This window comes from Numenius arquata, chromosome 2, assembly GCF_964106895.1.
Source record: "Numenius arquata chromosome 2, bNumArq3.hap1.1, whole genome shotgun sequence".
Classification (NCBI taxonomy): Eukaryota; Metazoa; Chordata; class Aves; order Charadriiformes; family Scolopacidae; genus Numenius; species Numenius arquata.
The window spans coordinates 52,365,754-52,437,842 of NC_133577.1; the positions used below are offsets into that span (position 1 = coordinate 52,365,754).

The 72,089-nt window shown below is 44.6% G+C and overlaps 2 protein-coding genes across 4 annotated transcripts in view; both read right to left on the bottom strand.

The window, feature by feature from the left end:
• Nucleotides 1-31,396: 31,396 nt before the first annotated feature.
• On the bottom strand, nt 31,397-59,809 carry DTD1 (D-aminoacyl-tRNA deacylase 1). The gene is made up of 6 exons (XM_074168198.1): nt 59,683-59,809; nt 57,000-57,090; nt 53,028-53,263; nt 43,299-43,396; nt 33,967-34,143; nt 31,397-32,161 (listed from the first exon to the last, which is right to left on the bottom strand). Exons 1-5 carry the CDS (start codon nt 59,723-59,725, stop codon nt 33,988-33,990), a joined length of 624 nt encoding a protein of 207 aa, XP_074024299.1. The 5' UTR covers nt 59,726-59,809; the 3' UTR covers nt 31,397-32,161; nt 33,967-33,987.
• A 3,690-nt stretch (nt 59,810-63,499) lies between these two features.
• SEC23B (SEC23 homolog B, COPII coat complex component) overlaps nt 63,500-72,089 on the bottom strand; it is a 19,727-nt gene continuing 11,137 nt past the window's right edge. The window contains exons 12-20 of one of the 3 annotated variants that reach the window (XM_074144619.1): nt 71,944-72,033; nt 71,036-71,142; nt 70,714-70,867; nt 69,078-69,155; nt 68,653-68,814; nt 67,707-67,793; nt 66,045-66,200; nt 65,131-65,196; nt 63,500-63,943 (exon numbers count right to left, since the gene is read on the bottom strand). In XM_074144619.1, the coding sequence (XP_074000720.1) occupies nt 63,854-63,943; nt 65,131-65,196; nt 66,045-66,200; nt 67,707-67,793; nt 68,653-68,814; nt 69,078-69,155; nt 70,714-70,867; nt 71,036-71,142; nt 71,944-72,033 (990 nt within the window). In that variant the 3' untranslated portion in view covers nt 63,500-63,853. The remainder of the gene's footprint in view (nt 63,944-65,130; nt 65,197-66,044; nt 66,201-67,706; nt 67,794-68,652; nt 68,815-69,077; nt 69,156-70,713; nt 70,868-71,035; nt 71,143-71,943; nt 72,034-72,089) is intronic. The other 2 variants (XM_074144618.1, XM_074144620.1) reach the window with 2 other exon arrangements.

Genomic DNA, 72,089 nt, shown 5'->3' on the forward strand with positions numbered 1-72,089 from the left:
CTGTAAAATCCACATACATCACCTGATCCTTTGACATTCTAATTATATCAAAGAAACTGTGGCTGTAGGGGCTGCCACCCTTCCCAAGAAAAGAAAAAAATATCACGGCATTTATTACCTGTTGTATAACATTTGGTATATACATTCTTTTAAAAGTTAGCTCTTGAGATGGATTACGCAAGATTAAGTATTCTTCTTAGAATCAGAAAAAAATGAGAATATAAATTCTAAATACTGAAAGCATGAAGAAAAAAACCCACTCATTTCTTCAATTCATTGTTTTAAAATCATAACTTTCATTTAACTTCCTAATCAAGAGGCTGAAAGAGGGGAGAGAGGCATCATTTGGAGCTAATATTCACAGCTTCTAAAGTCCTGGAACTAACATCCGAATGGCTTCTGTGTTCTGAAAGATTTCTGAATTTAAAAATCGGTAGAGGAATTGCAGAGACAGCACAGTGGAACAGGCTGCCCAGGGAGGGTGTGGAGTCCCCTTCTTTGGAGATTTTCAAGACCCGCCTGGATGCAGTCCTGAGTAACGTGCTCTGACGTGCTCTGGGCAATCCTGCTTCAGCAGGGGAGTTGGACTAGATGATCTTTATGGTCCCTTCCAACTCTAAAAATTCAATGAAAATTCAGTGAAATTCAGTGCAGATAAACAAAGAACAACAGTTCTTGGCAAGTTATAGTTTTGGTCTCCGTGGAAAAGTCTGCTGTTATCTACAACTCAATCTGTGTCGTCATTTGAACGATACAGACTTTAGAACGGTCTCCTTTTTTTAATGAAAGAACTTTTAACATCCAACAGATCTTGGTGGCGTCGCCATTGCAAACAAAATCCAATACCTAAATTATGCCTGACTTGATTTCAGTAAGAAGATTATTGCTACAGAAGCCAAAGCACAATTAACGCAGCTGACTAACGACTCATAATTACGCTCCCAGAAAATGAGGCAGGGTCCGTTTCATAGATCAGGACCTTTCGTAATGTGTAATTGAATACAACATTGCATGTAGGAACTATATAATATGTACTGCACATTTAATGCTAGGTAATAACTACAGATAAGTATTAGTTACTGCCCTGTGTTGAACAAGGGGATTAATGCTGGAATTCCCAGTGGCAAACCCCAGTTCATAGCACTTATCAAAAAGCTACAGAGGTCTCAGCAAAAAGCATAGGATAATTATACTTCTATCATACTGTGAATCAAAAGCTCGGGATTTTAGCACATTCTCGCTAATAAAAATGTGGCTTCTCGTGGTAGTCTCCAAAAAGCAGTAAAGCCTATTGCACTCTTGTAGCTCTGATGTTCTCAAACAAAAAGGCAGTAGCTTTCCAAATCAAACCTTCGCTCCAGCCTACCTCCCTCACGAACTCCATTCAACTTCATTCACTGCTTCCACAAAACAATTCCATTCGCTCGCATCTGCAGTCAAAAACACGAGTAAAGATTTTTAAAAGTGCTGCTCGCTTCACTTCAGTCATAATGTTCGTACGTTTTACCTTATGTCATACCTTTCTTTGTGTTGTAAAATGCAAGTCCTGCTTTGGGCTGCAGCAGAATTCAGCTTCTCGGGGAAACTCTTCCCTTGCACGCTTGCTATTTCACGTCATAATTGCCTCCTTTGAAGAGGACCGCACACATATCGAGTCACTAAACAGTTCTTTTAAGGCAGGAAAGAAGCTGGAAGTTGCACTGAAACCTTTCAGTTTGTTAGCAATTTCTAGGTACTGCGCAGCTCAGAAGTTACAGTACGCGTAAAGGGAAGAGATTCTCTCTTTTTCTTTTCCTGGAAGAACACAGCCCCTTCTTCCTGAAAAAAAAAAAAGCCCAAAGTCGAGAAGAAAACGAACTCTTTCTTACAAGGACGATGGTGAGCAATGGAACAGCTGCAAGAAGTCGGTATCTTCCTGGAGCCATTTTTTCTTAACAATATTGCAGGGGTTCAAAGAAAAAGCTTAAACTTTCGTAAAAAAAATAAAACGTTTCACTATGTTACCTTTTACCCCCATACTTCACTAAATAACCCTCAGGCAGAAAGACAGGGAAAGACCAATGGGAAGCACAGCACGGCACACACATAAAACAAACTGGTGTTTTCTGTTACAAAGGTGGGAGTCCACTTCCAGGGCCAATCAAAGCAAAAGTACTGCAGATTCTGTAGTAACTTCCTTATATCGTAGGACAAAGATTTATTTATCCTCTCTGAGGAACAATGACAGGACAGTCAGACTTCCAAGAAGAAAAGGAAAATATAACATCTAGTAATACCACTTATAAATGCCCTAAATAGCTCCTGAAAACTGAGAAATGATATTTTGGAAATGTTTACCATTGCTTACTTTTAGAACTTCATTCTTCCCTTTTTAAAATGGTAAGTAACATTCAATTTTAACTTCGGATGATGGCTTACTCTTAAACTCTAGCTGCAACGTGTTGTCTTTGATACGTACGCCAGCGCCTGCAAGCCACCAGCAACACCTATTTACTATTAACATGGACATCACGTTCCAGAAATTAAAATATATTTAGAAAATTAGGCATCAGCATCACTATTCTTTTACAGGTTATCTTACACGTACTGATCCCCAAGCGAGCAACTGGAGAAGACCTTGCTTCCACTCTCTCACAGAGGGCGAGCACCTGCACTGCATCTGGCTAGCTGGGATGTTTGCTGACTCCACGCACGCCTGCTGGAGCAGACACGCTGGGTGGCTCTGGGGGAGCCAGGATGGGGACGTCGGTGCCCAACACCCTCCAGAGCTAACAAGCCACACAGGATCTGAGCTGGCTGCCCGAAGAGCCATTTGGCTACAGACAGCTCCTTAGCTTCTTGGAGGACACGCATCTCCAAGGGTCTCTGCCTTCCCGTTATCCTGGGTGATCATAGACTCACAGAATGGTTTGGGTTGGAAGGGACATTAAAAATCATCCAGTTCCAAACCCCCTGAAACGGGCAGGGACACCTCCCACTAGACCAGGTTGCTCAAAGCCCCAACCAGCCTGGCCTTGAACACCTCCAGGGATGGGGCATCCACAGCTTCTCTGGGCAGCCTGTTCTGTTGTCTCACCACCCTCACAGCAAAGAATTTCTTCCTAAGATCTAAATCTCCCTTCTTTTGGTTTATAACCGTTAGCCCTTGTCATGGGGGCTGGGTGCCAAGCCCAGGCAGAAAAGGCGGCAACAACCTGAAGTACGTTCACAAAGAGCTGCAGACGTCCTCGCCACAGCAGAGCCCAGGTTGGCCACGGGCAACTCGTTCTCAAGCTGGTGCAAAGACCTGGTGGTGAAGAGCAGCTGGTGGCTCAGCACGGAGGGGTCACGACGGCAGCTGAGCAGCTCCATCGGGCTGTAAACCCGTGGTGCACGTCAGCTGGAGGTGTGGATGCCAGTTCTTGAACTTGTCAGCACAAAACCCTTCATCTTTAATTTCCTCTGCTCAGCCACGTGACGAGTTTATCTCAACTCAAGTACTTAGAGATACAAGGCTGTACCTCAGCACAGCGGTGGCCTTCCTGGCCTGATTGCTCTTGGCTGAAAGCATGAAAAAGTGAAAACTTTGAACTTTTTACACCCCCCCTGCCTTCTCCTCTCTGCCTCCTCTCTTTGTGTTTGGTTACAGGATGCCGAGACCACTGTGCAAGGATGTAGCTGCTCCTCTGCTCTAATTTCAGGAAGGCTACCAAGGATGGTTCCCAAACGCCGGGGCAATACCAGCTGCCCACCACATCCCTGTTTCTCTCAAAACGCATTTCTTCAATAACATTAATTACAGAGTCCCTCTCATGGCTTTTGTCCACCGAGGTGGGCGACTGGTACACACAGGAAAAAAAAAAAAAAAAAAGAACGTAAATAATCATACTTTTCATACGTAGAGTTTCAAATAGCACAGGAAACAAAAAACTCCAATTACATTTCCCCAGGCAACCCCCTTCGTCACTCAAAAAAACCTTATGCCAGTTAGTATTAAATACAATATTCCAAATAAACTCCTTTTTAATAACATTAACACAATTTTAGCACCCTTCAAAGAAGAATTTTCCTGGAAATGACTGAGTACCAAAGGCATTTGAGCACAATTTTTTAACAACAATTCACGCGTCATATGGCAAAGCCTATATGTTAAATCTGCTTTTCTGGAGGGTGGCATTTGCAGACAAAGCACTATTGAATTGTTTTGGCTGACCTCATTTTGATTATAGGATTGACGACAAACTGTAAATATTTATGATGATAATTTATGGGGTTTGTATTTTAATTACCATCAAGTGCTAAGATAGCAGGATAGACACTTTGTTATAAATACAAATCAAATTCCCAAACTAATAAACCAAGTCAGTGGGATATTGTCTAGAACATGTAATCAAATAATATTCATTATCTTCTCTTAATATTCATTATCTTCTCTTAAATCTTCCAGGAGGCTGAACCAATCACGTTAGGAAGGTGCAGTGCTAAGTTACATTCACTGCCCCTACCTGGTTTCTCCCACCCAAACTCCTCCACCAAGTTCCTGGAGCGCTTCCGTAGCGGCTCCCACCACCCGTTGGGTATCAAAGGTGGCCAGTAAGGAGCAAGGCCACCTCACCATCTCCCAGTTCCTCGCCTCATCTAAGCTGGGAGAACTGCCCAGGGAGTGTATGTTTGTCTAAGTGCCCCTACAGACATGCTTCCAACGACACCATCCCCTGGTGTTCACACGGACAAGGGCTCATGGGACACTATCTCAGTGACTTTCCACAGCATTCAACGTGGTGCGCGCACATTAATTTGAAGCGGACACGGTAGCCCATAATAAAAATACCTCCTCGAAACACGCCGAGTGTGAATTAACACCATGAGGAGTGAAATGCACTCAAATATATATTTTTTTTTTTCTACAAAGTTAATTACTATTTCTGCTCCCCAGTTTCTGGACATGGAATTACCATCGACTATGTGACCTTCTGTTGCTATTGTGCATTAGCATGAAGAGCTGTTTCCCACTTAAATTCTGGAGACCAGTGTATACAGAGGGATTTTTTTTGCTAATTTTATTGCTTGCCAAAAGGACTGCTGTCAACCCCAGCAGCGTTCTCTTTGTGGTCTGAAAGATTTTGCTCTACAGCTGGAAGGAGACCCTCCCAGCTCGTTAATTCCAGAGTGAAATTAAGGGCATCCTCACTCCCAGGGTAAATCCTACATAACAGAGAACTCCTCTAAAATGTTGACATTTTCTACAATAGCATAAAAATAATAACGGGAACAATACACAGAAAGCTTTGATATTTCTGAACAAATCCTTACCAATCTACATCCTAAGGACGGAAAACCACCAAAGACAATTCTAAAAGTAATTTTGACAGCGTAACCCTCGCTAATGCAATTAGATCTTTCTCTGTTACTTTTTAAAAGAGAGTTAGACTGGAAGGAGAGGTATCTGCTTACAAATGTATATGCCTCAGTAGCAGGCAGTCGGCAGCACTCTCCTCTGCAGCATTTTGTTATTCCACCTCAGCTCTAATAAGGTCTCCTGTTACCAGGGCATCGTAAGCGTTTCCATCGCATTTGGAGAAGGAAAGAAAAATGCCACATCAAGTATATCTAGCTTTCTTTTTTTTTTTTTTTTCATAAATACAGAATTAACCAGTGTCTCAAACTCTCCTTCCACCAGGGATTGCATTTGTATGTTTTCAGAAATAGGTCTGACTTACATTTCGAATCTTTACGATGTGTGAAGAACTTTTAAGGGTGGCTTAATTGGGTAAGTGGGTAACGCAGCAGGTACCAGCAACTGTTAGGGTATTATGCGTGATAAAAAGCCGTGCAACTTCCCAGAATAGCTTCCTGCCTAGATGTACACATTCCTGAATTTCCATCTAAATGGGAAACTAAATGCTCTAAGCGCACAACAATTTCAGACCAAAAATCTTCAATAATTTGCTTTTTTTCAAGAGATTCATGTCAAAGGTTATTCTATGCACTTTTTATGCAGGGACACCTCCACTAGAGATGGGGCTTTGAGCAACCTGCTCTAGTGAGAGGTGTCCCTGCCCATGGCAAGGGGGTTGGAACTTGATGATCTTTAAGGTCCCTTCCAACTCTAACCATTCTATGGTTCTATGATTCTAGTGGGGTTTTTAACCCACTAGGGAAGTAGGGCAGTGCTGGTGCCTCTGTACTGGGCACTGGTGAGGCCTCACCTCGAGTGCTGTTGTTCAGTTCTGGGCCCCTCACTACAGGAAGGACATTGAGCTGCTGGAGCGTGTCCAGAGGAGAGCCACCAAGCTGGTGAAGGGTCTGGAGAACAAGTCATACGAGGAGAGGCTGAGGGAACGGGGCATGTTTAGTTTGGAGAAGAGGAGGCTGAGAGGAGACCTCATTGCCCTCTACAACTAACTGGGACGCGCCAGGCTGCAAAAGCCACAGTTAAGGCAACAAGCTTCATTTTAAAAAATAAAAGGAAAAAAAAAAAAAACCACCATAAAAAAACCCCACACTATCCCCTTGCCGGTTTTCTCCCTGGAAATAAGCTCTTTCCCTTGAAGTAGGATAAATTCAAGCAAAACAGGACTGCAGCCTCTTTGCCTTTAGGAAAATTGCAAACCCGGCAGGTTATTTGTTAAATTCGGGTACCATCCCTAGACTGATGGCTGACATTTGGTAGCGTTTTTCACATGCTTCCTAAGCCAAATGTAAGAAGACGCAATCCTGTTAATTACTAACAGGTAATTCTCAAGAACGCGTGAGTGAAATGCGATCGCTTTGCAAACATATTTATTTTTAAGTTCTTTGTCTCATGGAACATTTGAGATCAAAACAATACTCCACATCCACTAAAGAAACTTCAAAAGCAACTGAAAACTTCAGCAGAGACTATCCCAGCCATGCTAATCCTTTCCACGGCTTTCCTCAGGGAAAAGAAGCGCACCACCTCAAAACCACAATTTTTAATGAGAACAGGCTTTTCCCAGGAAATTTCTCAAATAGCCTCTCCGTGTCCACTGTATTCAGGCCTCACTTGGTTATAGGAGTCAGGTCGCAAGAGGCACTTACTTTACATTTTAGTATTTTGGCAAAGAAGCTTTGCAGGTAAAAAATGTTCTGGCATCTAATAACAGTTGAAATATCGCTAAATGTTATTTTTCTTCCTTAAATAAAGGAAATCAGAGCCGGAAGACAAGAAGAAAAAAATGAGTCACTAAAATCAGGATTCACAGATGTAAGCCAGCTCCAAGGACTATGTTTTTGGATCAAGCGGCTAACTTGTTTTTTATAAATGCAGGATGAACTAAATTCACTGCTATCAAAAATTCATGAGATACCACGTTAGAGTTTGAGTTTAAAGAAGATTTTAAAGCCTTTGTGACGATGTTTCCCTTCATGAGGCACACTAGCCACTTGTGTTACTTCATAATGCTGAGGAGAACTGTCTGTAACGTGTGAACTAAATTGAATACTGGCAAAATATTAAATGAAAGACAGCAACTAGCCAAAGACCCCAAAAAATTATTTTTCAAATGTATTCTCTACCACATGAAAGTTATTGTTCAGTCTGTTGCTTTCCAGCATAAAGCAGTCTCATGTGTGGACTCAAGTTACCATCAAAAATCTGTAAACTCTAGCTCTAGACAGTACGTAAAGCTCAAAACTCCCAAGAAGTGGCTGAGATTTGGTCCTACATCTCGATCCGAGCTGTGACAATATTTAATCCTTTGAATAATATTTTATGCATTGAACCTGTTTGGTAGGAGGACAAGGAGAGCTTAGAGACAGTAACGTATTATTTTTTTTTTAAATACTGTGCTTTGCCATGAATTAGTTCCTGTAGAGTTAGGAACGAGAATCTGTATTACTAAAGGAAAACTGAATAATAGGGACCTGAAGGCAGCTCACCGACCTACCATATGTATACACGTTTATTCAAGAGCAAGATTTTTATATTCTATTAATTTTCCCTCTGCAATTACAGGCATTGCATTATAAAACAACCACTAGTTTATTTTCTGTTGCATAGCAGGGGTGTGTGCATCACATGCCATGAAAAAAAAATATTTGAGCTGTGATCTAAAAGAATTTATCATTCAATAATTTCAAGTCCTCGTTAGAGCTATCGTGTTGAACCGATATTCCGCTTTCATGGCTCAGTGGTCTTGTTGCAAGAATAATGAGGCACAGAAGGTACGAAATGGGGGGGGGGAGCTTTAGTTATAAAAGCATGTCTAAAACTTATGTAGCTTTGTTTTCATGCACAACACTAGCATGCAGAGAAAGTAAATCAGTATTTTCCAATAACTCATCCTCACTGAAAAGAATCTAACTAATTAAGAGTCTGTTCGATTCAATTACAGCACCAAGCCAAGTTCCCAGAAGACGGCGATGGGTTGATAAGGCCTTTTGAAAGCACAAAAACTAGACTGCAATTACGTTCTACACGGCTCCTCTTCAAAGAGCTGAGCTTCCCAGAGGGGGTTTCAGCAAGGTTGTTTAGCTGCTGGATGTGAACCCAACCCCGCACATCATCCAGGTACTAAAGGTATAACTGTCATCTCAAGAGTTGAGGAAGGAGGGCAGGAAAACTCTTCAAATCAAACAACACACACACACAAAGAGAAGTTATATAAAGGCCATCACAGTAATGAGTAATTTCAAAACGCGAGAGGTAAACTTACTTTTTTCGGAAATCCCCACAGCTGAGCGTATGATCTGCAGCCAAAGGTTAGGCGCTTTTCAGGATCTGGGCTGTAGCCTTCTTCAAGTAACATTTCCAAACATTTTTCATCACCACCAGAAACTGCTGAACACATGGGGATCCCTTTGTCTGCTCCTTTGTCGTGGCTCCCATCAGCATTAGCAACTCCAGAATACTGCAAATATTTGACGTCAGTAATTATTTGTGAGGTTATGGAACAATTATATTTTAATTTTCTGGTCATTTCTCTACTGTCATCAAGAACAAAATCCTATCTTAAGAACAAAATCCTACCTATTTTTTCCATTACTGAGCTTGCTTAAAAGAACAGCATTTATCATTCAGTAATATGATCATAACAAACACTGTGCCGAGGCACTGATTTACATCGTTGAGTGTATAAATGTACAAACTACATTGACACATACAGGCTCAGGTGTCTCTAAAATCTTGTATTCCATTATTGTAAGTAGGCAAGCAATAAATAGGTTTTAATTAGACCCGGAGACAGATATTTGATATTACCCAGCCATCCCTTTTACAGCAAGACTGAGCGCCCGTAGAGCACATTCAGATCCAGGCTTCACTGGAGTTTGAGCTGCAGACAAAACGAACATTTCCTCCTTCTGTTGAACAGCGCTCACCAAAACGCTGAAGCAGAAAAACCATCTTCTCGTCCCTCTCACCCACATCCTTCCCAGCTAACGAGGATTAGTGGACAAACACTGGTTCCTTTGATACTCGGCTTTATCGATGCTGCTCGGAGATTGCAAGCTACAAAGGCGGTATTTGATTTAAGGATGTTTCTAGTACTGGCAACTTTGCCAAGCCATCTTTCATTTCCAAAAAATTGAAGGGAAAAAAAAAAAAAAAATCAGTGCTCTCAATATCTGCTGCAGCTTGAGCTCCTCACCAGCCAGAGGAGAGTCCTCGTCTGAGACACAGCTTCAATGACAGCTCAGCTGATGATCCCCCTTTGCTAACGGTTAAGATCAAGCATCTGCTGATAATTTTGTGGGTAGCAGCCTGTCCTAAATATCTTTATTCCCAAGTGCTGCCAGCCATGTGCAAATCGTGGGGTTCCTGGGAGAGGCTTCTCTTTGGTGACCTGCTACTCTGGGAATTGCTTTCCACTCTTGGTTTTTCTGCTGCAAAAAGCTACTTATTTCATAGGGATTGGGCACATCTGTAAATACAGCTGAGGTCTGCGAGGTTTGGATCCACCCTTTGGCATGGCCACTCCATGCTGCGGTCCGTAGGGCGGCAGCTTGTTCCTTGGCTTGGCAGTTGATTGCTTGCACATGACAAAAAAGCCGATACGCTGCATGGTAGATCACTACCATTACACAGCACAAAATAACCCACACCTTGCCCTTAATTGGTAGTTAGTGACTTCACAGAGTGACCTTACCATTTAGCAGTTTGCCCATAGTAACAAGGGAACCCCTAGTTGGTTGCTGCTGGTGAAGCTGTCACTGCCCCAGTATAGCAAGTGACCTTCCTGGCTTCTATACACGTGGCTCGGGGCTACAGGTTTCTTCGTTTCTAAATTGGAAAGAATTATCTTATCTTCAAAATTCAGTATTTTGAAGACGACTTGGGGCTGTACACCCTCTCCAGACCAGCACAATGGTCTGCTGAAGACACACCGTATCAATTACCCTGGTTTTAAGATAATAATAACATACTAAAAAATGCAGCGCAGCAAACAAATGTAATCCTTAGATATTAGTTATTTATGCTGCACTATTAAAATTGCACTTAAAATAACATAGTACAGAGGAAAACCACTTTCTCCATGTAGAGGATGCTGCCATTATTCAATATGCCAATAATCTTCCTCAGCTGACAGATTGGTGGGTTCATATAGCCGCAAATTATTAGTAGTATATTGTAGGTTAATAATAAAAAAACACATAAGAAGTGGAACTATGAATCATATTCATTGCTTATTACTATCTCCAGTCCTGCTAAAGCACTACGTGTGGTTTTCTGCTCCTACTGTGAAAGAAGGGAGTATCTGGAATATCTGGCATCACCTCGTGGTTGACATGAGCTCCAAATGCTCTGCTCCAGGGGAGCTTGAGTGAGTTGAGCTGTCAAACGTAGCTATTAGGTACCAAGCAGAGGAGTAGAGCAGTCTTTCTGATGTTTGTGCCACCTCCTATCTTGTTGTTAATTGCGACTGCAGCTAAAGGACCCAACAGTAGTTCTAGACCGTGTGTTTGACACTTCTGAAAATGTTGATACACAACCTTTGCAGAAGCGTTAAGGCTCAATACATGGCTTGAAAAGTAGTAACTGCAGGGAAACCTAATGCCTCACAAAGATGTAACGAGGTAACGTGAATCGTTAGCAAAGTCGTACAGAATTAAATTGACTTAATTTAGGAAACAGTGTTGAAAGTCTCCTAGCACTTTGGCTCAAGTTGGCTCCGTCATTGCGACGGAGACCAGCTCCAGGGCAGGTAAGACTGCGCTGGGAGAAGCGATCTGTAGCTGAAAAGGCCGAGGGAAAGCTCTTTTTGGGGCTTTTTTGTCGCCGGGCAAAGCCTCCTCCGCGTGTTGGGGGCTGACAGCTGGTGGGCCGGCTGCTGACTAAGCCTGGGCGGAGCCAGCACCTCCCACGGCACATTTAAGCGAGCCATCCTATAAGAAGCCCCGGGGAGGGCAGAAGCTAGCTTCTGCAGCTGCTAGCTAGCAGCAACCAGTTGCTGGGTGGGTGTCCTGGTCGGTGCCTAATGCCGCTGCAACTTGTACAGCTGGGTCCTGAGCCTCTGCCGTTGTGCAAGGTAAGTTCAATTCCTCGCTCCAACTGACCTTTCCACTGCCTCTTGCTTGCACACATCCAGCCATGGCTAGAACTAGGTCAAAGGCTATTGCTAAGAAAGCTGTGGGCACCCAGACAGAGGCCCCACGCAAACATGTGGGTGTCCAGGCCTCGGGCTGCAGGGAGTGCCGGGGCCTGGCCCTTGCCATGGAGGGTAGTGGTGACGACACCTGTGTCAGATGTGAACAGGTGAATGACCTCCTCAGCCTGGTGGTTGAGCTGAAGGAGGAAGTGGAAAGGTTGAGGAGTATCAGCGAATGTGAGAGGGAGATTGACTGGTGGGCCCACTCCCTGAAAATAAAGGAACATGTTGAGGCCCCACATAAGCCAGAGGACCCTCTCCCCATCTCTCGCCCGGCAGTAGAAGGGGATCTCAGAGAAGAGGGGGAATGGAAACAGGTCCCTAGTCGGCGAAGCAGGTGAATCCCCTCCCTGCCTCTCCCACCTCCCCAGTTACCCCTGCAGAACCGGTACGGAATCCTGCAGGAGGAATTGACTGTTGGAGAGGAGGATGGTACATCTAGGCAGGATGTGCCAGAAAGACCAAGTCACCGCAAACCTGGCATCACAACTAGTTCAAGAAGGAAAAGCAGAAGGGTCATCATTGTGGGTGACTCCCTATTGAAGGGGGCAGAGGGACCAATATGCCGTCCTGACCCGCTTCACAGGGAAGTCTGCTGCCTCCCTGGGGCACGGGTCAGGGACGTGTTGGACAAAGTTCCTGCTCTAGTCAACCCTTCTGACTATTACCCCCTTGCAGTTTTTCAGGTAGGCAGTGATGATGTATATAATACATCCAGGAAATTAAAAACAATCATAAAGGACTTTAAGTCACTGGGAAAACTGGTTGAGGGATCAGGGGCACAGGTAATTTTTTCAGCAATACCCTTAGTTGCAGGAGGAAATCCTGAAAGAAATAAAAAGGCATCTGCGATAAACAAGTGGCTCAGAAACTGGTGCCATCACCAAAATTTTGGGTATTCTGAACTCAGGGAACTTTATATGGCACCGAGTCGGATAGCAACAGATGGAGTACACCTGTCTCAGAAGGGGAGAAAGATACTGGCAAGTGAGTTGGCGGGGCTTGTTGAAAGGGCTTTAAACTAGGATCGAAGGGGGAGGGGGTTAAGCATAGGTTGAGCAGAAAAAAACTCAAAGAGAGCCTTCAACCTGCCATCTCAGCTAATAAGTCGGCCCCTTTAGGCACCCAGCTGAAGTGCCTTTACACAAATGCACGCAGCATGGGGAACAAACAAGAGGAGTTAGAGATGTGCACACGCCTCCAGGGCTACGACATTATTGGCATCACCGAGACGTGGTGGGATGGCTCTTACGACTGGAGTGTTCGAATGGAGGGTTACAAGCTCTTCAGGAAGGACAGGCTGGGCAGAAGGGGAGGGGGTGTTGCCCTCTATGTCAAGGACCAGCTGGAATGTATGGAGCTTCACCTGGGGATGGATGAAGACAAGACAGAGAGCTTATGGGTCAGGATTAAAGGGAGCACGGGGGCAGGTGATGTTACAGTAGGAGTCTGCTACAGGCCACCAGATCAAAGTGACAGCGAGGATGTGGCCCTCTACAAACAGATAGGGGCAGCATCGCGCTCACACGCTCTGGTCCTCATGGGGGACTTCAACCACCCCGACATCTGTTGGAAGGACAACACAGCAGAGCACAGGAAATCCACGAAGCTCTTGGAATGTGTCGACGACAACTTTCTTCTACAAATAACAGAGGAACCAACGAGGAAAGGAGCAGTGCTGGACCTTGTCCTCACCAACAAGGAGGGGCTGGTCGGGAATGTCAAATTCAAGGGTAGCCTCGGCTGCAGTGACCGTGAGATGATAGAATTCAAGATTCATAAGGCAGCAAGGAGGGTGCGCAGCAAGCTGGCTACCCTGGACTTCAAAAGAGCAGACTTTGATCTCCTGAGAGATCTGATTGGTAAGGTAGCGTGGGAAAAAGAACTGGAAGGGAGAGGGGCCCAAAGAAGCTGGGTGGTATTTAAGGATTGCCTCCTCCAAGCTCAGGAGAGGTGCATCCCAAAAAAGAAGAAATCGGGCAAAATATCCAGTAGGCCGGCGTGGATGAACAAGGAACTGCTGGACAAACTCAGGACCAAAAAGGAGGCCTATAGAGGGTGGAAGCAGGGAAAGGTAGACTGGGAAGAATACAGAGAAGCTGTCCGAGTCACCAGAAACCTGATCAGGCAAGCGAAAGCCCAGGCAGAACTAAATCTAGCCAGGGATGTGAAAAATAACAAGAAGAATTTCTATAGATATATCAGGGATAAAAATAAGATGAGGGAAGCTGTGGGTCCCCTCTGGAAGGAAACGGGAGACCTGGTCACCCAGGATATGGATAAGGCTGAGCTACTGAATGACTTCTTTGCCTCAGTCTTCACTGGCAAGGGCCCTAACCACACTGCCCAAGTCACGGAGGGCAAGAACAGGGGCTCTGGGAATGAAGAACCACCCACAGTACAAGAAGACGAGGTTCGAGACCTCTTAAAGAACCTGAAGGTGCATAAGTCCATGGGACCTGATGAAATCCATCCACGGGTCCTGAGAGAACTGGCGGACGAAGTTGCTAAGCCCCTCTCCATCATATTTGAGAAATCGTGGCAGTCTGGTGAAGTTCCCACTGACTGGAAAAAAGGGAACATAACTCCAATATTCAAAAAAGGAAACAAAGAAGACCCGGGAAACTACAGGCCGGTCAGTCTCACCTCTGTGCCTGGCAAGATCATGGAGCAGATCCTCCTGAAATCCTTGCTAAGGCACATGGAGAATAAAGAAGTGATTGGAAACAGCCAACATGGCTTCACCAAGGGCAAATCGCGCCTGACAAATTTGGTGGCCTTTTACAATACTGCCACAGACTTGGTAGACAAGGGCAGAGCGACTGACGTCATTTACCTGGACTTATGCAAAGCATTTGACACTGTCCCGCACGACATCCTGGTCTCAAAATTGGAAACTCATGGATTCGATGGATGGACCACTCGGTGGATAAGGAACTGGCTGGATGGCCGCATCCAAAGGGTTACAATCAATGGCTCAATGTCCAGGTGGCGGCCAGTAACGAGTGGTGTTCCGCAGGGGTCGGTACTGGGACCAGTACTATTTAACATCTTTGTCGGTGACATGGACAGTGGGATAGAGTGCACCCTCAGCAAGTTTGCTGATGACACCAAGCTCGGTGGCGCAGTTGACATGCTGGAGGGAAGGGATGCCATCCAGAGGGACCTAGACAGGCTGGAGAGGTGGGCTCGTGCAAATTGCATGAAGTTCAACCAAGCCAAGTGCAGGGTCCTGCACCTGGGACGTGGCAACCCCAGGCACAAATACAAGTTGGGTGGAGAATGGCTGGAGAGCAGCCCTGAGGAGAAGGACTTGGGAGTGCTTATGGATGAGAAGCTCAACATGAGCAGGCAGTGTGCACTGGCAGCCCAGAGAGCCAACCGTGTCCTGGGCTGCATCAGGAGAAGTGTGGCCAGCAGGTCTCGCGAGGTGATTCTGCCCCTCTACTCTGCGCTCGTGAGACCCCTCCTGGAGTACTGTGTCCAGCTTTGGAGTCCTCAACACAGAAAGGACATGGACCTGTTGGAACGGGTCCAGCGGAGGGCCACGAGGATGATCAGAGGGATGGAGCACCTCTCCTATGAAGACAGACTGAGAGAGCTGGGGTTGTTCAGCCTGGAGAAGAGAAGGCTCTGGGGAGACCTTATAACAGCCTATCAATACCTGAAGGGAGCCTACAGAAGAGCTGAAGAGGGACTCTTTGTCAGGAAGAGTGGTGACAGGACAAGGGGCAATGGTTTTAAATTGGAAGAGAAGAGATTTAGATTAGATATAAGGAAGAAATTCTTTACAGTGAGGGTGGTGAGGCACTGGAACAGGTTGCCCAGGGAAGTTGTGGATGCCCCATCCCTGGAGTTGTTTAAGGCCAGGCTGGATGGGGCTTTGAGCAACCTGCTCTAGTGAGAGGTGTCCCTGCCCATGGCAGGGGGGTTGGAACTAGATGATCTTTAAGGTCCTTTCCAACTCTAGCCATTCTATGATTCTATGATTCTAAGTTCATCTCCTGCAGAAAGACTGCCTAGCGGTTGCTTCTTGCGTGTTATTTGCTTTGGACCTGAGGTGGATGGTCTTTGTAACCCTGCAGTCTGCTTGCCAAAATCCTTGTGTAGATCAGGTCTCCTGGGCATCCCTCCTTGAGCGCCGCAGGAGCTCTGGGAGCAGCTTGAGTAGAAGGTGCCAGTCCTTCTCCAGAGGATCTGCTGCTCGGGGCTGCTTTGCTGGTGGTCTCGGGGACTCGGCAGCTCCTGTGGACGTCCACCATCTCAACACCAGCAAGGTGATGGCCACTCCCTGCACCAGCAGAGCCTTTGTGTCTCTTGGGTCACATAGTCCATGGGACAGGATGAGGGGCAACGGGCACAAGCTGAAAGTTAGGAAGTTCCATTCAAATATGAGGAAGAACTTCTTTTCGGTGAGGGTGCCAGAGCCCTGGAACACGCTGCCCAGGGCGGTCGTGGAGTCCCCTTCTCTGGAGATCTTCAAGACCCGCCTGGATGCAGTCCTGAGTGATGTGCTATAGGCAGCCCTGCTTTAGCAGGGGAGTTGGACTAGATGATCTCTAGAAGGTCCTTTCCAACTCCAACAATTCCGTGATTCCATGAAGGGAGAGCAGGGGCTCACTGGTCCAGTTCCCTGAAAGATCAGGGCAACAGCAGATCAACAACTGGCGAGCGTTGGCCCGAGGAAAGGCAATGGGACGGATGGGATTTCTTTGCCATACCCTTTTCTTTTCTTTTCTTTTCTTTTTTTTTTTTAATATATATTCCCCCACAGATATTGACAGACCAGTTCGTATGATTTCTCTGGTTAGATTAAGGCACCCTCAGGTTTAATAGCAATACATTTAATTTTGGTTGAAAGGAATAGTTGCACTTAACAAGTTTTATAAGTCTATGTGAATGAAACTATTGCTGTCACTTAAGGACCGGAGAGAAATTTTCTCCAATACAATATCCTATTACAGGAGCAATGTCATCAGAATCAAACCACTTTGCTAGAGCTACTGAGGGTGATTAATTATACTGTGAAATTTGGTCTTTATTCACAGGTTTGATTTCCTATTTCTTGCTCTTACTTAAGGGAAAATGTATCAAATTACTGAAACCAAAAGACTTAAATAATTAATGATGGTTTTGCATACCTGCTTGCAACTAAAATAAAATTGAAAATATTGAAATTTGACATTACAACATCCAAAAGTAGAACTAAAACTGTAAAACTGTATCTGATGACAATTCAATGCAAGTTTAAAAACCCGAGCTAAATGAATGACAACCATTACCATGTGATAGAAGCTTTCTTAAATTCTCCACTTAAGCAGCAACAAAGCTGTAACTTAAAATCATCATCACATTCCTTGCTTGCTCCTTTCTCCAGGATTATTTTTATTTTTTCAGTGTATCCCTAAAATAAATATTTTTGCTCTTAAAAAACACTGGGGAACTAAGAGCCTGTTTTTTTACACACATTCAAAACAGAAATCAGAAAAATGCAGTATATTCAATACCACAAACATAAGCTGAAAAATTTATGGTGGAACAAATTAGACAAATTTAATTTAATTTTTAACATTTTCTCATTTACCCAATAAATAGAAACGGAAACTGAATTAGTTTATTAGAACCATTAAGCTAATATATTTCTGTTCCGGAAATAGGTCATATATCTCACTTAGGAAGAGATACTAAACAGAACTCTTTCTCAGAAAATCTCGTAACAGATTCACTTCCCAAATATAATAAATGAACTCATAAGTACATGCAATATTTATAATACTTAAATAATTATTGCTTCCTAACAGCTGATGTAGTCTCAATATGCTCTTTTAGTGCATTCCAACTCCATTAGCATTTAGACTGCCTTACAGCTGTCAGGATAGGTTAGGAAAAAAATCACCCGATAACAATGCAAAAAGTATACAAATTATCATTCAGAATACAGCAGCAGATGGAAATGAGGCAACAGACTGACAGGTTACCTGAAATGAAGCCTGGTGCAGAGAATTTCATCCACGCCAAGGATGGTGGCCATTAACATTCGCTCCATGTTGGAGCAGATCCTTTCCAACACCCCCGGCCCTTTTTCAGCACCTTCAAGCACAACAGGAAAAGAAAAAAAATCATTCTTATTAAGGAGATATAATTAAAGGATTCAGTGCACAACTCAATGGTTTTGTGACTAAGTTCTCGCTGAAATAATCATAATTCTTTTGCTTGTACCCTCCCCTCTCAAAACCCAAACTAATTTGTCCTAAATGATCACGCAGAGCTGGTTACCATGATGCTTGTAGTCTGGTCTAAAGAGCAGACACACACACACACTCTGCCTTCTACCATGTTCCATGTAAAACAAATTATTTGCAACTCTGCTTAGAGACAGGACAAAATATTCCAGGCTCTGAGATTAAAATGAAGGTATAGGCAGTGATTGGAGAAACAGTAAGTACGTTCCCCTTTCTTCAGGAGGCATAGCAACAGAAATCCCACTCAAGTAAACTTATCAGTACTTAATTTCTTACCCTCAGAATTAAGTCACTTTATTTTAAAAACACTCATTACACCCCAACACAACATTTATATGTGGAAGTTACCGCAAATAAAAAGAGGTAATCACTTGTGCAAAGCAGCCAGAATTAGTGTTAAACTTACCATTCAATGATATCTAAGAAGTACTTAGAAGAACGTTATCTCTGTGTGTTCATAAGAAAATGCTATTTTTCTGATTAATTAGAATTTCATCAGACCAGTGTAAAAAGTAATTTGAAACTGTAGGAACTTCCTTAGGCTTCGGCGTGGGATGTAATGAACTGGATATGTAGCAAGTAACAATAAATTGCAGCCAGAATTTAGTGACAAAACTAAACATTTCAGGCCGTTTCCTCACGCCCATCGTGTCCGACCCAGGTGTTGCCAATGCAAAGTGCGGGTAACGAGGGGTTTTATTTCTGATTTACACTGTAGGTGCTGAGCATGGAACCAGTCCTATCAGCACTAGAAAAGATTCCTTATTTACCTTAATATTAAAGAGGATGTGTAAAATGTAACTACATCTGCTTACCAATACAAATCGAGATATAAATCAATACACGAAAGATACCTGCAAACTGTTGAGTCCCCAAAAAGGGACCACTGAAAGAAGGGGAGACACTTCTCTCCTTAGATCTACTACTGATTCACCCTGTCAGACACTGTGAATGTTAAATGTCTCTGCATTTTGCAAATTTAAGATATGTTTGTCGGTGCATAAGGCTTAATAAACTTTGTGCCGCTTTTCAGAAGGCCTGAAAGGGGAAAGCAACAGGACGTGCAAGAAGTCCCAGTTGGACATCACAGGATCGCCCCGGTAAACACCATTTCACAGGATGTACCTTCCTCCCACCAGGTACTGAACCCAAACAAGACTGCTACGACAGCTATCTTTCTCGTGACCCAGCCTTCTTAGAAAAAAAAAGAAAAGAAGGAAAAACTACATCATTCTACCCAGAAGTCTGTCAAAAAATGTTCCTTTTTTGACACAAGGAGTATTAACAATTGTGGACAGTGACAGACTCCCCACTGCCCCAGCCGTTCAAGCTCTCATGGACCTACTATGAGAGATTAAAAAGGCAAAACCTTCGAGCTGAGGCAAGGGATCAGACTGATGAAGCCACAGCCTTCTTAGTCTGATAAGACCTCTCCTAGACACCGAAGGCTTTCCCAGAGAGACCAATAAAGATTAAAGGTATCATTCATTGCATGAAAACACTATAACTCTCAGCCCACGAGTCTAATTTGAGCTTTACTGAGATGCCTGAAGAAGCATCAGTAAGTAAACGTGACCAAGCACTGATTCTAAAGCCTTACATCGTCCTGGCACAGTGCTGAGTCCAACCCAACCAGCCCTGATGAGCAGCTCAGTCTAGTAGTCAACCTCCACCACCACCATGGACAATGGCCTCCTAAGGGCCCACGCAACTGTCTTGGAAAGTCACAGGATCACAGAATGATATGGGCTTGGAAGGGACCTCTGGAGATCATCTAGACCAACTTCCCTGCCAGAGCAGGTCCATCTAGAGCAGGTTGCACAGGAATGTGTCCAAGCACGTTTTGAATGTCTCCACAGACGGAGACTCCACCACCTCCCTGCGCAGCCTCTTCCAGTGTTCTGCCACCTTCAAAGTAAAGAACTTTCTCCTCATGTTTAGATGGAATTTCTTACATTCAAGTTTATGCCCGTTACCTCTTGTCCTGTCCCTGGGCACCACTGAAAAAAGACTGGCCCCATCCTCCTGACACCCACCCTTTCGGTACTTTTAGGCATTGATCAGATCCCCCCTCAGTCTTCTCCCAAGTAAAAAGACCCAAGTCCCTCAGCGTTTCCTCATAAGAGAGATGTTCTAGTCCCCTCATCATCTTCGTAGCCCTTTGCTGTACCCTCTCCAGCAGTTCCCTGTCCTTCTTGAACCAGCGAGCCCAGAACTGGACACAGAAGTCACCATCCATTTTTATATGGACAGCGCAACTGTTTCCCCAGTCGTTTTGAATCTCTCCTTGTAATCTCTCTTGTTGAAATGGGAAAGCAAGGGACCAGCATGGCTCACAATGCAGAGTCAAAACCTGGCAGCCCACCTGAGCAATGCCAGGGTTTTAATGAGCAACGACCAGAACGATCATAAAATAAAACAAGATGTTGCAAACTGTGATGTGCACTGCACCCCTCAAAGAGACAGAGTTCTGGAGCCTTTGGAGTGAAGGAACAAGTAAAACTCCTCCTAGGGGCTCTCGGACAAGCTACTACAGCAAAATGTAAAGGGCCTAAATATATTGCATATATTCTACTTTGTTACAGAAAAGGCTATTCAGTATTTCCGTAAACGGTATTTTTATAGGTGTGTATATGGGTCTAGGTCAAAATCTAGAACGTTATTATTATATTATGTTACAGTATACAGCACATTTTAGGATTCTCTTTGAGTTGCAGATAAGACAGGGTGAGCTGAAGCCAGTGGTCCCAAGAAACGAGCAGTGAAACTTCAGAGAAACCCCTGCGCTGAGCAGCACGCCTGGGGAGGCTCCAACAAGGGTAGAAATAGATTCGCTTTGAGAGAGGATTTTGTTGATCAAAACAGACGAGAAAACAAACAAAAAAAAAGAGTTCAGCACACAGTGAGAAGCAAAAATGTGCTGGAGCTGCTCATGTCTATTAGACGAGCACATTTCTACTGCAGTCAGCAGAAGCTGCAGATTCCAAGTGATCTTTAAGGTTGCTCCTAACAAGAAAGTAGAGAGTATCCCTGTCTGGAGGTGACAGGCGTATATATAAATATATATATATATGTATTTTCATCTTCCAGCAAGATCTGCTGGAAGAAGAAAAGTTGGCAACTCTCAAACCAAACAGAGAGCAAAATGCTGCATGAAACCCTGTTGCCATGAGGATCCAAGAGATACCTTACCTTCAGTAACCCAAGCTGATTTGACAAAAGCACAGCGTATTTCCTGAATACAAAGAGCACCAGCGTTTCTGGATTTCCCCATCATAAGCATCATTTTCAGCTTATTTAAATTAATCCTCTGCCAACCCACACTCATGAAAAAAATCAGATGCTGGTGACGCAAGAAAACTGGACTAACTGAATAAGAAGACCAGAAGAGCTATAAGTAAGAATCATTATCATTCGAGTAACACCACGGCCCAAGAGGCCCTCCCACCTTCCTCAGCATCTCCTGCGCTTCCTGAACAGGGGAACAAGAGGAAGAACGAGTACAGGACAATGTGGATAAAAAGTCAGGTTACATATGTTCTTCCTCATCCCTCTGGTATCACTGAGGAGTCACCAGTTCACCACCTCCGTAGGAAGCAAAAAGTAAGGCTGGGACTTGGTATAACATCGATATAACAAGAGGAACACAGAAGGGACAGCAGACAAATCTCAAAACTCAGATGTTACACTCCAGAGACATACAATGACTGGGGACTGACTGCTGAAATTTATTGCACTGCATTAAACTAGCAGTCCAGCAAGATGCAAACAAATGTTGATGCCCCAAATTCTTGCTACATTTACATTTAGAGACTAACAGAGGGTCAACCTACAGATCCCACTTTAGACTTCTTCAGACCATGGGTCAATGTATTTTATACTTTGTCTACAACAGCTGTTCAGGAAACACCGTTGTAGTGCATTTAATTCATCTCCTATGGCATTTGGACTTGGCAGTACTGGGCACACTGCCACTAGTCTGGAAACATCAAGTTTGTACATGAGGCATCTTTTACTCCACTTGGTTCCCTCCAAAGAAAAGCCTCATGGATACCACTTGAGCTTCCAGCTGCTTCCCTTTCCCCTTGCTCCCCATTACCCCACGGGGGCATGAAAAGGATTCACGACACCATAGCTAAGCGGCTTTTCTTCCTTCGCAGCGCCATTTATGTTATTTTTATATCCTTCTAAATATTTCCAAAACCAATACAAAAACCACTTTGCAAGCTGTGCTGGAAATGGCGCTTACATGGCAGCCCCGCTGGGATGGGTCCGCCTTTCAAGAGGGGGTTACAATAGATCCTGCGCTACGGAGGCACAGGCGCTGATCAGCTTGACCCAGCGAGAGAAGGGATGCTGAAAAGCAAGATAAAACGTACTCAAAATCAATGCATCTGGGACCTTCACTGTGAGGCACTAGGCATAAAACAGGAAATAAATGTATTCTGTGTTTGTCTTTACAAATACAAGTATTTCAAGCAGGAAATACTTGGAAAAACCATGTTGACTGCCCTCATATTAAGATACGCAAAATCCTTCTGCCTTTTCCAGCGTAGACCAGAGGACAACCAACAGTGATACTTCCATAAGGAGCAGCACCGCTTCTCCTGGCCTGAGATCCTATTCGCCCTGAGAGGTTTCTAGAGCTGGTACAGGTGAAGAAACCACAGGAACACAGAGCACAGTTTAATCACCAATACAAACAACAGCAAACAAGTTTGGAGGGTGAAGGTAAGAGGTTGTAGCCAACGCTTCTGGGCAAATTTGGAAACCTTTCTCCTAAACCATGTTCAACATAACCAGTTCCAGTTTTAATTTCAGCTCTTTTACTCTCGCAACAATGCACAGTGCTGCTCTTCAAGACGGTTTTCTTATCAGCATATGACTACCTGCTCCGTGAACTTCTCAACAATAGTGTCTCTTAGCCAAAGGACATTAGACTGGAGATAAATACTCTCATCATTTTTCTTTATGGATTTTCAATCAATAATGCATTATACATCACTGTAATTATTTGTAGGAACATTCTGGTTTGCTCAATATACTTTTAACAAAGGAACATAATGGAAAATATACAATTCCTCCTACCATCCCTAATATTTCTAATCAGCTTTTATAGCAGAACAACGCGGATTTCTCCAAAGCAGGGGTGGAGAAATGGAAATTTAGTCATTGCGTTTTTAGTTAGACCTGTTAAAAACCTACCTACTTTAAAACTTAGAGAAAATAAAAGTGAGCTTCTCACCTGTGTCTTCCCCATGAGACACAGAGGCAGTTTTGCAGTCGGCAGACAAATACTCAATGGTTGCAGTGGACACCTGTGCTTATGAAGCCCACTGGTTATGTTCCAAGAAATTCCCTAAAACTTAAACTTTTCACTGTTATTCTTTTTTAAAAAATAGTAAATAAAAAATAGTAAATAATAAATCATAAACATCCGCATTGCTCTAGCCTCCCTCTCGGAGGGAGGAGCCCTTTCACAGAGCCCTCCCTATGCGTTAGCATATCAGAAATGATTGTAGCACGTTTAGGTTTTTTGTTCAGGTTGCTTTTTTAAGAGCATTTATCAACTTTGAAGTTTTCCACACTGCCCAGGAGTTCCTTGGCTGGGCCAGGCTTCCCAAGTTGTTGCCCATACTGTTCCGCTGCCCTACAACACACCTGCTTCAGGAATAGCAAATCCCAATGTTGTGAGATCATGACAAAGCATCCCAAAGAACATAGCGACTACCTCTCCGTAGAGAGAAAGGTTCCAGCTGGCCGCCCTTTTGAAGTATTATCCTGAAAACGTAACTTTTAAAATATGAATATATTTTAGGATTAACAACAAATGCGCTTGCTCTTTACGTTCCTCTCTCATTTCTTCCTAACCCAGGCAAAACCAAAAAAGCATTTAAAGAAAAGTGATTTGCAGCTATCACAAGCCTTTTATTTCTCTGTACATACAAATAAAATCCATCGTACAACGAACAGTGCCTGGCTTCTGAGTAGCGAGGGCATCTCAAACCGACTCTCAAGCAACAACGAAAGATGTAGCCGTAGCCTAATTTAAACTGCAATGTATCCACACAAGCAGAGGGAAAATAAAATGTCCAGAGAAGATTACCTGGAGCAAAGGCAACCTTCTCCTTTAACAGAGAACTTGTACGCGTGTATTTGAGTACAATCTTGCTCTGTTTGTATGCAAAAGGCACGCTCCTGGTTTTGTAGGCAGGTAATTTGTCAGTTGTAAGGAGCGGTTACAGCATTTGTAAGCATTGAACTTATCTCGAGAAAAAAAAACGCCTCCTGCCTTTAAACTCGTGCCATATATATTGGTGGTGCCAAAATCACTACCGTCTTGCTCGACGAATGCTTTAAACCAAAGACAACCCAGAGGCTCAGGCTTCCATAAAGGTATCAGTGGGAATACCAGCACCAGCACTATGGCAGGGTAAATTATGGTAACGGATGGCACCAGGCGCCTCTAATCCATTCCTCCCACGGCTTCTCCGTAAGGCTGAGGGTTTTCAGCAAACATAATGCAGATCATGTCGTGCATATGCAAAAAAAAAGGGATTATATTCTCCAGTTTTTGAACGGAGCAGCTATCTGGAAAAGATACAAATCCCACCTGTAGACAAATACATACACTGCAAAGAAAACAGCTATCTCAATTATCGCCAAAATCATTCTTTTCCTTTAAGGAAAGAGACGTTAATGAAAACCGCCTTAATCCACTGCAGTGATTTTCGGTTTCTTAGGTTTTGCTGACACCTGGTGGCACACAGGAAAAGAGTCTTAAAGAAATAAACACATACGGGCTCCTGCTCCACCAGCTGCATCATACCTTAACCCGACTGAATAATGATTTGGCATTTCTATTACTGCAAGCCAATATGCTCGAAATTTTAAAAGAGCTGCCATGGAAGTCTTTCACAATTTCATCCTTGATATAGTAATATGTATCGTATGAACTATTCTCCCCCAACTACTTCAATCTCCTGCATACAATGGGGTTAGTGCAAAAGGATTAATAAAAAGACATGTATTTGCTCCATAGAGCCACAAGCTTTTCAACCACCCCTATGAAATGAATCCCACGTCTTAAAAAAAAAAAAAAAAACCAAAAGCTTGCCTTCATACCTCAGCTGGCACTGGTTAGCATCCCCCGGTTAACCTAAAAAAGGAAAAAAACTAAATAAGCACAGAGAGCAAAGTATTCTCTTACAACATCTCCTCACCTTACGTCGCGACTGAGCCGCGCTCCCCGCACACCAGCGTTACCATATATTCCTTATATCAACAGGAGTATTTTGTTGTCCGTGCAATACATGGAGCAACTCTAAAACATTGCGGGTGTGAGGCTGGCCGCCAAGTATTAAGAAGTATTTATTAAAGCAGAAGAGCTCTTTGAAACAAATTAGCATGGAAAAATAAAATATTTGAATATTTTGGAAAAAAAAAAAAATTTACTTGGTACACAAGTGCCTTCAGTAACACTACGGTGCATTTACTCAATAAATATTTTATAAGGATATTTGCAGTGTATTTTGGTGTGATTCTCCACACATCCCAGACCACAAAACAGGCACTTGCAATCCAGCAATCTCATTGAGACTTCAGCAGTGCAAGGGTTTATGAGCCGCTCTGACATTATTCACAGAGCCTGTTTTTAACACCAACCTCAGATTTCCTTTTTCACGTATACACTAATTTTTTTGATTACCACATCTCTTGACAGGGCCTCCTGCAACATCCTGATTCATCCTCAGGGTTCTGCCACCAGCAGGTCCGCCAAGACACACTTCTTTTGTAAAGACGAATGTCTGCGACAGCTGCTGTGACCACCCACCCGTGTCACCTCCAGAGCCCCAGTGCACCGGCTCACACGGCTGGCACCCCTGGCTTGTAGCACGGGGTGTCCAGCAGCCCAAAAGACCTGACCACACACTTTTTCCTTTTTTAAAATCTCTTGGCAATGCCATCCCAGGACCGTTCGCTGGCCTGTGTAAGCACTTGGTGTTAATTACCATTACCAAGCATTCCTTTAACGAAGATTAGTGAGTTAATGATAATATACACGGAGCGTACAGAGATCAAAAGCCTTCAGAGAATGGTGAAGAGCCAGTTTGAGAGAACGCCCCGACAAAGGCATTCTGCTTTCCTGCTTTCTTCCCTGAAAACCCAGCGCAGGGACAGGCGGAGGGCAGAGCCGGCGCCGCTGACTTGCTGGTGGCACCTATGTCACCCATGTTTCGCTCCTCCTTCTCTCTAAATCCTGCCGTTTCACTGACCTTATCCCGACTCAAAGAGCGCAGCTGTCCCCTCTGTGCTGAAATTGCATCACGGCTCTGTTGAAACACTGGGAGCGATTTGTTTGAGTGGCACGTGATAAAACCTGTAGGATTCCAATGAAGGGCAGGGGACCTCAGCATTGATGGGCCTGGCAAAGGTCCTTGCAGGGGGTACCACAAGCACAGAGCATCCACAGGAAAGTCAGCTAACGGGGGTGACAGGCATGAATCATATCAGAATACCAGGTTGGACGGGACCTCAAGGATCATCTGGTCCAACCTTTCTTGGCAAAAGCACGGTCTAGACAAGGCAGCCCAGCACCCTGTCCCGCTGAATCTTAAAAGTGTCCAATGATGGGGAATCCACCACTTCCCTGGGGAGATTATTCCAATGGCTGATTGTTCTTGTGAAAAATTGTTCTTGTGAAAAATTTTCCTTGTGTCCAGTCAGAATCTCCCCAGAAGTACCCATCACCCTTTGTCTTTTCCATGTGACTCCTTGTATAAAGGGAGTCTCCATCTTCTCTGTAGCCACCCTTTAAATACTGGCACATGGAATAACATTGAGTTATTGAGCCCGCACCAAAATTCAAGTGTCCAGCAGCACATTCCACTCTGGAGGGGCTGTGGTCAACACACAAACCTGCATGGGAGGACCACAGCACACATGGAGATGCCCTGCCCTCACTGTCTGTCCCAGCCAGGGCAAGCAGAGATGGTCAGACCCTGAGAAGCCTTGGGCTGTCTCCAGGCCCTGGTTTCTCTTATCCACCAAGGCTATGCTGTTCTGATCTCAGTCCCATTTACAGCTGTGGCCTCCTAAAACATCCTGTGCCAATAAATTGCATGATGTAGTTACAAGAAGAACAGGGGGCTTTTTGGCTGGGTTTATACCGGCTCCATCAACCTTTCCATGCTGGGTGTAGGAACGCAAGGTGAACCGCAGCTCAGCATTTCCGTGGCCCATTCTCAGGGATGGGAACATTGTCATCAACCCCTCAAGCTTCAGCCTGACTCCTCATCCCTTTAAAAGGCTTCAGCTTGGAGCTATTTATGCCAGCATGAACAAGAGAACAGGAGGCCAGTTTTCATAGGAAGGATTAGGACGTGGCTTAGCCCAGCAAACCATGGATCAGGGAAGAGATAGGGTGCTCTCCTCGTATGGCACTGGGAATAGCGTCACTTGTGATAAAATTGAGACTGGCATGGAAACGAACGGGTACTCCACACTACGGAAAAGTGACCAGCCTAAAGATTTTACGCCTTATTTCAGACAACTAGTTTGTATTTTCACACCATCTGTTCTGCTTCCTGCCAGGGGTCTGCCATCTCACTTTCACCGACAACCAGATACAGGCAAAAGATTGAGGAGGCTCTTTTTTAATTGCCAGCAAACCTTTGTTGCTTGCAGGGCCCATAGGTACATGCAGCGAGGTGACGGCTAAGCATTGTTAACCACACAAGCACAAAATCAACTGAAAACGGGCATTTCTAAGGACAGGGTGGAAACGTTCGATGTGGGCCAGCAGCCAAGGAAGAGCAGACGCCTCGCACCAGCTGAAAACTGCTCCAGGAGGTCTGGCTCCCCATGTGCAGCAAGTGCTGCTGGATGGAAACTCAGAGCGAGGGTGCTGGGTTGTGAATGGGAACAGCCAGGGTGCCGACAGAGCAGGTTTCCTTCTTTCTTAGAGCCCTATATTTTTCCGTACCACATCGTGAAGAGGTACTTCTGCCCTCCTTCCTCTTCTGCAAACTCCATCGTGCTCTGCTCAATCAACAACACTGTGATCACTGAAAGAATTGCAGATCTGCTTTAATTGCAAGTCACTAAAAAGAATCATAGACTGGTTTGGGTTGGAAGGGACCTTAAAGATCATCAAGTTCCAACCCCCCTGCCATGGGCAGGGACACCTCCCACTAGACCAGGTTGCTCAAAGCCCCATCCAGCCTGGCCTTGAACACCTCCAGGGATGGGGCAGCCACAGCTTCTCTGGGCAACCTGTTCCAGTGTCTCACCACCCTCACAGCAAAGAATTTCTTCCTAGTATCTAAATGCACCTGAGTGTTTTCCCTGCACCGCTACCCAGCCAGATGAGACTGCATTTTTGGCTACGCAGGCATGGTTTGCAGTGGACTGGAACTCCCCTGGTCCCGTGGAAGAACCATAGGAAGGTGTATTTTAGCAAAGTGCAGTAAATTCTTTTGATACTGAGACCTGTCATCACAGGGCCACCAGATCGGAGCAGAGGGAGCTACCGCCAACACGTTCAAACAAGGATTGTTCAGGAACTGGCATCTCTGTAAATCAGACCACTTTTAATCCATTGTCCGCACCAGCTTCTAAAACTGGAAACTGTGAGCTTATCCACTGAACGTTTACATCAACAGCCGTAAGTTATTTTGCCTTCAATTAATTTGTATTTACACACCGAATTAAATTTACCCAATCATTTTTCCAAACAGCTTTGTAAGAGCATCACTTACACTGACTGTTCCATTCTTAAAATCCTACTTTTTAAAGCAACGTAGTCCATAGATTCAGTCTCTGAATTTAGATGTTTGCAAAACATCTACAAAACACTTTTTTACTGTTATAATTATTGTCTATTTTGGTTATAGCAGTCAATGAAAATTAGCAGTAAATTTTCAAAGGAGTCCCAGCATAATTTCTGCTTACCAGGGAGATCTCCTTGGGGAGTTTTCTGGTGGTAAAATAAGGTTGGAAGGAAAATAGGACCTGCAGTGGTGTGTCTAAGTAGTTTTTGATGCAGAACGGTTTGCAGACAGTCCCCTGATAGCTAGTACTTTAAACAGATATGGAAAATATCTGTGTTCAGATTTAGATTGTCTCCCAGATACCTGCTGGGAATGTCAAATGGGAAAGCCCAACATGACTTTCTTGCAGACCTCGCTCACATATAAACACTACCAGGTGTTTGCAGAAATCCCACCAAGAATATTTTCTGTAATCTTATGCACGTTTGTCGTAAAGGCAGAGGATGATTCTTGCCCGAGTTCACGAGATAGCAAAAGGCAAAGAGACACCAGCACCAACACAGGAGGAAACAGAAAGGAATTTGAAAGATTCAACCAGGATCCTTGAAGCATTATCAGAAAGACAGATGGCCACAGGACATTGATCTTTGGGGCGCTCCCCAAAACGGCTACCCTATAGGTTCTGCCTACAGGACTTTAACCTGAGGACAGCCAATGTGCAGCTGGTGATCAGATATTGCACCAGGATAATGAATCAGGAGCTGCTTTATTATAGCTAGCAAACATGAGACAGTCATCTTCTGTCTCTAGCCCATGAATCACAAAGAAATGAACTCTGGCAAAACTGCTCTGTGAGCTGGGATGGGAAAATGGAGAAAAGCCTGGAAGTCTAAACCTGTAGAAAAGGGAATAATGAGCATCAACTTATCATTCATTCATATTGTCCCTTAACATTTTATAAACATATGAAAAAAACATGCCTTTTTGCTAAATAAGGTCGTTTTCAGCATTTAGGAAAAAGTAAGTGACATACCTCCCAACTAAAAACCTCATCTATTTCACAGACAACAAAAGCTCACCCAGGTGCTAGAAACCAACCAAGCCCAAGAAACACCAGGCAGAGGAACAAATACGAGTCTCCTGGTTTTTGCTTACAGCTTGCTACAAGCAGGAAAAGCCATGGGACAGATAACAAGTTTCTAAGCCATCTGATGCATTTGGAAAATTGGCCTTTCCCAAGTTCTGCTGGCAGTAGACAGGGCAACCACTTTTGCTAAAGTAAACAGCACTTTGTTTAACAAAGTGGGGTTGGCAAGTTGGATTTTTCTTGAATCCTGAAACAAATCACGGTGAATGAAAACGTGGTGGGCACAGGACAACAGGAAGCATCTGTCCAAAACATAGAGCTTTCCTGGGTGTTTCCAGTTCCCAGGCCTCCATCACCGCAGGCCATGACCACAGCCCAACTTACGGTGGCCTTATCCTCTCATCTCCGACACGAGGCAGGACAATGCTATCGATTAGAGAGGAGAGACTTAGAAAGACCATGTAGTCCGGTCACTCAGAGAAAGCGTGAGCAGGGAGCCAAGGCAGGTCACCCCATCTTTGACCAACAAACACCACTTCTTTGCCCTTTATTTCTGCTTAAACGTAGCTAGAATACCACCTCCCACCTCCCCTGAGATGTATTTATAATACTTTTTCTTTTCAACCTTTATTATTCTGTTTTAGTTTGGCTTCTACCAGCTTACCTTTTAAGATGCAAACAGACTGTGGGACTTCCTTCACACCGTTAATCTTCTTAAGAACAAGTTGCAAAGCAAGACCAGATTTCAAATATGCTGGAGCAAGCAGGACACTTAAGCTAGATGAGACAGGTCTGAGGGCTGGATGGTTGGCCAACAACCGTATCGACACTGGAAAGGTAGGCACTCGCTGTCTTCCTGACTGAATTTGCCTTTTGCAGCCCGTTAAGCACTGACGTGACAACCCCCTGTCAGGCTGTAGTTTCAGGCCAGGGAGACTCTGAAGGGATGAGACACAACATCTGTACCTGGATGTGACAAAGCACTGCTTGTGACAAGGCTGTGACTTCAGGCAAGCTCAATTACATGTAATGGCTAGGTGAAAAACGATGTGAATTCTTAAAGGCAAGACTAAGTGTAACATTTCAACCTCACCTGGCTACTCACCATTCTTGATAAACGCGAGGTGTGTGGCTTGCCAAATCTTTACTTGAGCTTCAGGTATTTTAAAAAGCCATGTCAGGGTGCAGTTCTGAAGTTCTCCTGCCTTGGTTTAACCGATACTTTACTAAACAAGCAGTTAGAAGCAAAAAGCTACAAGACAAAAGTTTAAAATGAAAAACCACAGCGGTTGCACGGTCTGCGGTATTGTAAATATGATATGCATTTGGATTAAGAACAACTATCATCAGAGAGTTAGCACTACAATCAGGTAAAGACAGTCGTGTAATAAGCATCCTGGCTATGATGGTGGCCACGGCAGATGGCTAGTGAAGACTATAAGGCCAAGGCAGGTCTGGAGAATATCCCGTATAAAAGGTACCACCACCACCTCTGAAAGAAGTCAAAGCTGTAATGATTTGCAGTCTTTCATTTCCCCTGAAACTCCCTTGGCTTTAACACCCACAGGAGACCAGTTTTGCAGCTGTTTCTCAGCTCTCGCTGTTTGCCGGCAGCTGCCAAATGCTGTTCTGCCTCTGATGAATGTGACAGAAATGTCAGCGGGCGCACGATGCAGTCAGCTGCTGCCGCACTTTGATAGTCACCATACAGTACCTAAAGGACTTTAATGTGTTGAAAAGAGCAAAAATTTCAGGACAAAAGGAGCAAAGGAGAGGTGGATGAGTTCCATTACTAGATGTTTTTTGGCCTGTAACTTTTGGTCTGTGGCACTCGCTTAGGGAATGCAAAACACAAACACCAACAGGCACTCAGCTAGCATCATTTGTTTAATAAAGTCTTTTCTGTTTTTAAAAAAGTTTACAAGACAGATGTGTTCCACACGATAAACAACTAGCGGCTGATCTTTCCTTTTAACAACTTAATCCATGCAGAAAGACTGGACTGCCTAACTTGGTGTTACGTAGCAGCTGAACAATATACCAAAATATACACAGATCTACACGCTGCCATGGAAACAGGGAGCACATGACACCATAAAGTGAGAATCAAAATACAAGCCTGCTTGGATAATTTTCAGAATTCAAGTGTAAGATTAAGGAAAAACCCTGATTCATTTTTGAAATGGAGCTTATGTACTGAAAGTTCTGCTACAATCTGCCTACAGTCACCCTTTACTCAGCAGTCATGTGAAAACACATACACAAAAATGTTACAAGTCCTTTTTACTACTGATACTACACATCAACAACTGAATCTGATAGCATTGCTTTGGTTGTTTCAATACAGAATGATATAGGTTTCTAATGTCTTAGATCCGTTTTCCCATTTTCCATTCTTTTTCCAAAGCCGTTGAAGAGTGGTGCTGAGGTGAATGTCTGTTGGGTTGCTCTTCAAGAATCCAGTACAAGAAACTGTGGAAGGCAAACAAACAGGAACATTACTACAAGCAGAGTAGAAATAGAGTAAGACGCCTTCCAATCCCATAGAGAAAAGTATCTTAATTGTCACAGTGTGAAAATGAATGTTAGGTTATCTGTATATCGCATTTTAGCAATGTTCAGCTCCCCAGAATTTCAAATGCTACTGAAAAGGTCAGACTGACCAAAGCACTCTAGAAAGCCTGCAAACTCCTGCTCTCTAAAATGTTCTTATTTCAACACACAATCCAGAAACAGTGAGGGAAACCTTATATTTCTGTATATCCTGCTATATTCATATAGCAGCGAGGCCAACAGTTGCTAAGAAATGGCACATCCTCACTTTATTTTCTAAGAACACGTTCTCCTTCCCAACGTGCCTACTCATCTCTAATATTAAAACAGGAAGGTGCACTGAACATAAAGCCCAAGAGAGCAGAACTCGTGTGATTCCAGCTGTGGTATGATACGACAATCCACAGAACCATTTCACATCAGACTTGAAGCTTCTCTCCATGAGGCCAGCGAAAAAAAGCCCATGGGCTGGAACGTTTCTTTGATCCCCTTTCCAGGCCAATCCAAAACAAATTTCCTAATATTTCCAGGAATCTATTCAATGCCTCATACAAATTCATTTATATTAGTACCACATAGGTAATATAAACTTTTATAAAAACTTCTATAATAAATCATCCCCGAATGTCTGACCACCGGGGAAATCAATGGAATTTAAAAAAAAGAAAAAAAAGACAACTTGCTGACCCATGCACAATATTGAATTGTATAAATCACAAGCCAGACTGAACTTTAGGGATAGAAAGTTAGACCTTAACTTTGCAAAGCTGTTAATAATTAAACTGCATAGCCAGCTCAGGGCTTCAGTGTGCAGATGAGGGGAATAATACTTTCTTGAGAGCCTGGACATGTTTGAAAGTTCAAAATCAGCAACGTAGATTTTGGGGGAGGCGGGGGGAAGGAAGGCAACGAAAACTGTGTCCTGAAGACTTAAAGCTGGCTGGAAGAGTATGATAAATACATATCTACAAACGAAGATAATCCACGAAAAAGGATTCAGGTCTATATTCATAGAGCCTAATTCAACACTCAGGTCCAGGCACGTCCTGCAGGTCAAGTGCCTGAAGGAAGAGGAAATCCCAGTTCTCTCACTGAATTCAAGCAGCAAGTCTGGCTCTCAATGCCTGGCCTAATGTTCTCATTAGACTGTGAAGGTGTATGAAATCGACTGTTACCAAGTCATCCTGGGAAAGAACAAACTGAGGAGGGAGGGGTCAGAACTGTGATAGGAAGTTGCATTTCTGGCCTGTCTCCAGCTTCTAAGATGTTTTTCATTTCCTTTCCTGGAGACTATGAGTTATTTGGGCATCAATAACGGTGGGGGCTGTTCCAGAGTGACCTGCCTGCTAGGCAAAGGCAGGGAGAGAAACACAGCCATGTACCTCCTCTCTGAAGAACACAAAGCAGGATTCTGAGTTAAGTCACTGCAGTGTTGTAAGACCAAAATGTTTGATTTCCTGAGTCAACCTGGAAAGAGTCACGGCTGGGCCAGAGTCACAGATACACACCTCCAAGCCAAGCGCACAGCTGGGAAGACGTTTCCACCCAATTCTACGTTCTGATGTGCCGACTGCAGATAGGAGTGGAGGTTACCCACCAGCAAGATTATCAGCATTTCACTTTTCAGCACTTCTAATGCAACTCTCTGTATGTAACCCCCCACCTAGGGTTAGAGACTGCCAAGCAGGAGGACACAGCCTTACAGAAGAGTGGAAAAGCCAAACCTGAGGCCTGCTTTGGATGAGCTAAGGCTCTCTTTCCGAAGACACATCTCCTTCTGCTCCACTGCTTGCGCTGGGGTCGTCCTTGTTACGGGGCGCATTTCTTTCTCTACTTGACTCAGAGGGCACCTTGGTTCTGGTCTTCTCTTTTCGTTGTTGCTGTTTTTCAAGTTTTGTCAGCTATTTACAAAGTAAGGAGAATGACAGAGCACTTAATGGAATAAAACCGTTTCAGAAGAGTATTTCTAAAAAACATAAATGTGAGCATTTGTTGAAAACTTGCAATTCATAATCACAACACCAATACGTATGTCAGTAACACAGAAAAGAAAAAAAAAACCCCAAGGCTTAGATTTTCAGGTATTTGGAGAAGACGCTGAATTATCATCTGCTAACATGATCATCCCTCTGAGTAAAAGAGAGAAGTGTGCACAGTCAAAGGACTACTCTCTGCTTTTCAGAGCTCTCCTCCCCCTAACACAATCTGCTAGAATGGTAAATAATATAACACAAGGACCAAAAGGGGGAGCTGGATTCCATCAAACTCCTCTTCTATTTTGGGTCTTAAATGGCAGTTTTGTAGTTTCAAAGTTGCCGACAACAGATGTATCCCAGGTTCGACCAAACAGCATACAAGAATAAACTCATTTTATGCTTTATTCAGAGAAAGAGGTGCATAAACCTTAGCATTACCCAGAATAATCATTTCAGATCAGCTTGGACAAAACCCTCAGCTAACAGTGCCCTGCCATCTCTCGGTAGAAATGCTTTCAATGCTGCTAGAAGAGTCAAACTAGGTTGCACATAGTATCTACATCTCTTTCCCATTTTTCAGAGAAGCAGGCTGCACTAGGTTCTGGGGACACTACAAGTTGATAGCTACTTAAACCACTATACTTTGTGTAGTTTATAAAGTTGGTTTATTTCTGTAATCTACTGATTTTCTCAATGCTTCCACAACAATTCCCCCACCATAAAGCATACTAGTCATAAATCATCATTTCCTGGACGGAAGATCTCTTCTGAGGTGAAATCTTCATAGAATCAAATAAGATAGATTATGTGTGTCAATCATGGCTTACAGAAGATGCATACAAAGATGTAAATCTGAGCTCCAAGTCAGTAAGAGCTAAGAGCGTAGACTGCAGAGCCTTGGGAGGATGCACAGCGTCCCCTTGTACCTTATCCCACATACACACCCTCCCTGAACATCTGCACACACTTCTAGTCTGACACAGAATATCCTTAGCTGGCTATTTCATAGCTAAAATTAGTTTATTTTTACTGTGTGATATGACAGAGCACAACGATTTGATTGTCTAGCACGATCCAGTCCTCAAGTCACATGCATATATGTAACAAACGTGTTGGCATGATACGGGCAATATTTTAACTCGCATGTTAAATGCGCACTGCTCTTCTGCCAACAAGCCTATGTACACAGCACATGAATGTTAAAGGCAATTGAGAAAGTGACTGCATCTGCAGGAAGGGAAACAAATGTTTGTGAGCCCTTATACTAAAGGCACTGAACCTTAATTAATGGTCCCATGGTCTCTATGGAGTTGAGGTTTATTTTTGCAAATGGTATTGGGGTGATCCAGCTGCTGAAATCAGAATTGGGGTTTCAAAGGTCTTCATGGTACAAAAACATACCGGAAGAGGGAAGGCAAACTACCTTAATTGCAGGCTGCAGAGATCCAAAAGCACGGTTCTTAGGTTTCAAAATATCCATTTGTTACACATTTAAATAACTACATGAGCAGGTAGTGCATATTCATTATTCCTCACTGGCCCTCAATCTAGCAGTCAGTAACTGCAAAGTACCCCCCAACACCAAGCCAAACCACAGTCTAACCTGATGCAAGAAACCTATAAAAAGCTGTTGCAAACTGTACCCCCTTCTCGTACTGCGGCACCGAGGCTCCGAGCAGTGACCCTTTTTAACAATAATGACACCCCAAAAAAATTTCTGTTACCTTGTAGTTCTGTAACTTATAACTCCATGAAACTTCATTGTTTCGGTAAATAATGTGATTACAGAATGACACGATATCACCTCTTCTCTAAGTAGTGTTTCTTGAAAGAAGAAAAAGCCTAAGACACATGACACTGATAGTTTAAATTGAGTTACCTTTACATTTGAGAAGGCTGCGAGCTAAACCAATAAAGCTAACCCTGGATTTTCAAAACGTGAAAAACAGTAGTGTATTCATGCTGTGAACCTTATGTTATGGAATACAGAATCCACATCCATAATGTATATTTGTTCCTATATAATTTACATATAGAGGCAGAAATGGCTCAATATGTGATAGCATGTAATATTACCATTTCAAACATGCCTCTACTGGCCATTTTTCCACATGGTCTTGGGGGAAAACAACATTCTCACTAAGACTTCTGAAGTATATATAGTTACATATATATAGTTTTATAAATTTATATGCACATATAGTCTGATGTACAAGGGGACCATATTCTCTGTTGAAATAGGAGTAGCAAGCATTCATATCCTAGAGTAAACGGTAGGCCACAGATGGTCTCCAAAGTTATGACATGTATATTTATCAAAAACGACCTCGTAAGCTACCTAATTCTGTAACTAATTAGTTTGAGAACAACGTAGTGCAGAGGACAAACAAAACAGCAGACATACAGAGATAAAGCCAGATCCATCTTCACACGTAGCTCTGCAGCAGATCTAAAGCTCTACTCATGACTACTCAACTACATCTCTTCCTCACAGGCCAACATCTCTAACAGATCGAGAAAAAACAGAAGCAGGAATAACTTTGGAATATCTAGAACAACTCCCAGATTGGGCATGATCTGACAGCAGCATTCACCCAGCTCAAAGAAAAATAACACAACAAGTTCGTTTAGATGAGGGGACAGGATAATTTGATAAACTGTATTAATGCGTATTTCATATGAGCAGGATTTACGTTTCTTTTAATTATTACAAATTAAAGCTAAAGATCATTTATGAACTGTTTCATCCATCTAAAACTCAAATAATACTGAAATAAATAAGGATTTGTGTGTACCTATGGATGTAAACACACATGTGCATGCCCTCCAATCTGTGCATACACCGTAATCAGTCTATTAACCACAGTTCAGACACAAAGATTAAAAACCATTTCTTTGTACTCAAAATATACAGTCTCATTGTTACTACGCAGCCAAGAAAAGCGCTACCGGCCCTTCATCAGTCAGCCTGGTCTGACTCGCTCCCCAAGGTCTTGGAAAAATTCCCAAGCCAAGCAACTTACCAGCTGCATGGCTTCCCTGCTTGTTTTCCTCAACCGCTCTTTATCACCAGTGATACAGATAACCAGTTGAGCTCCCTTTGGTTTCTTTTCCTCACCAAAACCTTCCGTATAAGAAAATGAACTCACAGGTTTTAGATTTGTTTCTTCAAAGCAAGCTCAAAACCAGTGCAACTGGAAGAAGAGAAACATCAAAGCTGGCAACAAAAAACGTCAGCTGACGGTGCCAAGGAGAGGACCGTAGTTTATTTCTCATAACGGTGCTTATGTTCCCATGGGAAGGAAGACAAACTAGGCGACAAAAAACAAATTCCAAGACAACGGGAAAAATCCATTCGCTGCAAAAGGAGGCCCTCACTGTACAGTCACCATAGTTTAATATCATAAAATATTTGACAAAATATTCCACGACAAACCCCATCCCTCCCTAAAATGAAAATGCAAGCTGCAGCAATGCCATACTTGGGGAACTGAAAACACCTTCAGCTACATTATATTAAAATGTTCTAACTGAAAAGTGACAGAAAAGTTAAAATACTAGATTTGGGTTTTCTCCACATTGAGCAGAGAAATTACTTTTGGCTACACAGTTATGAGACGTTTTTAAGGCATACATGACAGAATATTTACATGGAATTTGTTGAATGGATTTTCTACAATCAAGATCCTCCTGCCATTTAAAAACATAAGTTACTTAAATGTCAGTCTTGAGAAGTTCCTCTCATTCAAAACACTGACATTTCCAAGGGGCATTGCATTATTATTTACTCCTCAAATATACCAAGCGTGTGCACGCTGCTTTACGGTACCGATACAGGCAGGTTCAGTAGCAAAGATCTGCTGGTTAAGGCTGGAAACTACAATGCCTGGGATTTGTACTAGAACATTAGGAAAAATCCCTTTGTTTCCTGTATCATAGCCAAGAGTGAAGAGAAATACTGATCTACCCTTACTCTCAAAGACTACATAGGATACGTAGTCACGATTATTGAACTCAGAACAGAATCACCGCATGTGTATATTGACCTTATCCCATCTTAAGCCTTTTTATTTTCACATTTCTTATCCAGTTTCTAATCTGTAGCTTTATTTTGCCTTTCAAGCAAAATTTCTTGTATATCAGACTTACCAAAAAGGTACTTTAAGAGCTTAATTAAATTCCAGCTATATTTTCTTTTTCTATCATTCTATTCACACATCCAAATTCCAAAATAATCACAAGTCTTCAAAAAATGCCCAGCAATCATTAACTACTACTAGCGTAAGAATCTTCTGATTTACTTCATACTTTCAATTCGTTTGCTTACTATTAAATCGGATGACAATGGAACTGAAAAGTTCACAACAAATTGAACTGTAGTAGCTTCCCCTGCTTACTAGGCTTTCACAAACATATGGCATATTGTCATTTATATATACATAAACACATATTTTTTATATATATATACTCACATGCATATCTGTTGTATGAGGAGGACTCTTTTTTTTATTAATTTGATTTTTTTTTTTTAATTCTGTAATGAGTTATTTATACCCCTCTAGCACAAGGAATATAAAAATACATTTGGATTAATTAATCAAAATGTATTTTTACTAATTACATTGCTAAGGAATTATAAAGATCAGATTACCAATTACAACCACAGACAATCATCCAAAAAAACAGAGGTATTTCACTGTCACATCCAATGACATAGAAGAGCTATTCAGCAGCAATTATTTGTCTAATCTCTTTCTGTTAACATCACATTAAACACTGCAGGATGGTTTATTTATCTCTTCTCGCTAAAGCAGAAAGCAAAAAGATAAAACCCACACCATCTCTAAGCCTTAGTTCCCATGCTACAAGCAAATCAACAGACTGTGTGACAGCCAAAAAAAAAAAAATGCAGGGAAGAGAGAAGAGAATGACAAATTTAAATTGGTTCTTCCTCATCCCACGTCTTCTACGATGGCTGAGAGATGATGGCACACATGTCAAATAGTATCAGCAAAAGATGCTTAAGAGTGTCAGAAGCAGTAATGCCTCCAACAGTGTATGTTAAGGTCCCGGTATGAGCTGGAAAAGATAACCCACTAACAGTTAAAAGAGCTGCCAAACCCCAAGTAAATGGGGTTCTTTGAAAAGTGGCGTAGATTAAATTCTTTGTGCATCCAAAGCACACGCAGCTGAACTGCTTTATCGGTGTCTGTGCCACCATAAGAGCTCCTCCATTTCTGTGACAAACAAGAATCCTGCGCATCAGGACTTGCAACGAGCTGGAACTGAGGGTGGCTAACGAAATGTGTGTGGACAGCCTGGTGCAGAAGGAAGGTAAGCAAATTTACATTATTCTTATTCTCATGTAAGGACTGTCTGAAGCCACTCAGCGCACAGGAGGACTCTGTCCTCCTCTTCACAGGGTCACAGTTTCAGTAAGAAGATACTTGGTGTAACCTTACTTTAGGATAAATGACAGTGCTCTGAGCACATCCTGCACAAGAAGCCTCATCTTTGCTGATGAAGAACAAGGTTTAAGGAGGAAAGGCAGGCAATTAGGAGACGAGACTGAAGCAAAATCATTCACATTAAACTGGGCATTCATGCCAGACAAAGTTTGAAGACCAGCATCCTTCCCAGTCTTCAGTCCACATTACGGCTACCAGAAGGTGTTGTCAGGTGGGAAAAGGAGGCAACTGTAAGGGCAAAACCCTTAAACAAGCCAATGTTCCCAAGAAAGAGATGGGAACTTGCAAAATCCAGCATGCCCTAGTGATTCCTCTTGAGTTAATTTACACTTACACACAGGACAGCAGAAGTAAAAGCTCTCTCAGTGCTCTCCATTTCAGTCAGAAACTGCACTGCACTATCCTCCAGTGAACCACCTCTCCTTACACCAATGATTCACACCAGACTGCTTGAGCAAAAAAGACTGGTCACCAGCTTTGTCCTGGAGACCAAGACACCACCAGGCTCCATCTCATACTCACAGGCAGCAGGACACGATGCTGCCATCCATCCTGCCACTGATATCCTCAACTGCAGGCTGTAATAAATGCCTCTATACAAAGGATACGGCCACCTGCAACTGCAACAGAGCCATGCAAGAGCTTGGAGAATTTGTGCTGTAAACATTGCTCAGTGGCATGAAGGAAACATGTCTTTTTCTATTTACAAAGAGCTGGAATGGCAAAAGCAGAGGGTCAATATTGCCTTAAGTACCACAACTAAACCTCAGCCTTAATAAACCTATATCATAATCACGGCACCTGAAAACAGGGGGCCATGACTCTCTTGAGAGTTGATGAACAGTTCAAAGGGGACATCAAAACACTTTGTTTCTTTGCCATCCAGCTTTCTGCAGACTCTATGTCACAGGCAAATCAGGCAGTAGCTCGATTCCTCCAAGCAGGGATGTGATTGCTAACATCTACAATCATTCCTCACTCCAAAGACAAGAGCTGCTAATTATGCATGGTTTGGGCTGAGAACTCTTTGTGCTGAAGCTGTGAGGGTACAGAAAAAAAAGACCAGAAGCAGACGCAGTTCTTTCAGGGGCTAAAACATCACAAAAGGATATAGAACAGCATTCGGAGGTAAAATGATACTGATTCCAAACCAAGATACCGTAGCCATTTAAGGCAACAAGAGATGCTTCTTTAGGCTTTCCCATGCTCTTTGCCCAGTAGGCTACAAATACCTTTAGCATGATATTTTGAGATATCCAGAATTCCCAGGAGATGCCTAATTCCCACCGATTACAGCTACCAGTTGCACTGCAGTTATCACAGAACCTATAAGCAGACTTTAAGACAGCAGGTAAAAACCTGGTCTAGTGGGAGGTGTCCCTGCCCATGGCAGGGGAATTGGAACTCAATAATCTTTAAGGTGCCTTCCAACTCTAACCATTCTATGATTCTATAAATAGCTGGCTGAAAAACCCAAATGTCTGATTTTTAATTCAGAAGAGTGATGGTCAGATTGCAACTCGAGGACAGACTTGATCAGCAAAGTGCCTTTATCTTGCTGTTCAACTGGTCAGATAATTTGGTAGGATCACTGTACATGGGACAAACTGCAGCTAGAAAGAACAGAACAGAACAGAACAGAACAGAACAGTATAGAATAGAATAGAATAGAATAGAATAGAATAGAATAGAATAGAATAACAATAGAATTAGAATAGAATTAGAATAGGAGTGGAGTGGAGTGCCCCCAGCACAGCTTTGAACCATTCCCACGCATCCTATCACTGGATACCAGGGAAAAGAGCTCAGCACCTGCCTCTCCACTTCCCCTACTCAGGAAGCTGTAGAGAGCAGTAAGGTCACCCCTCAGCCTCCTTTTCTCCAAAGTAGGTAAGCCCAAAGTCCTTAGCCACTCCTCACAGCAGCTCATGTCCTCACAGGACATTCCTTCCAGCCCTTTCACCAGCTTTGTTGTCCCCCTCTGGATGCATTCAACTACCTTAACATCCTTCTTAAATTGTGGGGCCCAGAACTGCACACAGTACTCGAGGTGAAGCCACACTGACGCTGAATACAGCGAGCTAATCACCTCTTTTGACCAGCTGGTTATGCCGTGTTTGATGCACCCCAGGATGCAGTTTGCCCTCTTGGCTGCCAGGGCACACTGCCGACTCACATTGAGCCTTCTGTCATCCAACACCCACAGATCCCTTCTGCAGGGTGACTCTTCAGCCACTCTTCTCCAAATCTATACTTGTGCCCAGCATTACTCCATCCTATGTGCAAATCTGGCATTTGTTCTTGTTAATTTTCATGCCACTGATGATTGCCCAGTGCTTAAATCTATCCAGATCCCTCTGCAGAGCCTCTTGTCTCTCAAGAGAATCAACAAAACCCCCCAGCTTCGTATCATCAGCAAACTTCCTAATAGTGCATTCAACTCCTGCATCCAGATCATTGATAAATATATTGAACATAACTGGCCCTAGAATTGAACCCCAAGGAACACCACTGGTGACCAGTTGCCAGCCAGATGTAGCCGCATTCACTTGAGCCCTGCTCTTCAGCCAGTTCTTCACCCAGTGCACAGTGAACTTGCTCATACCACAGTTGGACAACTTGCCCAAAAGGATGCTGTGAGGGACAGTATCAAAAGCCTTACTAAAATCCAGAAAAAATACATTCACCGCCTTCTGTTCATCCCCTCAGTGGGTGACCTTATCGTAGAAAGATAACAAATCAGCTAGACAGGACTTTCCCTTCGTGAACCTGTGTTGACTGTGCCTCATGACTGCATTGTCCCTTGTAATCCTTTGCAAATTTTCCTGCTTTTCAATAGCAGCCAGTATAATCTTCTCCATAATTTTTCAAGGTACTGAGGTTAGATTAACAGGTTTGCAATTTCTTGGTTCTTCCCTCATGCCCTTCTTATAAACTGCAATAACAATTTTAACAAGGTTAAGTGAAACGCTATAGAAATAGGGTTGGTGTGGTCTTGCTGAAGAATAGCTGGTAGTACAATTCCTCCCCCTTCTCTTTCAGCCTAGAGAAGTTGGTCGCTGTTGTGTTTAGAGGATGAGAAAACCTCAACGCTACATTTGGGTTTCAGCATAGCCTGTGGTGTTCCTCAGCAGAGTTAATTCTTCTCTCCCCTCCAAACTTAAATTCAGGATTTAAATTTGCTGTTCCCTTGCTTCTGAGAGAGAGGCAGCTCTCCAGGTAATCGTTCCATCCAGCCACCCACGTGCAAAAGCCCCTAAATGTCAAGAAACTTCACTGAAAAAAAGGTGGGGGGCAGGTCCAGACACATTAAAAACCTAGCTAATGAGTCATGACTAAACTGCAGCTTTAGTGGTAAGCAAGAATAAACTGTAAAAAGCTGTTTTGCATTACACATGCACGATCTTTACCAGGACAGCAGGCAGATACCAACAGGCCGGGGAACTGAAAAAAACAATGTATTTATTTCAATTTTCAGAGGCTGCACAGGAAGCACAAAGTCCTCATGCCTCAGGAAATTTATACTGCTTCATAACAGAAATGCTACAAACTTGCAGAGAAGGCACAGCCTATACATCCACCCTTTCCAGACAGACCTTCTGGCTCACTTACCTGTTTAGGGTCAACAGTGGCAGCCGGGGACTCCAGTTCTATTGTTACAGGACCATCGTTCTGGATGTGTACCTGCATGTAGGCACCAAACTTGCCATCTGAAAAGGGAAGGGGCAAGAAGTGCTGAGGGCTCTTGGAAGGATAACACATACCAAAATCTTTACCAAACGTGCTACTAAAAAGAAATAAAAGAATACATAAAAGGACAGCCAACTAACAAACCGCAGAAAGCTACTAAGAAAAACACAGTCTATGTCCGCCTAGATATGTGGTCTGACGTTCAGAGATTATAAATGTGCAGCTAAGTACAGAAATGTCCACAAAACAAAAGAAGTCTACAGATAATCAAGGTGCTGACAGTTCAGGATGGGCGGGATAGTTCTCACAGACAGGAGGTGAAATTTTAAAAGATGTAACAACAGCTAAGCCTAGGGATCCAGCCCGGCTAACTAGTTGATGTTTTGAAGAAATCTTATATATAGGCAAAAGATAAAAAGACTCAAAGCCTACTCTGAAGCATTTGTGAATACTCTAAAGCAGGGGACATTGGGGTGCAACTCAGTCCCAAAGTGCCACAGCAATTTCTACATTCCTGCTTGCAACTTAGGCTGTTCTTTGCCAAAGTTTGGCAAAAATGCAGAAAAAAAGACAGTGTCTACTCCATCAACGCTGCCTACTTCACAGGAATACACTTCTGAGATCAGAAACGTCTATGTCATTTGTCATCAATGGCATTTATTAGCACACCAGCTGAGGCACAGACCACATTTTTGGTAAGCATTTGAGAAGCTTCCATCACAACAGACCCATGGCATCTTTATCCTGTATAATCTACAAAAGCCATTCCTTTCTATGCTCTCTTCTCACATCTCATTTTACTTTGTGCAAACTTCCTTGCTCCATTTTTTCTAGGCCAGCTTTCTACTCCTCACACTCACCCCACCCCTGGCAGAGCCTACTTGACTGCTCACTCCCACTTATTCTCTTCTCCTGCCCCGCACACCTGAGTAGCCTTTCTAGATCTTCCTCTAGGGACAGCAACAAGAACAGACGCTACAATACCAATACTAATGCATGGAAGAGAAAAAGGTGTACTGCAGCAAGCAGACAGCAGTTAGCCAAAGACTGAAACGGTCTCTCTTACTGGGAAAGCAGGCCTGGAGCCTGCTCAGCAACACAACAAAGACCGCTTTCGGTACTACCTTGGACACTGCACAAAAATATGCTGGAAGCCATAGGCTCAAACTTCAGTGGAGCAACCACCCGCTGGGAATATTTACATGAGACTTTGTATATCTACACAGCATCTTTCCATGGCAACACGGGATGTCCCTGCTTGAACAGAGGTCAAAGCAAACTGTCCTGATTCTTCACAAGCATGTTTCTGGGGACAAATAGCTCTGGAAGAGTTTTCAGTGTTTCCCTGTCATGTCCTGTAAGTGATAGAAGTCTGGCATTTGCTTTAAAGAAAAAGGAAAAAGAAAAGGCATGTTCAGGCCTGTCCAACACATATGGGCCATATCAACACAGATATTGCTTTTCCAACGGGTGTATGCCACAAGCCACCCCATAAGCTAGAGATACCAGCTCTGGCAAAGCCAAAAACTGTAAGCACTGCACGAGAGTCTGCTGACAATGGTCCAGCAGCCAAGGAAAAGGTTCCTGGACTGATCACTGAAGAGTCACAGCAACAGAAACGCCAATGGGAAGGGGGCACGAGCATGATTCGAGGAGGTATTTCTATGAAAAGGAACATGACTTACTGAACAATCTTACCAGCTGCACTCCTCAGACCTTCTGCCCCACAGAGGAGGTGGCAGAAGAGGACACATGCCCAGTGTCACCGCTCACTGTCTCTACACAGGCTCCTTTGATCAAATTGACCTTTTTCAATGTTTCGTGTGGGCTGAGAAATGTTACTAGTGTTGAATCCAGAAACCTGACAAAAGCATGGCTGCCACAGCTGCTCACCCCCAGGTTCAAAAGGTAGCAAGGCCGAGCCTATCTTCCCAGTGGGCACACACACAAACACGTGTATGCTACACACACACACACACACACACATATATATACACACACAGGCAGCTGCACAGATACCAACACAGACACACTCAGTATTCACATGAACACAAATAGCACCTACAGCCTCACCGTGAACCCCTCACTGGCTGATCAGGTCGGAGGTCCGTTAGTGGGAAGTATATACATCTACACAATGCAGACCCCTCCAGCAGCTGGGCTTAGACACTCAGTCTGTCCAGTAGCTGCCCATAGAATCATAGAATGGTTAGAGTTGGAAGGGACCTTAAAGATCATCGAGTTCCAACCCCCCTGCCATGGGCAGGGACACCTCCCACCAGACCAGGTTGCTCAAAGCCCCATCCAGCCTGGCCTTGAACACCTCCAGGGATGGGGCATCCACAACTTCTCTGGGCAACCTGTTCCAGTGTCTCACCACCCTCACAGCAAAGAATTTCTTCCTAAGATCTAATCTAAATCTCCCCTCTTTTCAGTTTAAAACCATTACCCCTCGTCCTATAGCTCCACTCCCTGATCAAGAGTCCCTCCCCAGGACTCTGACATGGGGAGCCATGGATCTTGGCTTCCTCAGATACTGGCACCTGGGTATACAAGTCCCCGAGGCCTGCAGCCCTGCTCCAGCTGCTGGTACAGATCCCCTCGCACACATGCACACACACACACACACACACACACATCTCCCCCCCAGCTCTCTGGCAGTTTGCTGACTGCTCCTCATCTTACCCTTAGAGAGACACACACGCACACACACAGGTCTCTTCCATAGAGACCCCTCATCTCTCCAGCAGCTGGTCAGGACTCCCCTAGTCCCTCTGGAAGCCAGTTCCTCCTGTGGTCTCACCCTCAAAGACACAGACCCAGACCCAGCTCTGGCCACCACAATTCCTCGCGAGCTCATCTTGCTGGGTATTTGCTCACTCACCCTCACTCACAGACACAGGCCTCAGACCCACGGTCCCACATCAGTTGCTGCGCTCAGACCCCCATTCACACACATGCACACAAAACTGTGGGTCCCTGACCCAGGAAAATAGTTAGAAATGGACTTTAGTAAGAAGACAAGGCAGAGTGTGCTGATCAGGTGCAGGGCAGAGCCACAAGCGTACGGGCCAGTCACTGCTTACCTGTGGCTGGCCCTTTTTATACCTGTATCCCTTTATTTTTCCATGCTTGTTCCTCTCCAAATCACCTAGACCCACCCCTTTCCCTGCCTTTTCTTCTCTACCTAAACCTCCCACAATAAGTCTTGTGCGACCCTGAAATGCTCTCCTCCTGTATGTGTCCTGTGTCCCTAGGGGATAGAGAGCTACTAAATAATTACAGAAATTAACAGAAAATTTATGAGGCAAAAGTGTTATAAAGTAAAAAAAAAAATAAAAAAAAAACTGTTCTCATTCTATAAATTTGCAGGAGCCTGGAATATGTAAAGGGTCCCACTGAGAAAAGATGTCAGAGCAATCAAAAAACCTAGCGATTATAATTTTCCAGCACAGTTTTCAAACCCTTTGCCACCCATGACAGAGGAGACCCTGCAGGGAAAACCCAGGTAGTTTTTTCCCCTAAACCTGTAGCTTACGGTTTCACTAGTGAATCACGCAGGCACGCGTTTTCCGAGATGCCTATAAATGACACTCAGTTGAGAAATAAAAGCTTCAAGAATACTTGCTACTTTTGGTTACCTGTATCTGCACATTTGAAGTCTGACTACCATAACGTGTAAGAGTTTCTTAGAGAACAAATACCGACTACAGTGCAGGAAGGTCACAGAGTTGTTTCCTGCACAGAAACAGACAGTTTCTGCATCTGACAAGCACAATAAAACAAGACTCTATACCTTCATGCAGACAAAGGATCTACTGACACGTTTAGAAAGTGGTTACATTGCTTCTTTAGGAAAATCAAGCAGACACTACTTGAGCTGCTGCTCCTAGAAGGGTTTTTGTTATATTTATAGCGTATATGGAAAGAGAGGTACTATACGCTGATCACATAAACCACTCAAAATTAATGCATCGTTCTTTAACAAAGTAATAACCAAAAAATACCACTAATTAATTAGTGGGAGCATAACTTCCTGAACAGCTCTCCATGTATCATGTCACATCATGTCATATCAGGGACCTGGACAGGCTGGAGAGGTGGGCCCAGATGAACCTCATCAGGTTCAACAGAAGCAAGTGCAGGGTTCTGCACCTGGGCCGAAACAATCCTTGCTATCAATACAGACTGGGGGATGAGGTGTTAGAAAGCAGCCCTGAGGAAAGGGACTTGGGGGTGCTGATGGACGAGAAGCTGGACATGAGCAGGCAGTGTGCACTTGCAGCCCAGAAGGCCAATCGCATCCTGGGCTGCATCAAAAGAAGTGTTGCCAGCAGATCCAGAGAGGGGATTCTGCCACTTTGCTCTGGTGAGACCTCACCTGGAGTACTGTGTGCAGGTCTGGAGCCCTCAATATAGAAAGGACATGGACCTGATGGAGCGGGTCCAGAGGAGGGCCACCAAAATGGTCAGGGGGTTGGAGCACCTCTGCTATGAGGACAGGCTGAGGGAGCTGGGGTTGTTCAGCCTGGAGAAGAGGAGGCTCCGGGGAGACCTCATAGCGGCCTTCCAGTACCTGAGGGGGGCCTACAGGAAGGCTGGGGAGGGTCTGTTTACAAAGGCCTGCAGCGACAGGACGAGGGGCAATGGCTTTAAGTTGGAGAAGGGGAGATTTAGATTGGATATTAGGAAAAAGTTCTTTACCATGAGGGTGGTGGAACACTGGAACAGGTTGCCCAGGGAGGTGGTTGAGGCCCCTTCCCTTGAGATATTCAAGGTGAAGCTCGACGAGGCCCTGGGCAACCTGGTCTAGTTGGGGGTGTCCCTGCTGACTGCGGGAAGGTCGGACTAGATGACCCTTGGAGGTCCCTTCCGGCCTGGACCAATCTATGAATCTATGAATCTATATCATGTCTTCTATATATATGGGGCACTTTCTATCTTGTTTCAGCCTCAGAACTACTGTCAAGGAACATCCTTCTATTACAGCTCCCTCCCATTCTCCCCATACTTAAACTTCCAGTCTTTTGACCCAAGGTCACCCTGGGTCAAGATGAATCACAGCTAAGAAAGCATAAGATTTAGAGCTAATGGAAACAGTACTTAAACCAGAAATGTCTGTTAATGCTACCCTCCTTTATAGCCTCTCTCTTCCAAACCTTCCTCATAAAGACAGGAAGGGTCTCAGTGCCTTGCAACGACCAGTTTATGAAAGGCAGTGTGGTTTTCAGTCTCAGCAACCTCATTCTCTCAAAAGATTTAAATAGCCAACTGAGGGAGAATCAATTCACACATTCCAAAATCCCTTTATTGGTCTTAATCCAAAATGCCTTGTGGACTACACATAACCTCATCTTCAAGCTTTCAAACATACTGCAAATGTGATGTTTGTGCTGGCAGGTCCCTTATATGTCAAAACAAAGGGTCCATTGGTCCTCATAGCTCTTTTCAAGAAGTGACCTCACTGTAACGCAGGTTTTTTCTTTGCAGCTTCAGGGTCTGGTCTTGCCTGAAGAAAAAGGGAAAGCTAAAACCTAGTTTCACAATTTCTTCTTAAATCATTGCCTAATTACTCCTTAGGAAGAGATGCTTTTTCAGCAGAACCTCCCTCGGTGTTGGCTGCCTGCCTTAAAAACATGCTTCCGCCTTCCTTCCCTTGTTCCAGTGTCTACCACAACATCAGTATATGGCAATTCATATAAACTTTCAGAGAAGGCATTTTTCATTTGTATGTTATGGTTTCCTGAAGAGGTGAGTTGAGAGACAAGCCTGTCTCCTCTAAAACAGAATGACATCTGTGGTACCACTGCGTTTTGTATTCACCTAAGAGGTCACCAGTGGAACACACCATCTTCGCAGTGCTGAGACAGACAGGCTTGCAAAGGAGTTGGTTGTTCTGCCCTTGAGTGCAACTTCTCAAACTCTAATGCAGACAAATTCCTCTTCTGCACAGGACTGCAAAGAAACTGAGGACATCAGCTCTTCCATCTTTCTGTCCCAAAAATCTGTCTGGATTGATTTTCATTTTTCAGTCAGAAGGAAAGGAGAAGGAAAGGAGAAGAAAGAAACCATCCTCTTTGGATGTTGCTGGTTACCCCAGCAACTTCAGGTAAATTTATCACATGACCCTGTACTGTCCATGGGAGACACTAGCAACTTACCCTTAAATACTATTTCTTTTCCTGCTTTTTATACCACAATGCTCTTCAATATAGTAAGGACCTTTCCCCACTTTAAAATTCCTTGACTGATCAGGTCACATCCTTGCGACATCCTCTGCAATAAAATAGGATCCTACAACTATAATTACAGTGACAAATTTATTCTGCTGGACACCCATCTCTTTGAATTCCTTTTCCCTTAGAATCTGGCACGCATGCCTTCCTCAGAGGCAAAGAAGATCTTTATCTGAGGTGAGACAGACAAGTCACATCTGAGATGTAAAGACTTGAAAATGAGATATAATTTACTTTCAGAATATTTTTTGGACATATCTCAAGTCTCATGACCTAGAAACTTCACACTGGTTTTATTCAGAAGTTATTTCTAAGCTTGTCTACTTGGAAAGTTATTCCTAATTAACCCCATGCGGGTACTCTTGCTCCAGATAAGAGCACTTATTCCGAAGTGGAAACACTCACAAAGGGAATTAATCAGAGAGAATAATTCTGCTTTCAACTTGTACCAAACCTTAATCTGAATTAAACTCCTCCTTGTGGAACAGTCCTCTCATATTTACTCAGATATTACTATTAAGGGAGTGAGATATTTCACACTCTGACATGCTAATCCTTCCGGCCTCAGAAGACTAAATCCATATTCAAGACAGAGAGCGAAGACCATAACACACAAGGAGAAGCCTTGGTAGGCCTAGTTTTTGGATATTAGTTTGTACAAACCTGCATTCACCAGCTCTGCTCCTCAGAGCGGAGTGAGGTGTTTAAGAATGATTTTCACAACAAGAAAGCACTGAAGCAAGACAAGCAAGGACTTCTGAGGCAACCTTCTCTTTCCTAGGCATGGGTGTCCACCTGCAGTCTTAAGACACCTGTGTTAAAGTAGGAACCATGGCTCTGAGCCTTCTCCAAGATTGTGTTTGTCAAATGTCCCTCTGCTCTGGGTGTGAAGGAATGGTTTGCGCTTCTTTTTGGGGAACACTTACCATTCTGAGCTCCGAGCTGGCAAGCACCAGTTAGACCAGAGACCAGACAGAGGAGCTGCCTGCCCAGTACCTACAACAGTGGCGCACGTAGTAGCTCAACTTCCAACAGACAAATTAGTCTATGGAAAAAGTATACGGACTAGAAAACACAAGGCTCTTGGGCAATATGGCAGGACATTCATTGATCTGTCTTTGACTCAGCTACACAAATTCCACTTTAAATGATTAAATTATTCCTCTAAAATGTGTTAAGCAATTTGTAAGATCAAGGGGAGGGGAACCTACCTAGAGAATCAAACTCTAATCTCCTAATAACTACCATTGTGTGTGTGTGTATGTGTACCTGTAGGGGAAATACATGAGTACAAATTTTGAAGACAAAAGATAGAGCCTCATGCTGATACATTAAGCCTATTTTTATAGCCCAGCAGCTCATTCGTCAGTGCTCCTTCCCTGGGCCTTTTCATCACCCTTTGTAAGACAGTAGCACACAGGACAGCCCCCAGCAAGTCAGGTTCTGATTTCCTCAGGACTTTTTCAGGGCAGAATTCAGTATGTTTGCAGGCCACGCTAAATCACAGCCCAGGTATTACAATTTCACAAAGTTATACTTAACACTCAAGGGGTCCTGCTCACATACAGCCTGCCACTGTGTAAAGCCTCCGTGTTCTAAACCACCTCAGCTCAGGGAAATTGTAAACTCTACTGATGCAACTACAGGACTTAGCCTTCTAGCCATGAAACCACCAACCTTTGGAAACTTTGCATTCACAAAAATAAATAGACAAAACAAGAAAACAAACAAAAAACACTGGCAAAGCAATTGGCACAATAGAAACTTCAATCACAAGACTTTAACAGACTTGGATGCAGCAAAACATAGACAGCCTAAAAAGAAAGCAAAATGATAAATTAACAGGTGGTTCCAGTGCTGCCAGGAGTTTCAAATACACGTGTTATCTGAAAAAGACATCACAGGCAGCCACTCTTGGGTTTCTAAATCTGTTTTCCAAAAAAAAATGCAGAAGCTAAGCTCTTTTTGTAGGAAGCATTGGCAAACAAGTGCCAAATTATGAATAGCAGTGGCTATTCATTTCAGGTGTATAACTTGTTCACTGGAAAGAGAAGTTCAAAAAGCTGCTGTCAAAATATAAACTGATTTAAAGTATTTCAGAAACAAAGTCTTTTCCAAAGCCTAAGAATAAAGTTGTAGATAAACAGAGATGTATCAATTTTTCCACACCTCATTTAAGTGAAAGAAGAAAGTCCATACTTGCTTTTAGCTTAACAGGACATAAGGGTCTAACTTGAACAAATCTTACCAAAGCAAATCTTATTCCTATTGACTTCCCAGGAAGTTCTGTTACTAGTTTCAGAGGCACAGGAATGGGTCCTAACTTAGTCATAAGAATCAAAAAAGCACATACTCTGAATTCATTAGAACAGAAGTGTTCTATGTTACGTACCAAAAGGGGTGCTGGGAAGGGATATCAGAAATTCATTCCCTATCATCAACAAATAGTGATCAGAACATATCAAGCTACTGAAAGCTGACACAAGATGGACATTTTATGTGTGCATTTCACTGTGCCTCCTTGGAAAGCACTGGGATAATTACCTTCATCTACAGTCAATATGGAGATTAGCCTCTAAATCTTTCCCCAGCTACCAATTTTCTGTGCTTTTCTCCTTTCTTTCCTCGTAAGGAAAGTAAGGCTATTATCTATTAATAGCCCCTACTTAAAAAATAGTCTTTTCTAGAGACTTGTCTTCTGAGCAAGTGTATCAAAAAATCAAGTCTCAATAGGAAAACGGCAAGAAAGCGAACAGAAAAGATTAAGGGTGGATAGAGCACAAATACAAAGGGAAGCCAGGCATCTTCTGGTAAAGAGAAAACTTTGCATACATGGCATAGGGTTGAGAAAAGGTAGTCTAAATCAAACGCTTTTCTCAAGTAGAACATTACACCTCCCACTATCATCATTACCATTTAACAGAATGTAAAACTGAAGTGACAGATGAAGCTACACTGTCCATCACACACTGGTGATGCCTTCAAGCCTGGCTAACCATATATGCCTCAGAAAAAATGCTCCTCCTGGATTAACCTAGCTACACAGCACAAAACATCCAGACTTTGAAGGAGCCTAACCCCAATAGCTTGTTCTCATGGTTTCAGCCTCTCTGGGTCACGTTGTCAGAGTCATTGCTCACATTGTATAGGCAATAACAATACAAGAACATCTACATGTCAAACTGTTCCAGAGAAATGCCAGGAAATGGCTTGACTAAAGGAAGACAGGACTAATCACCCTGCCAGGCTGCTAGTGAAAATATCTTAACATCCCCTCATCTACTGCTGTCTAAAGAGAGCTCCTTTACAACACAGACAGAAAACTGCAGGATAAAGAAAGTAACAATTAGGGAAAAGCACATACAAACAAGGTTCACTGATTACATCAAGGACCTTACTGACTTTTTCGCCTTACCTTTAATAAGCTCTGGTTTGTAGGCTTTTCTTAGCTGCTCTAGGAAGTTGTTATAAAAACACTCCGCCTGCTCTGTGGGCATTGCCATGTGGTAGTCGGGCTTGTTTCCTTTCAGGATGCACTGGAGGGTAAACTGGCTCACACACAACACTTCATACTGTTTATCCATCACGCTTTTGGACCAGTGCTTCCCACTTTCATCTTCAAATACTCGCAAGTTCAAGATCTTTCGAACCCTAGGAGAAGAAAAAGATAGTTCCTAAATTGTCCCATGCAGGATCAACAGGTACAAGTTCATAGAATCATAGAATCGTCTAGATTGGAAGAGACCCTTGGGATCATCGAGTCCAACCATCTACCCTACTCTACAAAGTTCTCCCCTACACCATATCCCCCAACACCACATCTAAACGGCTCTTAAACACATCCAGGGATGGTGACTGAACCACCTCCCTGGGCAGCCTGTTCCAATGCCCGACCACTCTTTCTGTGAAAAATTCTTTCCTAATGTTCAGTCTAAACTGAATGTTAATGTTAAAGTTAATGCCTACCACACAGGATGAGATAAAAGGGAAGGCAGATGAATATTCATTTTGCCTCCACATAACAAGATATCCCTTTGTCCCTTCCTTCCTAAACCACAGGAATCTCATCACATTAGGCAGCGCCATAACCAAGAAAGCCCTTAGACGTAACATTGTCATACCATTAATTAACATCATCATTTTAAAGAGCCTAAGATCAGGCCAGAATAGCTGCAGGTAACAGGGTGACATAAAGATGGCATAGAAGTTAAGAAAGCTTACTCTTTACTATCTGATTTTATGTGTCACAACATTATTTAACACGTGAATAGCTTTGGGAATTTTAATCCTCCCACTGCACTGAGAAATCACACTCAGTATGAAATGCGATCATCCTAAATGATGGTTGTTTCCAAACATCATTCACATATATTCCTCCAGCTTTGTTACCCCCTAGCACCCTTTCCAAACCCGGCACAAGAAGCCAGATGAGGACCGCACTTTTTCAATAGAATCACAGAATGGCTTGGGTTAGAAGGGACCTCCAAAGATCATCTAGTCCAACCCCCCTGCAACGAGCATGGACATTTTCAACTAGATGAGGTTGTTCAGAGCCCCGTCCAGCCTGACCTTGAATGTTTCCAGGGAGGGGGCATCTCCCCAGGCAACCTGTTCCAGTGTCTCACCATCCTCACAGTAAGGAAATTCTTCCTTATATCTAGTCTAACCCTCTTTTACTTTAAAACCATTACTCCTTGTCCTATCACAAGAGGCCCTATTAAAAAGCCAGTCCCCATCTTTCTTGCAAGCCCCTTTTAAGTATTGAAAGGACACCATAAGGTCTCCCTGGAGCCTTCTCTTCTCCACCAACTCTCTCATCCTGTCCTCATAGCAGAGGTGCTCCAGCTCTCTGATCATTTTTGTGGCCTCCTCTGGACTTGCTCCAACAGGTTCATGTCCTTCCTGTGCTGAGGGCTCCAGAGCTGGACACAGTACTCCAGGTGGGGTCTCACCAGAGAGGAGCAGAGGGGCAGAATTACCTCCCTAGATCTCCTGGCCACAGATGAGAGGAGGAAGGCAGGGAATGGCACAGAACTGCAGGTGGCAGCAAAGTAGTGACTGGGACCTGTTTGTGTTTGTATTTGTATTAAGGCTGATTTTTGGATCTAGGGGGCAGAACTGACTGGTTTGGATACTCAGAGAGGACAAGGAGACTTTCACAAACAGATCCTGAAAAGCAGCAGGCAGACTTGCAATCCAGTCTATGGCTGGACTTTGATTGATAACAAGACTGCAGGCAAGACACTCTCCTGTCTTTGGTTTCTTCTTTTAGCTTCTACAAATCCACAGTATCTATAAACAGGAGAGCGTATCAAGTGCAAGGCATTTCAATTGCAGCCATCAGCCAGACATTTTATGCTGCACCAGAGGTGAGTCAGTATAAAATAAAGCTGAAACTTTTTTATAGTCACAGAACAGAATCATAGAATCATGGAATAGTTTGCGTTGGAAGGGATCTTTAAAGGCCATCTAGTCTGTTAGGGCTTGAAAAAACCCATAAAAATTTATTGTCATTTAGACAATTATTCTGTCACCCAATGACCCCTCCCCACCTGAGAAGGGGAACTGGGGAAAACAAGGAAACATGAGGGTTGAAATATAAATAGATTTAATAGGATAAGACTAAATAATTAACAATACTACTTAAAGAACCAGTATTGCTCACGACATTAATATAATATATACAAGAATTATACTCAGCCAATTCAGGAAGCTGTGCACTCCCAGCAGTGGACAGCAAACGTCAGACACTGCAAGCACAACAGCTTCGGGAGGAAGGGAAGGCCTCAGGGGTCCGGCACCGGGGCAAGGAGTTCTCTGGACCGCCAGCATCAAGGGAGAGAGAGAGCTGCATTCATGCTATGAAATAATCCTGTTGTCCAGCTTGGGTCAAGTGCCCAGGCCTCGCTCCTCCTCACTCCTGCACCTGGTAAGGCTCAAAAACGCTGAGACCTTGAATCCACGTAGCCTAGCTGGCTATAAAGTATTTTCACAAATTCAGACACTAGAATCTTCTAAAAGTGCAGTTTTCCCAAACATCAGAAGAGAAATTAATCCTGTGTCGCTCAAACCAGGACCTCAAACCGCTCTGAGGCACAGTCACAAAAACTATCCTTGCTAAAGACAAATGGAATTGACTCCTTAATGAAGTGGATGGTTAAAAGCCTTAAAAGGCCCCAGTGTATATGCTTAAATCATCATCACTGCTGTGTTTTAATGATAAAGATGTTTGCTGCTTCATTTACAGGATTACTAAAGTTTCCTTTAATAGGACCTGAAGAGCCCAGTTAAGCTGATTTTTTTCATTCCTTTTTTTCAGATGCTGGCTTCCTGCCTTTCCTTTGTCAGTCATCCAAACAACCTGGTGTTGAGAGCACAGTCACTACGGATCGCCCGCTTGCAATATTCAGAAGCATCTTTCACATTCACCGAGGTAGGAATGAGAAACAACAATACGGCAAATGTTACACACTGAGGAGGCAAACAGTTAAGGCGAGCCAAAGGAGCGTACGTCATAACAAAAACACTTTCAGCTTTGCTGCAATTCTCTACAAGTTTCACACGTTTATGCGAGATCTTTGGTGACCTTTAGTTCACATCCCCACTCTGTACTTTCTCTTCTGCATCCACTAAGGGCTGTTTTCACCCTCGCTCAAATCCTTCTCTCTTCACTGCTTGAGCCTTTCCTCTTCTTGGCACCAGTTAGCTCTATTACCTTTTCTTTTTTTGCCTTCATAAGAACTGAGGTCAGCCCTAGAACAATGAACAGTCTGCAGGAGACAGAAGAAGCCCCTGGAGAACTCTCTCTTGCATGTGTTTGCTGGCTGAATCACGGTATTTTTGTGGCCATGGAACAGATGGCTAGAACAAGCCCTCCAGGCTGCCAAAATTCATTCACTTTTACAGAAAAGTAACTGACGAGTCTATCCAGCATTTTCTCATGTGCAAGCTGAAATGAGTTTGAGGTTTCTGATACATCCCATCCTTGAAGGATGTTCTTCGGGGTAAATTATAGAATCATAGAATCGTCTGGGCCGGAAGGGACCTTCAAAGGTCATCTAGTAAAATTCATACAGTAAAAAGGGCAGATATTTTAAAAAGGGAGACCAAAAAAGCCCAACATGTCAATTCTTCCTTTTTGAGTCTGTTGTTGATAAAAAACACGTAGACAGGGAATGGAAACAGGTTTTTCTCAATGGAACATAAAAAGAAAACTCTAACTAAAAAACTTGTATTCCAAGTAAAAGCTGAAGAGGAACTAACAGGCAAACCTGAGTTTTCCAACAGGAGCGCCCCATTTGTTTGTCTACTGCACAGGTATCAGTGATTCAGTGTCAGAAGCACACAAATAAAAGAGTAACAAGGCAAAAAGAAATACATAACTTACATGTGCTCCAGCTCTCTTTGCGTATCTTCCAAAGAAATGCCCAGCAGCACACAGAGGCCTCGTCCTATTGAACTGATTTGTTCACCACCCACTGGGGAAAGGGAAAAAAAGAAAAATAAGGCTAAATGCACTGTCTCGTTTTATGACACAGGTAAGTACTGACTTCAGCTGGCAACCGTACTACCACCGAAGAAAACACCATTCTAAACCCTTCTTCCCTGTCTTAAGTTTGTTATAGAGTAAAGATTACACAGAAACCCGCTTTCAAAAGTCTTCCCAATGTCGTGACTTATTTGTGAGGGACTAGCTGAAGATGTTTACTCCAGACTTTACAAAAAAATGTATAAAGATTTTTTTACTACAATTGGATCAGCAGTGCTAACCAGAGAGGTGGCAGAACTCTCTCCAATTCTTGTAAAAATTATCCACCTGGTTGATACCAATAAGTGTACTCAATTTCTCTACTCCATCACTCCCTGCATACTTCGCATTAATTGTGAAAAGATGATTTCTACTTGATATCGTCCTCATGGATTTTTTGAAACAAGATTTTGAACAACCTGCAAATTCCACCCTCCTAGTTGGGAATGCAACCTCTTTAATGACATTTACAATAAACCACAAATCATCACAGTTCCACTGTAGTTTCCTAAGAAATGTTTTAAATTATCTTAATTTAAATTACCTTAACATGGTTGAGCTTGAGATGACTCCAGTAAGATTTAAATGAGGTCCTAAAACTGAGATAAGCACCAGCTACCCAGCTGTTAGAACTATATCCAGGCTCACGCAACTGGGGAAAAAAAAGTCCCAAACATCCTGTAAAACAGGCCCCCAGCAAAAGCTGAAAGGTTGCGTCTGTGCACCAGTGGCCAGACCTGGACTATTCCCAACGGGCAAAAGCAAACGAGGGGAGAAGACTCCTCCAAAAAACTCTTCCTTTCCATCTGATCTGAGTATGAGCCCTCCAGCTCAGAAATCTACCCTCCTGATAAGCACAGCACTACCTCCCTCACAGAGGGATATCTCAAACCTTTTCACAGGTAGAAACAACAGTTTAAATTCTTCCCGGAAATGTGGCCACGTCAGGGGGTCTGACCACTATCGTACCCGCAGTACCAACTGTGCACCAAAGCTGCGCTCCTCACTTATTCACAAGCACGCTTTTCCAGTGCTTACTGACCATCCACACACAAGCAGAGGCCGTTTATTTAACATGCAGGCTATCCTGCTGCACACCACCTTGCCCCTGGGGTCCAGAGCAGGCACACTTACTGCCTCGCATGCAAACTTCCTGGAGATTTTATGCATCTGTGTGCAGGTACTGTGTGCAGGTCTGGAGCCCTCAATATAGAAAGGACATGGACCTGATGGAGCGGGTCCAGAGGAGGGCCACCAAAATGATCAGGGGGCTGGAGCACCTCTGCTATGAGGACAGGCTGAGGGAGCTGGGGTTGTTCAGCTTGGAGAAAAGGAGGCTCCGGGGAGACCTCATAGCGGCCTTCCAGTACCTGAGGGGGGCCTACAGGAAGGCTGGGGAGGGTCTGTTTACAAAGGCCTGCAGTGACAGGACGAGGGGCAATGGCTTTAAGTTGGAGAAGGGGAGATTTAGATTGGATATTAGGAAAAAGTTCTTTACCATGAGGGTGGTGGAACACTGGAACAGGTTGCCCAGGGAGGTGGTTGAGGCCCCTTCCCTTGAGATATTCAAGGTGAAGCTCGACGAGGCCCTGGGCAACCTGGTCTAGTTGGGGGTATCCCTGCTGACTGCGGGGAGGTCGGACTAGATGACCTTTGGAGGTCCCTTCCAGCCTGGACCAATCTATGAATCTATGAATCACAGAATCTTCATGGCGGGAAGGGACCTTGGAGATCATTGAGTCCAACCACAAAAAAAAACCAACCAAAAAACAGAAAACAAACCAAAACACAAAACCCACAAACAGACGCAAACCAACAATCTCAGGCACTAGAGCATGCCCTGAAGTGCCACATCTACACGTTTCTTAAATACCTCCAGGGATGGCGACTCCACCACCTCCCTGGGCAGGCTGTTCCTAGTGCCTGACCACCCTCTCAGGAAAGTAATTCTTCCTAATATCTAATCTAAACCTCACCTGCCCCAACTTCAGACCATTTTCTCTGGTCCTGTTGTTATTCCCTTGGGAGAAGAGGCCAACACCCTCCCCTCTACACCCTCCTTTCAGGTAGTTGTAGAGGGCAATGAGGTCTCCCCTCAGCCTCCTCTTCTCCAAACTAAACATGCCCAATTCCCTCAGCCTCTCCTCATAGGACTTGTTCTCTAGACCCCTCACCCCTTCGATGACCTCGACTGTGGTTCGGATGCACCCGGCTACTCACGGAGGGCGATCCCAACCGGCCCGCTGCAAGCCACGCAAGGAGGCAACTCTCCTCACGGCCAACGCAGGGCCAGCCAAAGGGATCACGGGCAAACGGGACAGCATTCCCAAAACGCCAAAGCGACGCAAGAAGACCAAGCCCCCCACTACGCTAGGAGGGGACGGCGCTGAAGGGAAGGCGCTGAGGGTCGTTGGAGGCCGAGGCGGGGAAGGGGGGGGGCCCGGCCGGGGGAAGGGAGAGGCGGGGGCGGGCGGAGCGTGGCGGGCACGCTCCGCCCGCCCCCGCCTCTCCCTTCCCCCGGCCCCGGTGGCGGCACACTGACCTGTGACACTGGCCTGGGCCACCCGCTGCACGATGGCCTTCATGGCGGCGCAGGCCCGGCGCCCGGTGTGAGGGAAAGGCGGCGGCGCTAGGCAACGGCGGCCGCTCCCTGCCGGGCCCGCCTGCCTCACAGCGCCCCCTGGCGGCCGGGAGGTGCTGGCGCAGCCGCCCCGAGAGAGGCGCGGGGGGGGGGCAGCGGGTATGATATAGGTATATATATATATATTATACCTATGGTATAGGTATAAGCGGTGCCTTAATGGATTCCCCCTATAGGAGGCCTCTATAGAAAAGGGAGGCGTGAGTAGGGGCGGGAGAAGTGATTACAGGTGTTTTTGGTGGGGAGGGGAGGGAGTCGGTGCCTATAGGGTCTTTAGGGGGTGGGGGTGCCTATAGAAAGGAGCAAATACAGGTAAGCAGAGAGGCTTCCCCCGTATAGAAACGCCTATAGGGGCACGAGGTGGGGGGGGGGGGTGTGTGTGCCCATAGCAATTAGTGGCTAGGAGGAGCCTTCTGGAAAAGGAGGAAAGGAGGTGGTGGCTGCAGGGACCAGAGGAGACTATATAGAAATGTGGGTCTGTAGGTGCATGAGCTGGGGCTCACGTGGTATAAAAGCCCCTATAGAAGCCTGGGGGTATGGGCAGAGGCGCTGGAGACAGCTTTATATACAGCAGGGACTGTGGGGAGACCTTATAAAGACCTGTGGCAGGGGGTGCATCCTCCCAGAAAAGGCTATAGGGTCAGCGGGCAGCCCCTATAGAAGCAGCTGTTGGCAGGTGAAGCCCCTACATAAAGTAAGGTCCACTCGTGCAGGCGCCTGGGGTCAGCTTCCTCTGAAGGGAGACGGTGTCTACAGGGACTGGAGGAAGCCCCTGTCAGAAGGAAGGGCTGGCAGTAACCTTCCAGAAGCGGAAATGGCGGCTGCAGGGAGCCCATATAGCAGTGAGGGTCAGCAGCGAGAGAAGCTGGAGGAAACACCTATAGAAATCAGTGGCCAGGAGCAGCTTCCTGTGAAAGGAGGTGGCATCCATAAGGAAAAAGCCTATAGAAAGCAAGTTGTGGCCACAGCAGCAGGGGGGACGTGACCCTACAAGGGAAGGTAGCACATGTAAGGATCAGGGAAACCCCTATAGAAAGGAGGTTTCTGCTGGGAGCAGAAAACATCAGACTTCCACCTTACAGTAGAATTTCTGCACTTGTAATTCGACTCTTGTAAGCTTTTATTTGAAGGACAATTAACAACTCTTGTACCCCAAAGATTAAACTAAGTTCCTTCCCGTTTACTCATTGTTCTTAAAGGTATCCGTTTCAGAGCCCATCAGTTGAGGAGCCATTCGGGGCACGTCCTGGATCTCCCCGGTACCTCCTGCTCACCAGCTGGGAAATCAATGTCACAAAAAAGCTGCAACGGCCAGAGCGCCGGACACAGGACACCAGGCAGCACGCAGATTCATTATCATCTCACAACACGCCCAGCCAAAACCCAGTTTGTGTTCCGTAATTTGAATATATGTGCAAAAAACCAGCAGAGAGCCGAGCGGACGAGAAGGTTTGCAAGTTCTGCCAAGTTACATCAGAGATGGAGCTTTCGTTTCAGCAGCATAAGAGAAAGTTTTCCACCGACGGTCTGGTGCTGGGCGCCAGGATGACTTTCTCGGAGAAGCCAGCTCCACCACGAAGTTCCGAGCTTCCAGATCACTCAATTTTCTGAAGGAGGGCTGTCATTAGGAGGGCTGTCATTAGGATCAAAGAATGACTTGATACACCTGAGCAGTCGAGTAACAGGAGGTTGAACATCCCTGTATGTTATTACTGTTGTCACTTCAAATCCTAAGGCTGTTTCTCTAGTGAATACTTCCTTGTGGGGTGATTGGTTTGCCTGAGGATTGCTTTCCTTCCCTAAGAGTTAAGGGGGGAGAACAAAAAAAAGAAGAGCGTAACAATAAAAAGGTTTTATCCCTTCATCACGGCAAAAGAGCAGTCACATAGGCATTTGGTCTTCTTTTTGCTTTTTTTTCAAATTCTGAGAAAGAGAGAGCAAAGATCTGGTGACTGTGTAGACAGAAAAAACGATTTAAAAAGGCTAAGTTAGGTCCAGTACCAGTACTACAGGAGCAGCAGTAACAACTGGCTTCCAAGTTATCCGCATCACAGCTAGCTCCACGTTGCTACACCTTGGTGAGCAGCAGGCTGCCGAGGGAGAGGCTATTTCAGTTGGAAGGGACTACAACAGTCATCTCATCCAACTGCCTGACCAACTCAGGGCTGACCAAAAGTTACAGCGTATTATTAAGGGCATTGACCAAACGCCTCTTAAAACACGAACAGTCCTGGGGCATCGACCACCTCTCTAGGAAGCCTGTTGCAGCGTTTGACCACCCTCTCAGTAAAGCAACGCTTCCTGATGTCCAGTCTGAACCTCCCATGGCGCAGGTCTGAACCTTTCCCACAAAGCAAATAAAACCCAACAAGGTGGAAAAGGTGTAGGCCCCCGCTCTTGTCACCGGAGATAAAGCACGTGCTTTCCCCATCAACACGGGATTTATCTCCTTTCAGGATGAACCCCCTGGGGATGCCCGGTAGGCGGTGGGCGCACACCGACCCAGCACCAGCCCTGCCGGGCCCCGACAGCTCACCCGTCCCATGCGGACACCTGGCACCCGCACGGCTCCAGGAGCCCCGAGGCAGGCTGCCAGGGCGGTTCAGCGCAGGCTGCACCCGACCCTGCCTTCCTCAGCGGAGGGAACAGACGGAACCGGGGATGGGGGGATCCCAGCGTCGGCAGCGCCACTCCACCGGGCCCGGGAGGGCGCCCAAGCCCTGCCCCGAGATAGGCCACGCCCCAGGCCCGGCCACAGCCCTCCAGTAGGCCACGCCCCCGGTAGGCCACGCCCCCCCATTAGGCCCCCTCAGCCAAGCCCCGCCCTCAGCCCCGCCGCGCTGCTGCCGCCGCCGCCGCCCCGCCCCGCCGAGGTGACCCCAGGCGGCGTCCCCGAACTCGGGGCCCCTCTAGCCCGTACCGGGCACGCCGGCGCTGCTCTCGGCTCCGCCGCTGTTGGAACTGTAGTGGAGCATGGCCCCCAGCATAGTCCAGCCACCCAGCGAGTACAGCAGCGCCGCCCGCGCGTTCCACACCGTCGCCCGCATCGTCCCCACAGCAAGGCCCGCGCTCATTGGCCGGGCCCCCCCCGCCAATCAGATAGGGCGGGGCGGGGCAAGAAGGGTGGAGCGCGCATGTGCCGTGGCTGCAGGGGCGGGGGCAAGAAGAAGAAAATGGCGGCGGGCGCTGGCGGCCATTAGAGAAAGGCTGTGCTCCGCCCGAGTGCGGTGTGAGGATCGCGGCAGGAGGAGGACGAGCGAGCGGGTCGCACGGCAGCGGCCGAGACCCGAGCTCGGGCGGGAGCTCTGCGGCTGAGAGGGTGCGAGGCGATTGAGCTCAGCCCTGGGCGCCCAGCGGGACAGCGTCTCCTTGGGCTGCACGGCCGGTTTGCCTGTCGGTTTTCAAGGCTGTTAATGCTGTGCCGAAACGGGAGAAGGGAAGGGCTGGCGTCCAAAAGCCCTGCCGTGAGGCAGAGGCAACGCTTCGGCAGCCCAACGCCATTCTCAGGAGGGCGGGTTGTACGTCTTGTCCCGCTCGCTGCACCCGTCAAAGCCTTCTCCACCATCTGGTACTTGTTGTGCACGGTCTTACCTTCAGGAGCACCTCAAAATAATTTTCCATAGCATGTATGCACCCCCCAGGGTTAGGTTTTCAAAAATGAGAAGGAGGTAGGCCCAGGCCATTGCTCACACGGCAGAATTGGGGGTAGCGCTAAATAGTAATGCTCTTACCCAGTTTTATTTTTCATTAATACAGTCCCTGGTTGCTAAAAGACACCTTTTAAGAACACACAACCTTAAAAATTAAGCTAAAGGCTGTTAAAATCTGTATTGGCTAAAACATCCTTTAGCTCCAGTTACAATGTAGAGTAAACAATATAGACAAAAGGGAGTACAAATAAATTAATATCTAGGAGGGCCAAGTAAAAAACTCTCCCCAAATATTTATTTCATTTCATACTTAAAAACCTTAATCTAAAAAGAGAGAAAAGGAAATGTAAATAAATGCTCTGCTTCTGTCAACATGATCTACGTAGTAACTCTTCCGTTCTTGCTTCTCCGTTAAATCAAAGTCATGACGCACTTGAAACTGCCAGCTTTTTCAGATGGTCCATGAACACCTGGAGACTCACATCATCTGTCAAGATGGGTGCTCCCGATTCCTGCGTAAAAATAAAGAGGAGCCTAAAATAGTGGTGTTAACACTGGGGACTAACTGAAAGCAAACCAGAAGTCAGCACTCTGAACTAATTGCCTGCTGAATCAACCACCTTTTTTCCTGCAAAGGATATAGATCTCTAGTGGAAAGATGCTACTGTTTACACTAGAGGATGGTGTCAATTCTGTTGCCAATCTGAACTACTGGAAAAAAGAAAGTCTCCTCTTTCTAAAGCATTAGGAATTTTGCTGCCCCAAGCTCTACACAAACAAGGTAAAGAAAAAGGATATTCTCAGATAAATTAGATCTTTATGTATCCATACGCTAGTTACTTTTTTTCCAGAATACAAAATACACCCTGACCTAAGTTTTAGATCATATTTGTAGGGAAGGATAAATTTCTTTTATAAATAGGGAAGATAAATTTCTACATCAGGTCATCTGAAACCCCTAAGAGCATATTCTACATCAAATTAGCTGCTTCCTTCAGTAGCAGCCACTGCAGAAAACTCTCCTGCTCTGCCTGCACCCCACGTGTAGCTGGGATACAGGAAGGGAGATGGAAGGGGCAAAGCACTCCTTGTGGAGATCACTCATCTCCTGCCATCAAGCTGCTCAGGTACTGAGCTTCCTCTGGGAGCACCTCCATTTGGACAGCCATTCCTTGGATCCATTGAGAAAAAGCCCCAAGGCCAACTGGATTTTGCTGAAAATCTGGAGGGATTCAGTACAAGAACAGGAATGCGAGTTTAGTCATCAGGGTTGAAAACTGTTCTGATCTTACTGTCACCTAGTGCTCCCCACCAGCACTGTTTATCTAATCAACAACCATGGGCTTGAAAAAGCAGGTTGAATAAAAATCCAACCTGCCTAAGCTTTAGAGACAAATCTAATCAGTTCTGTCTTTTAAAATGCAACAATTATTGCAGTCTCAGCCGGACTCAGATTCCGTTATCAGATCCTTTGGTACACAGAACCAGGTACCCTGTTTCCTTGCACCGTTGAAAGCACTGTTAAGATTTTCAAACCCAGTCACACCTGTCTGCAAAAAGCTCTTTGGTAAGAAACAGAGGACGAATGGAACCTGCTCAGGGCTTGTGGCCATGTGGTCAAGCAGGATGGCAACTAGACAAATCCATAAATGTACATTTCACAGCATTCCCAAACAGCAACAGCTCTTCCGCTGCTTACCTGTCCCCAGGCGTAGAGGTTATTGTGGGTCTGAGAAGGGTTCACTTTAGACAAGAGAAACCGGGCCTATCGAGACAAAACATTAGAGAAATAGTTATGTAAAATGGCAGAGCTGTCAGCTCCCTCGAGACTCCTTAGACCGTGACTAACGATGTTCCTCTGCTTTTGCAAACAAGGTACTAATTTAACTTAAACAGGTTTCAAGCCCAGAAACAGCCCCGGCTCCACAGACAACTCGTCTCCAGGGGGCAGGGAGTGCTCTGCTACAGCAAGTGGTGCTGGCCTGGCAGGGCAGCTGCGGTTCCACAGCACACAGGCACGTCACCAGCACTGTCCCATCCGCTCTTCAGAAAAGAGGTCAGTGGAGAACCAGCGTAACACAGTCACACCAGAAATTAATACCAAATCTTTGTTTTGGAGCATTAGTTCCAGCCTCTTTGCTGCTACAAACAAGCCAGACACAGGCAACTGCAATTCCAGGAAAAGAAAAAAACAGGAACTATTTTATATTCTCCTTTGGCATCCGAGGATAAAGAACAGATGGTCAATCACTCAGCGTAACTTACTGTCCTAGCAAGCTAACTGCACTCCCTGTCTTGGGTAAATTTAGATACATAGCCAAATAATTTCTTTCCCTCCTCTTTGGGGAATAAAAAGATAATTAAGCTGGCTTTTTCATGTTGGATTTTCTTTTTTTTCCATCCTCAGATTTCAAAACCAAATCCAGCGAGTGATTGACTCATTAAAAGACAACGTTGTAGTAAGAGCTCCTGAGAAAATATGCAAGCTCTATACTTTGAAAAGCTAAGTTACCACTGTATTTAACTTACAGAACCGTCCTTTTAGTAAAGCGGAAAAAGACAGGTATTTGCTCTATTCCACAACAGAAAGGGTTCCTCAATAGACCTCCTTACCTGGCTGCCCCCGTGTTCAGTGTGGATGTAACGTGGCATCGGGAATCGAGTCTGCAAGATTTCCTGGGCGTCATCCAGTGGGGCTTGCAGCAGGTGCTTGAAGTTTTCGTATTCAGGCATGTCTTGGTAACCAGCTTTCTGCCACTGCGCGATAGTCTGTTGACGGGACAGGGAGAAATTAAAAAACAACAGAGATGTCTTCAAGCCTCCCCAGAAACACAAAGCATTTATAAATATCACTGACAATTTGAATCTGTCTTGGTGAAGCAGCCATTGCCTTACAGTATTTCCAAGGTACCTAACAGTGTGTACCTAACGATTGCTCTGTACACGCGCAGATCACACGCTTAACTCTTCCTTCGTCTAAATTTTACCCAGTTGCTGAGTGTCTTGCTCTGCAACAGTAGGTAGAAACTGCTTAAGGTAACCCCAGAAGTGAGGTGTTCAGTCCCTGGAGGTGTTCAAGGCCAGGCTGGATGGGGCTTTGAGCAACCTGGTCTGGTGGGAGGTGTCCCTGTCCATGGCAGGGGGGTTGGAACTAGAGAATCTTCAAGGTCCCTTCCAACCTGAACCATTCTATGATTCTAAGATGTATTTCATTGTTGACTCAAGCGTTCAACTCCTGTTCGCATCAATCGGGCACCTCTGCTCGCTGCTCAAAGAGAACAAATCCTATATGGAGTGAAGTCAGGAGCTAATAACGGAGCTGCCACAAGCTATCGTGCCAAACTTTGAGAATTCTAATAGCAGTCATTAAATGAAGTAGCTTAGTTCAAAAACAAAGGGAACCCCAGAATTTTTCACTAATAGGAATGTCTGACCATAAACTAAGATGGGTTTATTTAAACTACTCCAATTTGATGCCATGTTTAGGGAGAAAAAAACTGGATGGGGGCCACTCCCCAAGAAGGACTATAACGGATATGGGGGGGGGGGGGGGAGGGGGAAAGGCATCAAAGGACGGAGAAACTTCCAGAGAAAAATGTGGAAAGCCAGCTTCCTCTTCATCACTTACCCCATAACTGCTGTAGGGTGTGAGACATTTCCACGCTGCAGCTACAGCAGCATACCAGTCTCTTACCGGTCCTGACAGGACTGAAATATGGATCTACAGGGCTGCGCAGGGAAGAGGCACTGGAAAGCCACGGCTTTGCATACTGGTATAAATCTGGATGTTCAGTACCTAACGCAGCTAAAGTGATCTCAGTCATGATGGAAGGAATATAGGAGCAACTGTCAAAAATGTCCAATGTTTAAAAGCAAAACCTGGGAAAGTTTGTAACTGATTTATTTAAGAGCAGCAGTACTTAAGTGTCAAAACCCAGCAACCACAAATCTGAAAAATCAAACTGCAGCTCTCTGCCTTGCTTAGTTTCAAGTTTCTCTGTCCTTTTCCAGGCATAATAAGGGACCATCTTCGTTACCAAGCTAACATGACAGCTATTCCTCAGTGCAGAACACATCCTTAGCGACTCCAGTAGGATTTTTTTTTGATAACTGGGACAGTGAGGAAATTGTATTAAAACTGGCAGCATTTATATGGTGTCCTTATGCTAGCGTGGGCTTTGCCAGCAGCTCTTTTTATACTAACAGTGACACCGTCTGCGTGCATGGCAGGAGGGAGGGAGTACGAACAGAGAAAGAGAAGGTATTTCACCGTACCTCACCAAGGTAGATAACTATCTGGAAGAAAGTATCCATCAGTAGGATTCTGTCAGGAAGAATACTGCTGCTGTCCAAAAGCACTGGCTGGGGAAAATAAAGCAGGAAGTCAGATGCCACAAAGCCCTCAGAACCGTCCTAACCTTCGTGGCTGGCCGTGCTCAGCCCTGCCCGTATGGACACAACTCCACCAAGAGCTGCTCAGTCCATGTGAAGGCCTTGCAGAGCGCGGTCGGCCTCCTGCAGCATCACTCTAGGGAGCAGCAGGTTATCAGCTGCTGTATGAAGTGCAGGATGTGAGAGAACACTTTCTACGGCTACCCAAGTTTAGTTTGAAGTGATCTTGAACAAAACTATCTCGAGAATAATAAGGAGTAACATGTAAACTCTGGCAAATGCTGCCAAGAAGGTTTCAAAGTGTCGCTGCAGCAGCTCCTGCATTTCTTTCCTGCCAGAGACAACCCCTTTAAGGGAAGCTGCCAGTATAAGGGAATCCACGTCTGTCCATGGAATATTTGCACATAGTTAAACACTGCTCCATAAACACCTCAAAACAAGCAGCTGGTGGGAGATTATGACCTGGACAGGCTGGGGCTTGCTGACTTAGGCAGTGGAGACAGCAGCCTCTGGCAGAGAAGCAAAAGTGACGCTGACAGCCACAATATTCACCAGATGTTGAGGGGTGGGGGCTGTGGCTTGGCGGGGTGGGGGGAAGTGGGGAAGTTGGTTTTTGGAGAGTTTTTTTGGCATTTTTGTCTTTTTTAACCAAAGCTGTAAGCTTACTGAAAACACAATTCATATTTTACATTGCCCCACCTCATCCTTTAATAATTACCTTGATTAAAAGAAAAATACATAGGGGCCTTTTTGCTGAAATAGTGTTGCTCTTGACTGAATACTCGTTATTTTGGATTGAACCACCTCTTCCTGTTGAACACGGACTCACCTCAGGAGGTCCATGGAAAGAATAAGCATAAAGGATGGGCTGGATCATAATGAGAGACTGGGTCAGATCTTGCCTAGCAAAATGGTGACGGTAGTAAGAAGATTCATCTGGACTGTTATTGAAGACCTGCAGGAACGGGGAGCGCCGCAGATGGAACATGAACTGCACCAGAAAGAGGAGTAAGAAGAGCAATGTAAGGAAGTTGCCAAAACTTCTGCACCCACATCCAATCTTTCTGAACAGTTAATTCTTATTAACTCCTCAGAGTTCTTCCCTTACCAGTCATTTGCAGAACCAGCCCACCAAATTAAAAAAAGCATCTGTTTCTCCCCTCTTGAATTTGATAAACGGTACGAGATGATTTATCATCGCTCTCACTCACCCTTGCCCGCTTTTCCCACGGCTGTGGGAAGCGAAGTTCTTACCTGGGGGTACAAAGAAAATGATTCTGACAATCTGAAGGAGTTGGGATCATCTTTGTTGTATTGTCCAAATTTCTGACACTGTTGGAAGGAAAATGGATACTTTGGTTATCTATCTTTTTTGGTGGGTTTTTTTTGGGGGGGCAGGGGGTTGGGGTTTTTTTTTGGAATTAACACTTTTTATTTTGGAAGGGTGTTCTTCTGGTTCTTTTTAAAGAGCAACCAAGGCATGGAAGTGACAATAACATGTAATTAAAAAATATTTCTCTTTATGGCACTGGTTTCTGTATCTTACTAGAATGAGAACGATGATTTGATCTATTTATGTATGTTTATATATATATATTAAATCTAGATTTGAAATTATCTAAGAATTAAAGCAATAGTACTTCTAGTACTACCCAATTTTTTTTCATTAAATCAGGGATACTGAATTATACCTAAGTTGCTTTGTATGCTATGAAACACTTTGGCAGCAACTCTACTTCCTTCTAGAACAGCAGCAGCCTGGCAATTCACCAACTGCTTCACTGAAAATAAGAAGCATCAATGGTTTTACCAATTTAACTCTAAATGACTGCAATCGTTTCAGCATGCAGCATGCCCATGTGTGTTTTGGTGCTCAAATCTTTATTTGATACTGGACCTGTTTTTTTCTGTGTCTGATGTGCTGTATCTGTTAGTATCAACTTCACACGGGTGTTCGGACAAAGCCAAAACCAATTAAGGCAATTCAAGCTTGTGAAATTCAAAGAAGCAGTATGAAGTTGCAGAAGTGATTACTCCCTGAACTCGGCACCAGTGAGCCCACATCTGAATGCTGTGTCCAGTTTGGGGCTCCCCAGCACAAGACAGACATGGATAGAACGGATTGAGTTTAGCAGAGGCCACCAAGCTGGTCAGGAGCTAGAGGACCTCACGTAGAGAGGCAGGCTGAAGAAGCTGGGTTTGTTCAGCCTGGTGAAGAATGGGATCAGGGAGTCATAGCGCTGTCTCCAGCTACCTGTCAGGTGGCTGGAGAAAGGGAAATTCTGATAGGGGCAAGGGGGAGACAAGAAGAAAGAAAAAAGGGAAGAAAAAAAAAGGGGAAAAAAGGGAAGAAAAAAGGGAAGAAAGAAAAAAGAAAGGGGAAGGGAGGGAGGGGGAGGAGGAAGGAGGGAGAGGAAGGGGGAGAAGGAACGGGGGGAGGAAAGGGGAGGAAGGGGGAAAGGGAATAAGGGAAAACACAAAACAAAGAAAAAAATCACAGTGACCGTGATCAAACATTGGAATGGGTTGTCAAGAGAAGAGAAAATCTTAAAAACTCAACTGAACAAGAAGATCTAGAGCAACCTGCTGTAACTTCAAAGCTGGCCCTACTTTGAGGAAGGGGCTGGGGGGGGGGGTTGAACCAGAGACCTCTAGAGGTCCCTTGCCACCTGCATTATTCTGTGTTTCAGTATCACTTCTTTAATCTCAGGTTTAACCCTTTCAGGATAATGGATAATACTGGCTTCTGAGCTATTGTGTCCTACACCTATGTGACCGTGATCAGAGCACAAATGAAGCAGGCCAATCCGGAAAAGAACGGTGTCTTCATTCCCAGAGACCATTTTTACTAAAATCAAGAACGCACCTATCTGCAGTCTATTGGTCTTACCAGTCTGATCAACTGTCTGTCCAGCCATCGCAGAACATCAGGTCCCTCCTCAGATTCAGCCCTGTACACTCCCAGTCGTGCCATCAGCACAGCAGCTGCTTCCTGGTCAAACGCTGCTTCTATATGCTGGAGTTGACTCTGTGCATCTGCCCAGCTATAGGGTTAGTAAAGGGTTAGTGCTACGTGCGTTCACCTTCAGCAAAACCCAAACCACATTCAGCTCCTGCTGCCAACGCGTGCAACAAAACGCTAGAAAAATTCCAGAACAGCCCGCAGCTTCAGTTTCTGCCATTCTGCCAAAGAACTGGCATGAGATACTCACTTTCTGGCTATGGTAGTGACACGAATGCGTTTCTGCGTACTGGAGTGTTGATACTGAGTGACGAACTGCACTGCCCCTCTGCCTCCCTGAGGTATCGGTGTGTTGTGCTGCAAATGAAATAAGGTAAGCCTTCAAAACGGGCTCGCTTTTCCATAACTCTATACACTACAGAGAACTCCAGGGCACCATATGAGCACTCACAGAGTAAGCACAAGCTAGGGATGGACCAGAGAAGAGACACATCTGTTAGTGTTGTGTTTTCCAGCAGCCCTCAGAGCTAAGTGCTGCTGGGCCCATTAAATATTGTGCCTGACACTTCCTCAGCTTGTCCCTTAAAGGGTGGCACCAACTTATCATCTCTGTAGCAATGAGCATAAGAATGGCGGTATGAGGTCTGAGCAAAGGTTCTGCGAGTCCACCATCCTATTTCCCAACAGTAACAAGCCCACACAGCAGAGAAGACAAAGAAGCCACACATGGAATAGAATTCCTCTGGGGTGGCCTTCCTAGCTTCCAGCTGCCACATGCTCAGAAACTTCCCCAGCCCAAAGTTGCTTCTGAGCCACCAAGTTATTACAACATGGAGGAGCAACTCTCCAAGAATTTGAAGGTATTTATACGTTCATTCTCCACAGCACCTACTGGCAAAAAGACCATTTCTTCTTTGTTAAATAAATACTATTGGAAGACAATGAAAGAATGTAGGGTTTGTACAGAACAAAAATATTGGGCAATTTATGCATATGAAAACAAGCTCTGAGACTGTTTCTTTGGCACAGAACACTTGGTTGCTTTGCAACCATCCATCCGCAACACAGGGGATGTCATAGCATTTCCTGGCCCTGTTACAAACAAATAGTTTTGCGTATAAAAAAGATGACCAAAAAAATCAAGAAGCCAGGACTGACCTGATTGACCACTTCAAAGTAAATGGCCAGAGTTGTGCTGGGATCCAGACTACAGATTTTCCATTGAGATGTTCCTCCAATTCCAAGCTCCTGCACAGAATTGAAAAGAAGGCAGCATTTTTGTCTCCAGCAGCATGGAAGGGAAG

Excerpts from the sequence above, each read along its gene's own strand:
- DTD1 (XM_074168198.1), bottom strand. The coding sequence starts at position 59,725 with ATGAAGGCCATCGTGCAGCGGGTGGCCCAGGCCAGTGTCACAG. Across the intron at positions 53,264-56,999 it reads CAAAGAGAGCTGGAGCACAT|GGTTCGAAAGATCTTGAACT; the intron begins GTAAGTTATGTA and ends TTCTTCTCCTAG. Across the intron at positions 43,397-53,027 it reads CAAACCAGAGCTTATTAAAG|ATGGCAAGTTTGGTGCCTAC; the intron begins GTAAGGCGAAAA and ends TTCCCTTTTCAG.